Source organism: Ranitomeya imitator, chromosome 6 (genome assembly GCF_032444005.1).
Source record: "Ranitomeya imitator isolate aRanImi1 chromosome 6, aRanImi1.pri, whole genome shotgun sequence".
NCBI lineage: Eukaryota > Metazoa > Chordata > Amphibia > Anura > Dendrobatidae > Ranitomeya > Ranitomeya imitator.
In genome coordinates, this window is record NC_091287.1 from 443,134,366 (window position 1) to 443,206,454 (window position 72,089).

The 72,089-nt window shown below is 44.6% G+C and overlaps 1 protein-coding gene across 1 annotated transcript; it reads right to left on the reverse strand.

Annotated features, from left to right (window-relative positions):
* Nucleotides 1-13,104: 13,104 nt before the first annotated feature.
* Nucleotides 13,105-58,004, reverse strand: TTPA (alpha tocopherol transfer protein). The gene is made up of 5 exons (XM_069731405.1): nucleotides 57,750-58,004; nucleotides 37,650-37,803; nucleotides 19,216-19,409; nucleotides 18,280-18,390; nucleotides 13,105-16,685 (listed from the first exon to the last, which is right to left on the reverse strand). The coding sequence occupies exons 1-5, from the start codon at nucleotides 57,951-57,953 to the stop codon at nucleotides 16,488-16,490; spliced, it is 861 nt and encodes a 286-aa protein (XP_069587506.1). The 5' UTR covers nucleotides 57,954-58,004; the 3' UTR covers nucleotides 13,105-16,487.
* Nucleotides 58,005-72,089: the final 14,085 nt, after the last annotated feature.

Here is a 72,089-nt window from a genome sequence, read left to right on the forward strand (position 1 = left end):
TTTCGAACTAGTGGGTCCAGACACAGACAAAGAGATCCGACCTCAAGTGTCTGCTCTACATACAGAGATTTCAAGCTGCCACCTCGAATCTCACCGGTTCAGCAGGTTCTCCACATGGAAGTCACTTGTTTGAGCTATAGCTTGTCTATTTCATGTAACCCAGTCCTACAAGACAGCACTTTCTAGTGATTCTGGAGGTCCATCCATCCTTACTCCTGCAATGTTACTCTCACACAGAAAACCTGTGTCCCGAAAGCTCCACTCGGAGAATTCAATGACAAAGACCTCTACAGACGACAATGGAGGCAAGTACAAAGCGTGTCCAACGTCTTCTGGAATAGATGGAGGAAACAGTATCTCTCCACTCTGCAAACCAGGACAAAGTGGCAGAAAGACCGCCCAAACATTCAATCTGGCGATGTTGTACTCGTCAAAGACAGTCAGTCACATCGGAACGAGTGGCCACTCGGCCTAGTCATTAAGACCCTTCCCAGTAAAGATGGGAAAGTAGAGGTCAGAGTGTGCAAGCTTGGAGAAAACAAACTGTTCCTCAGGCCCGTTACCGAGCTTGTATTATTATTTTTCCCAAAAGAACCTAATTGTGGCATCTGTTGACGCCAAGCGGGGAGTGTTCTGCCCATCTTAATGTGCAGAAAGTCAATTATCATGTTATTCAAGTTGTGGCCACTGGAGGTCATCAGTTGCCTACTTTTCATGTTGTTTACCAACCTTTCCCTCCTAAGAGCAATGTCTTATGGGTTAGTTCCGCCCACATTCTTCTTGTGAATACAAGCTTCAGTAGCCATTTTTCCTCAGATCTGCAGAGAGGCACACGTGCTCCTGTCTCGCTTACTTTCTTACCCCTGTCCTAACGGATCTCGGTACGTTTATAAAGGTTTAATGCATCTTATGTTTGTGTTAGTATTTAAGCCTTATGCAGCTCCTATAGTCAGATATAGTTAGGCAGATGTGCTTTGCAGCTTGCAGTTAGGTTAATGTGTACTCTGCATGTAGATAGATGCATTCTTGTATAGAATAGGGCAGTGCTGTTAGAATTACTGTGTAATGCACTCTGTATAATTCTTGCTGTAATGTCCCAGTTATTTATGTGATTGCACCCTGTATGCGCATATACTGAAATGCTGTTATTCTTTACAGTTTTTCACCAGTCATCCACTATGATCAGTCATCCACTATGATCAGTCATCCACTATGATCAGTCATCCACTATGATTATTCACTGAACATCCACTTTGTACATCAACATCATTCACTAATCGATCATCTACTATGAATACTGTCCACCATTGTTGTTCAACGTTATAGTTTTGGTTATCATCACCCTAATAAATAAGACTTAAGCATCAACACAGTCTGTTTACTGGGATGTGGATGAAGGTTTAGCCGTATGTTGGAATCCACACAGCATCCTACGTGGAGGAAGACAGAACAGTTGTGACACAACCACTGCACATAGCATTGGCGGCTGCTGCAAGCCCCGATGTGATGATCCTTGGCTAGATGAAGAGAATGGGGCATCAGACTGCGCTGCTCGCCTGTCAGGATAATGTACCAGAGAAGTCCAAGTAGATGTAATAGAGAATAGACTTTATTTCTACGCGTTTCGTGGTGATCACACCACTTCCTCAGGACAGTCTATACACATACAGGGTCTTGTATTTATAGCAAAAGAAGGCACATGGAGATGCCTCCTTTCAAAGAAAAAAAAAAACCACAAACAAAAAACACCACACCCAGTGGGTGGGGAATCTGACTTAAACACATATTCAAACATATATGTACTCCAGTCATCTAATCCGACTTACGAAAGACATCCCATGGAAGAACACTTTTGTTTTTATTTCCATGGATGTATCCGCCCTCTATTCCAGTATCCCACATGATTTGGGACTGGTGTGTTTTAAAACCTTCATAGACATTGATCCACATTTGACACCTAGATAAAAAGATTTTTTATATGAAAGCATGCAGTTCATACTCCAGAATAATTTTTTTACCTTTCAAGATACTCTATACCATCAGATACTTGGGACCGCAATGGGCTCGAAGGTGGCGCCAACTTATGCAAATTTGTTTATGGCCATCTTCGAGTCCATTTTCATATACAGCAGAATACATGCACCCAACATCATCATTTACAAACATTACATAGATGATTTATTCTTTATTTATGATAATTCAAACGATGATGGGGGTTCATTCCTCAGGAGCATTGAAGACAACACCTGGGGTTTGGGTTTCACCCCTGTAGTAAACCCTGACACAGTTGACTTCCTTGACTTCACTTATTTTCATGACCATATAAAAATTCATACAAGAACCTACTTCAAACCTGTGGATGCGAACAGTTATGTCCATTATCAAAGTGAACACTAGGCCAAATGGTTGAGGAATATTCCACTCAACCAATACAAAAAAATCAAGAGGAACTGCAATATGGATATAGATTTCATTAATCAATCAAAAGTTTTATCACATAGATTTCTTGAAAGAAGTTATCCCAAAAAATTGATCCATAGAGCCTTCTCTGAAAGCAAAAAATAGAACAGATAGACTTAATCCAATAATATAAAAACAAAAAAATCTGCATCTGATACTAAGTTCAGCTTCAATTTTATTACCACTTTTTCAGCCCAGAACAAGAGAATTCGCCTGGTTCTGAAAAAACATTGGGGCATACTTCTTACTGATCCCATATTGGGGAAGCTTCTTCCCAGCAATCCCCTGGTAACGTTTCGAAGGGCCCCAACATTGAAAAACATGTTGGCCCCCAGCCGGCTACAGAAAAAAGAGGATCTCAATCCCTCTACAAAAAAGCCCAGACAAGGCTCCTATAGATGTGGCATCCCGAGATGCCTATGCTGCTCCAGCATCATTCATGATGCAAAAACTTTTTCATCAGACAGTGGAAATTCAGATGAGTTTCAAATCAAATACCATTTGACTTGCCAATCCAGTTTTGTCATCTATGTCATTATATACGAATGTAAGAAATTATATATGGGCAGGACAACGCAACAGCTGCATAAAAGAATAAACTCACACAGATATAATATAAAAGAAGGATTTTTACAGCATGGCCTTTCCAGGCATATTGCAATATATCACAACGAAAGGATCTCCTTCAGGGTGATCCCTATTGACAATGTCCCCCTTGATAATCCTAATCGAGTCCAGACTCTCAACAGAAAAGAGATCTTCTGGATTCACAAGATGAACACTATAAATCCCCATGGACTCAACGAAACAACTGATTTGTTCAATTGAAGGGGGAGAAAGAAAAAAAAAATAATTCTCAGGGATTCTTCTTCTTTTTTTTTTTCTTTCTTTCCACTGGTATCTCTTTGATTTCACAGACTCTTGTGAAATTACCACCAAACAAAATAATCCAATCAACTCCACCCATGGCTCAATGGTTCAAAACATCAGTAGCAGGGTCCTGACAAAGAATAAATGTTTTAACACCATAGGTTCTAGCTCTCCCCCAGCTTGTAAAAGTTATTCATTTGCTTAACTACTCTTTTTAATGTGTTTTTTTTGTATTTAGATTTTTACATGTATGAGCAATGGTTTTAAGTGTTTTACTCAATTATATTTTATGATTGTTTTGTGTGTTTTATGATGTACATATATGTTTGAATATGTGTTTAACCCCTTTCTAACCTCGGACGGGATAGTACGTCCGAGGTCAGAAGCCCCGCTTTGATGCGGGCTCCGGAGGTGAGCCCGCATCAAAGCTGGGACATGTCAGCTGTTTTTAACAGCTGACATGTGCCCATAATAGGCGCGGGCAGAATCGCGATCTACCCGCACCTATTAACTAGTTAAATGCTGCTGTCAAACGTAGACAGCGGCATTTAACTACCGCATCCGGCTGGGCGGCCGGAAATGACGGCATCGCCGACCCCGTCACATGATCGGAGGTCGGCGATGCTTCTCCATTGTAACCATAGAGGTCCTTGAGACCTCTATGGTTACTGATCGCCGGTAGCTGTGAGCGCCACCCTGTGGTCAGCGCTCACAGCACACCTGATTTTCTGCTACATAGCAGCGAACATAAGATCGCTGCTATGCAGCAGAGGCGATCGCGTTGTGCCTGCTTCTAGCCTCCCATGGAGGCTATTGAAGCATGGCAAAAGTAAAAAAAAAAAAAGTTTAAAAAAATTTGAAAAAAATAAAAAAAATATAAAAATTTAAATCACCCCCCTTTCGCCCCAATCAAAATAAATCAATAAAAAAATCAAATCTACACATATTTGGTATCACAGCGTTCAGAATTGCCCGATCTATCAATTAAAAAAAGCATTAACCTGATCGCTAAACGGCGTAGCAAGAAAAAAATTCGAAATGCCAGAATTACGTTTTTTTGGTCGCCGCGACATTGCATTAAAATGCAATAACGGGCAATCAAAAGAACGTATCTGCACCAAAATGCTATCATTAAAAACGTCATCTCGGCACGCAAAAAATAAGCCCTCAACTGACTCCAGATCATGAAAAATGGAGACGCTACGAGTATCGGAAAATGGCGCAAATTTTATTTTTTTTTTTTTAAGCAAAGTTTGGAATTTTTTTTCACCACTTAGGTAAAAAATGACCTAGTCATGTTAGGTGTCTATGAACTCGTAATGACATGGAGAATCATAATGTCAGGTCAATTTTAGCATTTAGTGAACCTAGCAAAAAAGCCAAACAAAAAACAAGTGTGGGATTGCACTTTTTTTGCAATTTCACCACACTTGGAATTTTTTCCCGTTTTCTAGTACATGACATGCTAAAACCAATGATGCCATTCAAAAGTACAATGCGTCCCGCAAAAAATAAGCCCTCACATGACCAAATTGACGGAAAAATAAAAAAGTTATGGCTCTGGGAGGGGAGTGAAAAACGAACACGGAAAAATGAAAAATCCCAAGGTCATGAAGGGGTTAAGTCAGATTCCCCACCCACTGGGTGTGGTGTTTTTTGTTTGGGTTTTTTTTTTCCTTTGAAAGGAGGCGTCTCCATGTGCCTTCTTTTGCTATAAATACAAGACCCTGTATGTGTATAGACTGTCCTGAGGAAGTGGTGTGATCACCACGAAACGTGTAGAAATAAAGTCTATTCTCTATTACTTCTATTTGGACTTCTCTGGTACATTATCCTGACAGGCGAACAGCGCAATCTGATGCCCCATTCTCTTCATCTAGCCAAGGATCATTGTAGCCATGGCAACCATTATGGCATAATCGTCACCATGGCCACCATAATGACATCATCGCCATGGGAACCATTATGACATAATCGTTACCATGTCAACCTATTATTACATCATTGTAGCTGTGGCAACCCATTATAACATCATTGTCACCATGGCAACCTATTATGACATTATCGGCGCCATGGCAACCATTATGACATCATTTTCACGATGGCAACCATTATGACATCATCATAACCATGGAAACCTATTATGACATCAAGATTCCCATGGCAACCATTATGACATGGTATTAAGGGTTTGGTGAAATCCAAATCGCCATAGGCTTTGCAGCGTTCTTTGGGGTTCGGTAACTACCATAGTAAATTTATGAAAATTGTTTCCAAGATTGCCAAACCATTAACTGATATGACTAGGAAGAGGGCTGATGAAGTCAACTGGAAATCTGAGGCAGTTTGTGGCTTTAGTGAGTTGAAGAAATGCTTCTCATCTCACCATGTATTGGTTCACCCTTCAGGGCTGCCACTAGGAATTTTGGGGGCCCTACTCTACTCTAACTTATTAAACATTTGTTAAAATATACAATACAATTTAGGTATATTTTTATTTATGTTTCAATTTTTCAAATGACCACATACCACATACAAGGGACAAATACCAGACACCATATTATCACCACATAGTGACCTATAATACTATCTACAAGGAACAAATACCGCACACACCACGTGCAGACCACATATCACCACCACAATGACCGAATAATAGCACATACAAGAAGCAAATACCACCACACCATGACCAGACCACATATTACCACCACATTGTGACTGAATAGTACAATACTGATCATTACTAGAAAAAAAAATACTATCACCATAAGTTCCATTATACACAGGAGATCTGTACGTAGTATGCAGTGTCTGTGTACAGGTAATACAGTGGTCACTGGTGCCATTATACACAGGAGCTCTAAATATAGTGTCATTGTACAGGTAATACAGGGATCACCAGTGACATTATACACAGGAGCTCTGTACGTAGTATGCAGTGTCTTTGTACAGGTAATACAGTGGTCACCGGTGCCATTATACACAGGAGCTCTATGTATAGTGTCATTGTACAGGTAATGCAGGGATCACCAGTGACATTATACACAGGAGCTCTGTATATAGGTTACAGTGTACATGTAATACAGTGATCACTAGTGACATTATACACAGGAGCTCTGTATATAGAGCATAGTGTACAGATAATATAGTGATCACCAGTGACATTATACACAGGAGCTCTGTATACAGTGTATGGTGTCAGTGTACAGGTAACATACTCACTAGTCCTTCATCTTTGCGTTTCTTTTTAATCCAGCGCAGACCACCATCACTTCTTTCAGCCAGGACTCATCTCTGTATAAAATAACACAGTAATCTAGAGCACCGCTTCCAGAGCACATTCCCCACTTTTTCCCTTTCTTCTACACATCTGAATACAGACGTTCACTCACCATTAATATAGAATTGGTTATTATGCAACCCACCATTCCAAATATAAATTATAATCCGCCACTGTGCCCCCACTATCTGTACATAACCACTTTCCCCATTTAATATATCAATTAATTAACACCTGTACTCTTTCCCCAAACTTATTTCCAGTCACTTTATCCTCAACGACCCCACTATGTACTTCCCGCTCTAACCCTTGCCCCGATTCATTATAGTTACATGCCCCTTCTGCCTCAATTGCCATGTCTTCTCTCTCTCCAACCCTCTATTCATAATCAACTGTTCTTCCCCACCCTCAAAATTCAATATTTGCTCTCCCCACCTTCAATACACCATTTGCTCTCCACACCCCCACCTTCAATTGCTGTCCCCCGTCCCTCACACTCACTTGATGTGCAGTTCCCATCACCTCCACTTCATCATTTGCAGTCCACCTTACTTCATCGTTTAGTCCCCTATCCCCCTTCACTTCATCTGCAGTCCCCCTTATTTCATCATTAGCAGCCCCCTATCATTTCATCATGTGTAGTACCCCCTCAAATACAATTCATCATCTGCAGTCTCCATCACTTCAACATCATCATTTGCAGTCCCCATAAACCCACTTCATCATTTGCAGTCCCCATCATTTGCAATCCCCATCGCTCCCACCTCATTTCCAGTCCCCATCACCCCTGCATCATTTGCAATCCCCATCACCCGCACATCATCATTTGCAGTCCCCATCACCCCCGGATCATCAGTTGCAGTCCCCATCACCCCCACATCATCATTTGCAGTCCCCATCACCCCCAAATCATTTGCAGTCCCCATCACCCCCACATCATCATTTGCAGTCCCCTATCCCCCTTTCACTTCATCTGCAGTCCCCCTTACTTCATCATTTGCAGCCCCCTATCATTTCATCATGTGCAGTACCCCCTCAAACACACTTCATCAATTGCAGCCCCCTATCATTTCATCATGTGCAGTACCCCCTCAAACACACTTCATCATTTGCAGCCCCATCATTTCATCATGTGCAGTACCCCCTCAAACACACTTCCTCATTTGCAGCCCCCTATCATTTCATCATGTGCAGTACCCCGTCAAACACACTTCATCATTTGCAGTCTCACTCCCCCCCCACCTCACCCATTTAAAAAAACAAAAATGTTTTTTATACTTACCTCAGTTCCCGGGGCATCTAGTGTTGTCAGCAGTGAAGCAGCAGCTAGAATGTATGGGCTGCTGAGAGGACCTGACAGGAGCCCCAACATTCTAGCACATTCACTACTGAGACTGCTAGAATGTATGGGCTGTAGTCAGGGGTGGATTAAGGGTAGCCAGGGCCCCGGGCTGTTCACACACTGTGGGCCCCCCCGGTCATGTGACGGGGGTCATGTGACGGGGGTCATGTGACGGGGGTCATGTGACGGGGGTCATGATATACCTGAACCAGATTATTCCAGAAAAATGGCCAGGCCCTACTCTGCTGTAACCTATTAAATATTTGTTAAAATCTGCAATACAATTTAGGTATATCTTGACCAATAATATCACATACAAGGAACAAATACCACCGCACCATGACCAGACCACAAATTACAACCACAGTGATCGAAAAATATCACATACAAGGAACAAATACCACAACACCATGTCAAGACCACATATTACAACTTGGTGACCAAATAGCACATGCAAGGGACAAATACCACCGCACCTTGTCAAGACCACATATTACCACTTGGTGACCAAATAGCACATACAAGGGACAAATACCACAACACCATTTCCAGACCACATATTACCACCACATAGTGACTGAATACTACAATACTGATCAGTAATAAAAAAAAACAAAACACAATACTATCACCATAAGTGCCAGTATTCACAGGAGATCTGTACTTAGTATGCAGTGTCTGTGTAGAGGTAATACAGAGATCACTGGTGGTATTATACACATGAGCTCTGTATATAATGTATAGGTAATACAGTGATCACTGGTGACATTGTACACAGGACCTCTGTATATAGTATACAGTGTATAGTGTCAGTGTATAGGTAACACTGACTCACCAGTGACGTCTCTAGGTGAAGTCCTTCATCTTTCATCCAGCACAGACCGCCATCATTTCTTCCAGCCAGGACTCATTTCTGCAGGAAATAACACAGTTATCTCGAGCTCCGCTTGCAGAACACATTACTTAATTTTTCACAACTTCTACATTACACCACATGAAGATAAAAAGGCGATATAGTGTCACTCTGCAAAGTAACAGGACCACCCCCCCATTTAAAACAGCATACTCAAAAAATAAAATAAATACATCACTGCAGTAATAATATCCCTTAATTAGCCCCTATGGTAATAATATTCCCCATCCTGGCCCCGTGTGTCTCATTCCTGGCTCCAGCCATATGTTCTCCCATCCTGCACTCATGAGTATCCATTCTACACCATATGATCTCCCGATCCTGCCCCATCTGTCTCCATCGTATCCATCCTGCCCCATGATCCAATCCTGCCCCATGTCTCCAATCATGCCCCATGTCTACATTCTGCCCATGCCTCCAGTCCTGCCCCCAGTGTGTCCAGCAATCTGCCCCAGTGTGTCCAGCATATTACTCCCAGTGTGTCCAGCAATCTGCCCCAGTATGTCCAGCATATTGCCCCCAGTGTGTCCAGCAATCTGCCCCAGTGTGTCCAGCATATTACCACCAGTGTGTCCAGCAATCTGGCCCAGTGTCTCCAGCATTGCCCCAGTGTGTCCAGCAATCATCTGCCCCAGTGTGTCCAGCATATTACCCCCAATGTGTCCAGCAAGCTGCCCCAGTGTCTCCAGCATTGCCCCAGTGTCTCCAGCAATCTGCCCCACTGTCTCCAGCAATCTGCCCCACTGTCTCCAGCAATCTGCCCCACTGTCTCCAGCATTGCCCCACTGTCTCCAGCATTGCCCCACTGTGTCCAGCATTGCCCCACTGTCTCCAGCAATCTGCCCTACTGTCTCCAGCATTGCCCCCAGTGTGTCCTCCAATCTGCCCCAGTGTCTCCAGCATTGCCCCCCAGTGTGTCCTCCAATCTGCCCCAGTGTCTCCAGCATTGCCCACCAGTGTGTCCTCCAGCATTGCCCCCCAGTGTGTCCTCCAGCAATCTGCCCCACTGTCTCCAGCATTGCCCCCAGTGTCCTCCAGCATTGCCCCCCAGTGTGTCCTCCAGCATTGCCCCCCAGTGTGTCCTCCAGCATTGCCCCCCAGTGTGTCCTCCAGCATTGCCCCCAGTGTGTCCTCCAGCATTGCCCCCCAGTGTGTCCTCCAGCATTGCCCCCCAGTGTGTCCTCCAGCAATCTACCCCAGTGTCTCCAGCATTGCCCCACTGTCTCCAGCAATCTGCCCCACTGTCTCCAGCAATCTGCCCCACTGTCTCCAGCAATCTGCCCCACTGTCTCCAGCATTGCCCCACTGTCTCCAGCAATCTGCCCCACTGTCTCCAGCAATCTGCCCCACTGTCTCCAGCATTGCCCCCAGTGTGTCCTCCAGCATTGCCCCCCAGTGTGTCCTCCAGCATTGCCCCCCAGTGTGTCCTCAGCATTGCCCCCCAGTGTGTCCTCCAGCATTGCCCTCAGTGTGTCCTCCAGCATTGTCCCCCAGTGTGTCCACTGATAACTGATCCAAAAAAAAACAAACAAAAAAAAACAAACAAGCAGTCTCCTCACCTGTCCGCGTTCTCCAGGCGGCGAGCTCCCTGCAGCAGCGCACACTCGCCGGCGACTGACATTGACGTCAGACGCCGGCGACGTGTGCGCTGCGGCCGACTTCAGCTGCCAGCCTCCGATTGGCTGGCGGCTGTTGTTGTTAACTATTGATGTGCGGGCGCGCGCCCGCACGTCAATAGGAAACCGCCGCAGCGCCGGAAAGGGCCCGGTGAGCAGATGAGAAGGGGCCCAATGCGGGCCCCCTCTCTCTGCCCACCGGGTCCGGGGGGCACATAAACCCCGCCCGGCGGGCAGTCACAGACGATTAGCGGAGGGTCAATCTGTGCGGTAGCCCAGGGCCCCCCCAGACCACTGGGCCCTGGGCTACCGCCCATATTGACCCTCTGATAATCCGCCCCTGGCTGTAGTCAGGACCTGCAGGGAGCTCATACATTCTAGCTACAGCCGAGCAGGAGCTGCGCAGCTAGGTGAGACGGCCGTGTACAGCTCCAAGAAGGCTCCCGGGCCCCAGCACCGACGTGTGTGCACTAAAATACTGTGCAGTGTGGCGCAATGGAGCCCGATCAGTAGAAGCACAACAGTGGGGCCCCGAATCTGCGGGCCCCTCTGTGTACTGCTGCTGATCGGGCCCCATACAGAAGTAAGGGCAGTAATGCCCTGATGGCGGCCCTGATTATGACTTCTGAAGAGTTCAATTTTGGTCTCATTTGACTAGACTATATTCTCGCGTTGTTTCACAGGCTTGTCTAAATGTTATTGAGCAAACTTTAAACATGCTTGAACATGCTTTTTGTTCAGCAGTGGAGTTTTGCGTGGTGTGAGTGTATACCAGCCATGGAGGTTGAGTGCATTACTCATTGTTTTCATTGAAACAATTGTACCTGCTGACCTGCTTATTCCAGATCTTTCTGTAGCTCTCCACAGGTAGTCCTTGGCTCTTGGACAACTCCCCTGTCTGAAATCTTGCAGAACTTTCAGTAGTTTAGAAATTCCTTTGTAACCAATGCCATTAGCATGTTTTGTAAAGGTCTTGAGACAGCTCACTGGTTTTACCCATCATGAGATGTTTATTGTTGGCACCTTGGTATTGAGACACCTTTTTAAAAGCCATCCATTGAACCAGCTGATATTATTCTTCACTAAGTGGCAAGATTGCTTTCTAATGACTGATAGATTTCAGCTGGTGTCATGACTTCCCATAGCTTTTTGCACTTATTTCTTCATGTATTCAATACATTTTCTCTGTCATTTCTCATTATTAGGCTATGTGCACACGTTGCGGATTCTCTGCGGATCCGCAGCGTTTTTTGAGGTGCAGAAACGCTGCAGATCCGCAATTGATTTACAGTACAATGTAAATTAATGAGAAAAAAAAATGCTGTGCACACTTTGCGGAAAATCCGATGCGGAAACGCTGCATTTTAAAAGTAGCATGTCACTACTTTTTTGTGAATCTGCAGCATTTTTGTACCCATTCCAGGGGTAAAAAACGCACCAGATCCGCAAGAAAACCGCAGCAAAAACGCACCAAAAACGCTGCAGAACCGCACAAAAAACGCGACAAATCCGCAGGTGCGTTTTCTGCCAGGAGAGGCAGAATCCGCACCAGAAGGGTGGGACACGCTACAGCGCTTTGCCTCTGCAACTGATGTTGCCACATACCCCGGCGCTTTATCCTCCCTGTGTGATTGGTGTTCCATATCTCAGATCATACCTATTGCAGCAGATTATACCTATTGCAGCAGGCTGTTATGTAACCTATATAATCTGTGGACGCTCCTTATACCTTCTTACATTGCTTCTACATCCAGTTCACACTAAAGAATTGTCTGATGAAGGTCCTTTGCCGGACCGAAAACATTTATTCGTCAATTTTGTCTGGATGCATTAATAATAAAAAGAAGCAAAATAATTTTTCTCACTACTGAGTGCCAAGTTTTTTCTATTATGTCAATATAAATCATGTATGGTAGGTGGAATGCTGCGATATGGATTTAGTGTCAGGTCCCAGCATCCTCAGTGTATAGTACGTGCAGTTTCAATACTTATCAAATGTACATTAGTTAGCAGTGGTCAGATGGAAGGAAGTATAAATGGAGGATCTGACTTCACAAGGTTAGTTTGTGACCTTGAAAAACACAGATCTGCATAGGAACTGTATATACATGTAGATTATAAATCAAGAATATATTAAAATGTAGCCAAGGTGGACTAAACCTTTCCAATCAGGTCATATCAGCAGTTATAGTCTACAGTTTTTAGGCTCTATTCACACATGTTGCCTCCATTACTAACAACATTATAACAGCTCTTATCACATATTATAATTGAGCTTTGGAGTCTTGTTTGTATTTTATTTATGAAAGTGTTAAATATTCTCAAATGATAAAATCTTTATTCATTCATTCTATAAAATACAGTATTTCTACATTTAAAAATTACAGGCACAGTGGTAAATGATGTACGATAACAAATTTTATTGTGGTACCGTGTTAGCCAGAAAAATCGATGTGAATACTTTTCTGCCCAATGATGACAGAAGTATTCTGGGAGTGATACCTTTATTGGCTAACCAGAAAATAATATGTTTGCAAGCTTTCAGAGCACAGAGGCTCCTTCTTGCCTGAAGAAGGAGCCTCTGTGCTCTGAACGCTTGCAAACATTATTTTCTGGTTAGCCAATAAAGGTATCACTCCCAGAATACTTCTGTCATCATTGGGCAGAAAAATATTCACAGGCACAATGGTAAAAACAAATAGCAAATTGTATGATTTGCTAACTCACTTGTTTAAGTAAACCTTGGCGAAGTGGTCCCCAACCTTTTGTGCCTTAAAAGCTAAATTGAACCTTGAATAATTCAATAAAATTGGAGGTGATGCATATTAAACATGAATGTGTAAGAAATCATAAAATATTGGCATGTAGTGGTGTTAAATATTGGCATGTAGGTTTTATACCTTTCAAACTGAGACTTTTTGAATGGCTAAGGAGTTAACATATGTCTGTATCATATTGTAAGAATGGGTAATGTATCAGCAATAGTACATATCAGCAGAGTTCTCCGATGATGGCAAGCAAAACAGTTGGAGGTCGCTAGCCATGTGTGACTCTCAACCCCCTGATTAGGGACCACTCCCTTACAAGGTGCTTTACTTTATTAGGCACTTTCACAGCTCATCATGTGATAATTATTTTTTATATATATTTTCGTGTACATATCATTTACTGGTCCTATCACTGACTAAGCGATACCCTGTTTGTTCTCTATGTCATATTTCTGTACAACTTGTGTGACTGAAACCATTGTAAACCAAAGTATGCTTTGTAAATGCACAAAAATGAGGTCATGATCCAATTCTCTATATACGTAGATAATTACACCCTCAGGGATACTAAAGTATCTTGAGAGGCTTACATCAAACATGCCAACATCTATAGAGGCTTTTATGTTGTTATGGTCTGAAGTAGATAACGAAACTCTTTTTGTATTTTGGCACATAAAAAGTATGATTTTGGGTGCAAGAAATGAAAACTAATTTTAATTCTTACCTATAGTATCCTTTAAAATTACCAAATATATTTGTTCTAAAAAACATGTGACAAAACAGTCAAGAATTGTACAGCTCCCTCAGGAGTTGTCACCCGTTCAGTTAATAATTCTGCCTGGTTATATAAGAGCAGTTTATTTCACTATTTAGCCAGGCAGATTTGCCATTTAAGAGTAAAGGGCAGGATAGATTATAGGAAGGTTAAAAAGTGCAATTTCCCTCCATCCCTTTCCAGCAGCTCACAATTATCGTAATATTTCATTATTAAGGGTTGGAGGGCTCTTCTTCTTTTCACACCACCATCACATATTTGCCATAGGGTAGGAATATCACCAACCAGGATCTGCTCCGTCGAGAGTATCCATATTGGTTGTCGCTTACCCGGAATCAGATATGATGTCTTGTGTTATATTTTAGAGGATAGTGCTCATTAAACCCCAATTATCATGAGGTTCAGGTAGACTTCCCACCCTGAATAATTCACGCTGCTTACTTCCATTGCTCAAAAACGCAGCGTTTTTCCAGTTCCATCAAAGTGGATGGGATTTATAGAAATCTCCTGCATACACTGTGCTTTTTTTACGCAGAGTAAACTGACCTGAGTCTTTTTTGTGTGCGTTTTGGAAATCCATAACACGTCAATCTCTCTTACAAGTACGTTGAGTTTTCGGTGTGGATTTTCCCAAAGTGTTTCATTAGAGGCAGAAAATCCACAGGTAAAAACGCATGAGTTTAGTACGTTTCTGCTATACAACAGCACTAAAAAAGCATGTAATCCGTACATGACTGTATTAATAAAATATTGTCAAAGTCAAACAAAAGGAAGTATCAAAAACAAAGCAACTTTGTTTAAGGCCGGTTTCACACGTCCAGATAATTCCGGTACCGGAGAAATCGGTACCGGAGTTATCCGTGTCTGTGTGCTCACGTGGCACATCAGTGTGGCAGCCGTGTGCCGACTGAGGACCACACGGACCGTGCAGGAGACAGCGCTACAGTTAAGCCCTGTCCCCTGCTTTTGGTGCTGGAGCCGGCATTCATTCCTTCTCCCCAGCAGCGTTCGCTGGAGAGAAGGCATGAAAAATCAAGTTTTTTTTTTTTGTTTAAAATAAAAGTTTGGGGGTCACCTCCCGCCTCCCATCCCCCGTGCACCCGCCCGCTTGCAGAGAAATACTCACCCAGCTCCTATGCGCATATTCATCACTGTAATGAGCGATACCACGTGACCGCTCACACAAGACAGGCTGCCGGCGCTGAGAGCAGACATCGCAGGAGCTGGGTGAGTATTTCTCGACAAGCGGGTGGGCACACGGGGGATGGGAGGCGGGAGGTGACCCCCAAACTTTATTTTAAACAAAAAAAAACTTCATTTTTCTTCTCTTCTCTCCTGCAGGTGAGAAGAGATGAATACCGCCTTCAGCACCACACGCAGGGGGGACAGCGCTTACTGTAGTGCTGTCTCTCCTACCGCGGTACGTGCACACGGAGGAAGAGTGCACACTGTTCTCCGTGTGCAAGTGTGCAGGATGCTTTGCGGACCGTGCTGCCGGAGAAAAGCGGACATGTCTCCGTGTTTTCAACACGGACACACGGTCCGTGAAAACACGGAGACATGTGCATAGACCCATTCATTTGAATGGGTCTACGTGTGTCAGTGTCTCCAGTACGTGAGAAAACTGTCAGTACACGTACCGGAGACACTGACGTGTGAAAGAGGCCTAAAACATGACAGACTTAAATTAGACCAAAAGCGTATTGTCAAAAATGTGATAAAAATGCATGTAAAAAACGAAATAGAAAAGTAGAAGAATTAAAAAAAGAAACGCTGCACAAAATTTGCAGCACCATAAATTAGATTGTAACTTCATTTCAGATTTCACAAAATCCGATTAAAATTGAGATGATTTAGTGGCACAGAATAAGCACCTATCAAATGCAAAATAAAAAAACAACACAGAAATGTTATAAGGAAACGAAAAGGCATCTACACAATACAAATGTTTTCACATTAGGATCCGATTACCACTAGTAAAAATATGCTTCTATGCCTGGTTTCCACAGTGGAATGTTATACGTGACACCTTGGCTTCATGTGACAGAAACGTCCAGACCTGGACACATGAAACCATGTGAATGTATCATTACTCTTCTTAGGCCACGTTCACACGTTCAGTATTTGGTCAGGAAAGATATGTATCTTGGTTCCGTGTTAGCCAGTGGCTAGAAAAATATTTCGAATTTAGAGTCCTCAGTGGTTGATACCTTTTAATTTTGTTACCATCTTTTCAGTATTCGGTCAGTATTTTACATCAGTAGTTGTAAGCCAAAACCAGAAGTGGTGATGTATTTCTATTATACCGTAGTTTTCCACTGATTGTTCCACTCCTGGTTTTGGCTTACAAAGACTAATGTAAAATACTGAACATGTGAATGTGGCCTTACAGAGTAAAGCACCGGAATTCTCCACTATTCTGGAATCTTTACTGAAACATCCATGAATTGTGTTTCCATTTCAAGTATGAGGAAGAGCGAGAGACTCTACAGTCTCAGATATACTGAGCAGGTAGTCTTCACAGTTCATGATGTGGTCAGTCCACTCCTTACAAAGGTCATTCATTGATGGTCCCGTGCCTCCATACTCTGGGGGGAGGATATTCTCTGTAAAATGTTGATGAAGAGTTGGTATGTAATTGCTACCATGCAAATGGACCTAAAAGAACATAAGAAAGGATATTACAATGACAATATATTTTTCATATCTACTCTTAGTGTGAGATCAGATGTGGCCGATATTTCCTCTTGCAGATTTTCTCAGCAAATCAGTAGCAAAATCTGCACTTGGGACTCAGTTTGCTCTTTGTCTAACTACAAACTTGTTATCTACAAGATTCCAACCTCTTGTACCTTGTGACCCACAGTTGGTCTCCAAGTCCCAGGAGATTCCCGCTTTGTAGTGGTTACCTACAATATGTAATCATAGATTTGCCGAATTAAATTTAATGGTTTAAAAATGGGTGGGAAAATGAAAAATATAGGAAGTATCAATTTTCAAAAGGTCCCAGTTACCCAACAGATGCTCTACTAGGTCTGCTGAAATTTGCCGGTCAGGCCATCTGTTCTTATTTGAGTATGGGCATGGGGACAATGATCACCAGAAAAAAAGTTGGGGATCATCACCTAATGTAAACCCACCCAGCAATCAAATAAATGTGCAAACACTCTTTTATTTTATACTGCCCAAAAATGATCACTGGTCCAGATATGCTGTTGACAATAATGAAAGTGAGGTGGAAGCATGCCACAATAGCATCCATAAGGGTATGTGCACGTGAGGCAGTCCAAAAACAGTGAGTTATTCAAGAGAAAACCACTTTAGAAAATGCACTTTTTTGTGGATTTTTTTTTGGCCAGAATAGTTTTTTGTTAGTGTTCTGCTAACATTTTCCTCAATCTTTTTCTATGTTTTGTAAGCATTTTTTTTAGCATATTTCTCACTTTTTTAAAAAATTTGATTAAGCAATTAGTAGAACGCAAGCATTGTATGGAGCAAAAACAGCTCCAAAATGCTTAAAAAAACGCTCAAAGAAATGCTCAGGTATGTTTTTGGCATTTATGTGGTCTTCCCATTGACTTCTATTGTAACGTATGGAGCAGCTTCATTGCTGAAAATGCCTGCCGAAATGGTAAGTTAGGGTATGTGCATAGGTTAAGTATTTGCAGCAGAAATTTCTACACCATTTCTGAATCTCTTGGTAGGAAAAACGCTGCGTAATATACACAATATGCACGTTAGTACCAAATATTTGTTGCATTTTTATTTGTGTATTTTACATGCGTTTTTGTTACAGATATTTCCTCACTCATTAGTACATATGACATCTGCAGCAAAAACTGACTTAAATCTGCTGCAAATTTGCAAGGAAAAAATAAGCAACGTGTGCATGAGACTTCAGAAATCTTATTCACTTTTCTGGTGCTAGGATATAAAGTTTTCTGACAAATCTGCATGGAAAAAAACACAACAAAAACACACGTGCGGAGTACTTTTTTTTTTTTTTCATTTTTAACGTTTCGCTTTTTTTTTGAAAACCTGAAGATATTTAAAAACAATAACAATGAGACTATGACCAGGAAGTCGCTTTTAAAGAAAATCAATAGGAAGAGTCCTTCAAACATTTTTTTGATTGGCGCCGCACCAAAAGACTCCTCAAAAAACTGTGCACATAACCTAAGTGTCAGCAACAGTGTCCTCAGACTAGTGTCCGCCATACGGTATCCCTGCTGGGCCATTCCAGCTCACTCACCCTTTCCTTGATCTTTTCAGGAAGAAATGGCTTGATTAATGAGTATACAGGGTAGAAGAAGAGAGGCTCGTTTAGAAGATGTATCCCTCGGACTTTAAGTGGGAAAGAGTCCTGACGGAATAAACAGATCACACAATGTTAATACTTTGTCAGCATATGCCGGTTTTCACAAGACATACTCATTTTCCCTTGTACAGTTTTCCTGCACCAATTTTCTGTCACTTAAATACTCAGTTTTCAGTCTTTCACTCTTTTGTGACATTTCTTTTATTATTTTCTGTACTAACTCAGATTGCACGGCCACAAGGACAATGAGGTCATGATATTTTTGCTGTATTTCTGTGATTTTACTGCAACTCACGTTCACTCAAATGTCACCCCACCCCAGGTGACCCTAGCTTTTATCATCAGAAACTTTAAATGGACCACCAAAAGTTATATCATTTTCAGAATAGCCAGTATTTTTAGGTGTGTGAATGAAACATAAACCTAAAGACTACTCCTAGGCAGTGCGGAATAGGGCAGTACATAACAGTAGCATATATACCCATTACAGCACCATCTGCTGCACCAAAAGTCACCGTTGTAAATGTAGGTATGCCAGTGCACGGCTGGGCATATCAGCACACTTGCAGTAAATGGCTCCTCTATGCTTCTCCAAACCAGCGCCGTCCGATTCTTGACTGACAGTGGTGACCGAGACTTTACAGCATAACGTTACCTCCACGGTTCATCAAGAAGCAAGGAGTGACGCCAACAGGACTAAGCCCTAGACTGCAAGTGCACTGATGTGTGCACTTCCGAACCTAATTTTAAAAAATAAAATGCAAGTTTTGGTTTCTACAGTGACATTCACTCCCTATGCGAATGTCTATACGTCTATATTGTCTTTCTGTGTTCCTTATAAAACTTTCTATTTTCCCATTTGCCACCTACGGTCATGACTGCGGCGATCCTTTTGGCAATAGTTGGGGTGATCTGAAATGCGTGAACTATTCTCCATCCCTCTAGATCGAATATAGCCTTTATGCCGTTCCTCTGAGTCTCTGCTTCTTGTACGATAAGCTCAGATGTTATGAGGCTCACCCGAAATACCTCATATGCTGTAAACTGCTTTGGGTCCCATTTTTCTTCAAAAGATTAAAAAAAAAGGTTATAAACAGAAGTTCCTTTCGTAAACAGTAATATATTTCTGGGAGGGTACAATGCTATTGTGTATGGGGTACTGTACATTAAAAGTCAGGAATCACACAAAACTTAGGGATGTCTTGGGGGTATGTTCACATGTGGTGTTTTTGCTGCATTTTTCATGCATGCAGCATTTTACAGTATCAGCATAATCAATAAGATTTGTGAAATCTCATGCACAAGCTCAGTTTTTTCTGCGCGAATTCTGAGCCCTGCTACGTTTTTACCAAGACACAGTATGGTAATTCTTTCAGCGATTTTGTAGCACATTTTACTCATTCAATGGGTAAAAAACATAAGAAAAAAACACACAAAAAAACAACACAAACGCGCCCATTGTATTATGCATTTTTCCCGACATCACTCCAATGGTTATTGGTGCAGGAAAACTGCTGCAAAAATGCGAAGTGCGAACATACACTTATAATTCTCATATTTTGACTATTCTATAGGATGAAGTACGCTACCTCTTAAAATACTCAGCTGATACAAAACTTCTTTTTAAAAGGGAACCTGTCTGAAACTTTAACCCCCCAAAATCATTTGTATGACTGTGTAGCCCTTTAAAACATAGGCCAATTGATACCTTTTATTGCCCAAACAATTGTTCCAGCAGGGAGAAATCTCAATTTGTAGTGTTGTCTGGAAGTGCACAGGGGCGTGACGATGCTCTTCTAGCTACTCAGCCTCATGCTTTATTTCTTACCTAGCAGCACTCTCCCCTGTGTGCTGGCCATATACCAGAGCATCTGATCTCTCAAGCAGCCAGGGAAGGGTGCTGCTAGGTAGGAAATACAGTATGAGACTAAAAAGATAGAAGTGTATCATCACGCCCCAATGCACGTTCAGACTCACCTTCAAAACACAATTTCTTGCAGCTGGAGCATTGTTCTGGGGTCATTGCTTTGGGGTCACAATCATATTAATGGTGTTTGGGGGGAGGGTAAATGTTTCTGACAGGTTTCCTTTAAATAGATAATATGAAGTGTCCAGTTCATTTCTAAGACAAGATCTCCAGCATCTGAGGAGCTGATTATAGCCTCCACTCAGTGCCTGCCATAAAGTAGTGCAAGCTACAAAGCCTCCCAAATACTTCCAGGTCAAATACCCCATATAATTACAATTACCACATACAATTAGGTCCAGAAATATTTGGACAGTGACACAAGTTTTTGGCATTTTACCTGTTTACCAAAACATATTCAAAATACAGTTATATCATCAATATGGGCTTAAAGTGCTGACTCTCAGCTTTAATTTGAGGTTATTCACATCTTAATAGGAGTAAGAGTTTAGAAATTACAGTTCTCTATTATGTAGCTGCCTCTTTTTAAAGGGGCTAAAAGTTAATTGGACAATTATCTCAAAACCTCTTTAATGTAAGTCCGCAAGGACAGGGTCGTCTCCCCTCTGTACCAGTCTGTCACTGTAAACTTGTTTACTGTAAACGATATCTATAACTCTGTATGTAACCCCTTTCTCATGTACAGCACCATGGAATTAATGGTGCTATATAAATAAATAAATAAATAAATAATAATAATGGGCTGCATGGGCTATTCCATTGTTATTCCATCATCAATTAAGAAGGTAAAAGTTCTGGAGCTGATTCCAGCTGTAGCATTTGCATCTGGAAGCTGTTCCTGTGAACCCACAAAATGTGGTCAAAGAAGATCTCAACGGAAAAAAAACAAACCATCATTAGGCTGAAAAATGAGGAAATCAATCAGAGAGTTAACAGAAATGTGAGCAGTAATCAAATCAACAGCTTAGTACATTCTGCAAATAAAGAGTGCACTGGTAGGCTGGGGAACTCAAAATAGCCTGGATGTCCATGGAAGACAACAGTGGTGGATGATCACCGAATTCTTTCCATGTCGAAGAAAAACCCCTCGACAACATCAACTCAAGTGAAGAATACTCTCTAGGAAGTAGGTTTCATTGCCTGCAAAGGAATCTCTACAAAGTATTAAAAATGGACACTATTTATGGTAAAGCTAAATTTGTCCAATTACTTTTGAGACCCGGAGTTGAGGAGGCTTTCTACAAAAATGGTTGCAATTCTTAAACGCTTCATTTTTATATTTTTGCTCAACCCCTTTGATTAAATCTCAAAGTCTTCAACTGCATCTCAGTTGTTTCATTTTAAATAAAAAATAGTGGCATGCCGAGCCCCAATAACGAAGATTTGATCACTGCCCAAATATTTCGGGACCTAACTGTACATAGTGAGACACATTGACCCCAAAAAGAAGGCTTAGTATGGTTGACTTACAGGTATTATCCCACAGACATTTTTTGCACAGAATAGAAGAAGAATTCAAAATCGCAGTGTCCAACTGATGGACCAATCACAATAACGGTGTGCATGCGTGAACACCGCTCTCATGGACAGTAAATACAGTGTGTCCATAAAGTCATGGTGCACTTCTGACCAGTCACAGGATCGATTTATAGTTTACATTTTGGAGCCCTTTCTCTGGCCCAATCATATCAGACCTGTTCATGAGGGGAGATAACAACAACCAAACAACACAAACTCATTTAAGCTGTTGCTGAACCCCTAGTTAGATGAACCCCTAATAAACTGAACTCTGATTAACCCCTTCATGACCCAGCCTATTTTGACCTTAAAGACCTTGCCGTTTTTTGCAATTCTGACCAGTGTCCCTTTATGAGGTAATAACTCAGGAACGCTTCAACGGATCCTAGCGGTTCTGAGATTGTTTTTTCGTGACATATTGGGCTTCATGTTAGTGGTAAATTTAGGTCAATAAATTCTGCGTTTATTTGTGATAAAAACGGAAATTTGGCGAAAATTTTGAAAATTTCGCAATTTTCACATTTTGAATTTTTATTCTGTTAAACCAGAGAGATATGTGACACAAAATAGTTAATAAATAACATTTCCCACATGTTTACTTTACATCAGCACAATTTTGGAAACAAAATTTTTTTTTGTTAGGAAGTTATAAGGGTTAAAATTTGACCAGCGATTTGTCATTTTTACAACGAAATTTACAAAACCATTTTTTTTAGGGACCACCTCACATTTGAAGTCAGTTTGAGGGGTCTATATGGCTGAAAATACCCAAAAGTGACACCATTCTAAAAACTGCACCCCTCAAGGTACTCAAAACCACATTCAAGAATTTTATTAACCCTTCAGGTGCTTCACAGCAGCAGAAGCAACATGGAAGGAAAAAATGAACATTTAACTTTTTAGTCACAAAAATTATCTTTTAGCAACAATTTTTTTATTTTCCCAATGGTAAAAGGAGAAACTGAACCACGAAAGTTGTTGTCCAATTTGTCCTGAGTACGCTGATACCTCATATGTGGGGGTAAACCACTGTTTGGGCGCACGGCAGGGCTTGGAAGGGAAGGAGCGCCATTTGACTTTTTGAATCAAAAATTGGCTCCACTCTTTAGCGGACACCATGTCACGTTTGGAGAGCCCCCGTGTGCCTAAAAATTGGAGCTCCCCCACAAGTGACCCCATTTTGGAAACTAGACGCCCCAAGGAACTTATCTAAATGCATAGTGAGCACTTTGAACCCCCAGGTGCTTCACAAATTGATCCGTAAAAATGAAAAAGTACTTTTTTTTCACAAAAAAATTCTTTTAGCCTCAATTTTTTCATTTTCACATGGGCAACAGGATAAAATGGATCCTAAAATGTGTTGGGCAATTTCTCCTGAGTACACCAATACCTCACATGTGGGGGTAAACCACTGTTTGGGCACATGGTAAGGCTCGGAAGGGAAGGAGCGCCATTTGACTTTTTGAATGAAAAATTATTTCCATCGTTAGCGGACACCATGTCGCGTTTGGAGAGCTCCTGTGTGCCTAAACATTGATGCTCCCCCACAAGTGACCCCATTTTGGAAACTAGACCCCCCAAGGAACTTATTTAGATGCCTAGTGAGCACTTTAAACCCTCAGGTGCTTCACAAATTGATCTGTAAAAATGAAAAAGTACTTTTTTTTCACAAAAAAATTCTTTTCGCCTCAATTTTTTCATTTTCACATGGGCAGTAGGGTAAAATGGATCATAAAATTTGTTGGGCAATTTCTCCCGAGTACGTCGATACCTCATATGTGGGGGTAAACCACTGTTTGGGCACTCGGCAGGGCTCGGAAGGGAAGGCGCGCCATTTGACTTTTTGAATGGAAAATTAGCTCCAATTGTTAGCGGACACCATGTCGCGTTTGGAGAGCCCCTGTGTGCCTAAACATTGGAGCTCCCCCACAAGTGACCCCATTTTGGAAACTAGACCCCCCAAGGAACTTATCTAGATGCATATTGAGCACTTTAAACCCCCAGGTGCTTCACAGAAGTTTATAACGCAGAGCCATGAAAATAAAAAATAATTTTTCTTTCCTCAAAAATGATATTTAGCCTGGAATTTCCTATTTTGCCAAGGATAATAGGAGAAATTGGACCCCAAATATTGTTGTCCTGTTTGTCCTGAGTACGCAGATACCCAATATGTGGGGGTAAACCACTGTTTGGGCGCACGGCAGGGCTCGGAAGGGATGGCACGCCATTTGGCTTTTTAAATGGAAAATTAGCTCCAATCATTAGCGGACACCATGTCACGTTTGGAGAGCCCCTGTGTGCCTAAACATTGGAGATCCCCCAGAAATGACACCATTTTGGAAACTAGACCCCCAAAGGAACTAATCTAGATGTGTGGTGAGGACTTTGAACCCCCAAGTGCTTCACAGAAGTTTATAACGCAGAGCCATGAAAAAAAAAAAAAAATTATTTTCTCAAAAATGATCTTTTAGCCTGCAATTTTTTATTTTCCCAAAGGTAACAGGAGAAATTTGACCCCAAAAGTTGTTGTCCAGTTTCTCCTGAGTACGATGATACCCCATATGTGGGGGTAAATCACTGTTTGGGCACATGCCGGGGCTCGGAAGTGAAGTAGTGACGTTTTGAAATGCAGACTTTGATGGAATGCTCTGTGGGCGTCACGTTGCGTTTGCAGAGCCCCTGATGTGGCTTAACAGTAGAAACCCCCCACAAGTGACCCCATTTTGGAAACTAGACCCCCAAAGGAACTTATCTAGATGTGTGGTGAGCACTTTGAACCCCCAAGTGCTTCATAGAAGTTTATAATGCAGAGCCGTGAAAATAATAAATACGTTTTCTTTCCTCAAAAATAATTATTTAGCCCAGAATTTTTTATTTTCCCAAGGGTTACAGAAGAAACTGGACCCCAAAAGTTGTTGTCCAGTTTCTCCTGAGTACGCTGATACCCCATATGTGGGGGTAAACCACTGTTTGGGCACATGCCGAGGCTCGGAAGTGAAGTAGTGACGTTTTGAAATGCAGACTTTGATGGAATGCTCTGTGGGCGTCACGTTGCGTTTGCAGAGCCCCTGATGTGGCTTACCAGTAGAAACCCCCCACAAGTGACCGCATTTTGGAAACTAGACCCCGAAAGGAACTTATCTAGATGTGTGGTGAGCACTTTGAACCCCCAAGCGCTTCATAGAAGTTTATAATGCAGAGCCGTGAAAATAATAAATACGTTTTCTTTCATCAAAAATAATTATTTAGCCCAGAATTTTTTAATTTTCCCAAGGGTAACAGGAGAAATTTGACCCCAATATTTGTTGTCCAGTTTCTCCTGAGTACGGTGATACCCCATATGTGGGGGTAAACTACTGTTTGGGCACATGCCGGGGCTTGGAATTGAAGTAGTGACGTTTTGAAATGCAGACTTTGATGGAATGCTCTGCGGGCGTCACGTTGCGTTTGCAGAGCCCCTGATGTGCCTAAACAGTAGAAACCCCCCACAAGTGACCCCATTTTGGAAACTAGACCCCGAAAGGAACTTATCTAGATGTGTGGTGAGCACTTTGAACCCCCAAGTGCTTCATAGAAGTTTATAATGCAGAGCCGTGAAAATAATAAATACGTTTTCTTTCCTCAAAAATAATTATTTAGCCCAGAATTTTTTATTTTCCCAAGGGTTACAGGAGAAATTGGACCCCAAAAGTTGTTGTCCAGTTTCTCCTGAGTACGCTGATACCCCATGAGTGGGGGTAAACCACTGTTTGGGCACACGTCGGGGCTCAGAAGGGAAGTAGTGACTTTTGAAATGCAGACTTTGATGGAATGGTCTGCGGGTGTCACGTTGCGTTTGCAGAGCCCCTGGTGTGCCTAAACAGTAGAAACCCCCACAAGTGACCCCATTTTAGAAATTAGACCCCCCAAGGAACTTATCTAGATATGTGGTGAGCACTTTGAACCCCCAAGTGCTTCACAGACGTTTACAACGCAGAGCCGTGAAAATAAAAAATCATTTTTCTTTCCTCAAAAATTATGTTTTAGCAAGCATTTTTTTTGATTCACAAGGGTAACAGGAGAAATTGGACCCCAGTAATTGTTGCGCAGTTTGTCCTGAGTATGCTGGTACCCCATATGTGGGGGTAAACCACTGTTTGGGCACACGTCAGGGCTCGGAAGTGAGGGAGCACCATTTGACTTTTTGAATACGAGATTGGCTGGAATCAATGGTGGCGCCATGTTGCGTTTGGAGACCCCTGATGTGCCTAAACAGTGGTAACCCCTCAATTCTACCTCCAACACTAACCCCAACACACCCCTAACCCTAATCCCAACTGTAGCCATAACCCTAAACACAACCCTAACCGCAACACACCCCTAACCACAACCCTAACCCCAACACACCCCTAACCATAACCACAACCCTAATTCCAACCCTAACCCTAAGGCTATGTGCCCACGTTGCGGATTCGTGTGAGATATTTTCGCACCATTTTTGAAAAATCCGCGGGTAAAAGGCACTGCGTTTTACCTGCGGATTTTCCGCGGATTTCCAGTGTTTTTTGTGCGGATTTCACCTGCGGATTCCTATTGAGGAACAGGTGTAAAACGCTGCGGAATCCGCACAAAGAATTGACATGCTGCGGAAAATACAACGCAGCGTTTCCGCGCGGTATTTTCCGCACCATGGGCACAGCGGATTTGGTTTTTCATATGTTTACATGGTACTGTAAACCTGATTGAACACTGCTGCAGATCCGCAGCCAAATCCGCACCGTGTGCACATAGCCTAATTCTAAAGGTATGTGCACACGCTGCGGAAAACGCTGCGGATCCGCAGCAGTTTCCCATGAGTTTACAGTTCAATGTAAACCTACGGGAAACAAAAATCGCTGTGCCCATGCTGCGGAAAAACTGCACGGAAACGCAGCGGTTTACATTCCGCAGCATGTCACTTCTTTGTGCGGATTCCGCAGCGGTTTTACAACTGCTCAAATAGAAAATCGCAGTTGTAAAACCGCAGTGAAATGCGCAGAAAAACCGCGGTAAATCCGCCATAAATCCGCAGCGGTTTAGCACTGCGGATTTATCAAATCCGCAGCGGAAAAATCCGCAGAGGACCAGAATACGTGTGCACATACCGAAACCCTAACCCTAGCCCTAACCCTACCCCTAGCCCTAACCCTACCCCTACCCCTAACCCTACCCCTAGCCCTAACCCTACCCCTAACGCTACCCCTAACCCTATTCTAACATTAGTGGAAAAAAAAAAATTTCTTTATTTTTTTATTGTCCCTACCTATGGGGGTGACAAAGGGGGGGGGTCATTTATTATTTTTTTTATTTTGATCACTGAGATAGATTATATCTCAGTGATCAAAATGCACTTTGGAACGAATCTGCCGGCCGGCAGATTCGGCGGGCGCACTGCGCATGCGCCCGCCATTTTGGAAGATGGCGGCGCCCAGGGAGAAGACGGACGGGACCCCGGCTGGATCGGTAAGTATGATGGGGTGGGGGGGGACCACGGGGGGGGGGGGGGATCGGAGCACGGGGGGGGGGAATTGGAGTGCGGGAGGGGTGGAACGGAGCACGGGGGGCGTGGAACGGAGCACGGGGGGGCTGGAATGGAGCACGGGGGGGTGGAACGGAGCACCGGGGGGGGGGGGGGTGGATCGGAGTGCAGGGGGGGTGATTGGAGCACGGGGGGGTGATTGGAGCACGGGGGGAGCGGACAAGAGCACGGGGGGGAGCGGAGCACTGGACGGAGGGGAGCCGGAGCAGTGTACCGGCCAGATCGGAGGGCTGGGGGGGCGATCGGTGGGGTGGGGTGGGGGCACACTAGTATTTCCAGCCATGGCCGATGATATTTCAGCATCGGCCATGGCTGGATTGTAATATTTCACCCGTTATAATGGGTGAAATATTACAAATCGCTCTGATTGGCAGTTTCACTTTCAACAGCCAATCAGAGCGATCGTAGCCACGAGGGGGTGAAGCCACCCCCCCTGGGCTAAACTACCACTCCCCCTGTCCCTGCAGATCGGGTGAAATGGGAGTTAACCCTTTCACCCGATCTGCAGGGACGCGATCTTTCCATGACGCCGCATAGGCGTCATGGGTCGGAATGGCACCGACTTTCATGACGCCTACGTGGCGTCATGGGTCGGGAAGGGGTTAATACACTGCCAGGTCTGTGACCTCATGCAACCACAAGCTTATCCCAGCTGTGTGGTTTTCCATACCAGTCGAGAAGTGGATGTACAGAGGAAAGTTCAGTGTGTTCTGTGGCTCGCTAAATTTGAATCCATGACCAAAGTGCTACGTGAATATCAGCACGTTTATAACAAAGCACCACCACAAAGGAATAGGGATAAGCAGTTGAAGGAAACCGGCAGTTTGGTAGAGAAACCCCGTGATAGGCCCTTTTTTTTTGCGGAGCGGTCTGTGACAGAAAACATGTATCTTGACATGTTGGAATTGTATACAGTGCCACAATTTTCAGAAGGTGTCATCTTTCAACAGGACGGCTCTCCTCCACACTATGCCACCATTGTTCGTGAGTTCCTGGATAGAACATTCCCCCGACGGTGGATAGGCAGGCAGGGGTTCTGTCAAGCCATGGCCACCACAATCTCCGGATCTGACAACCTTAAGGTACCTTCACACTGAGCAACTTTAGAACGATAACGATAGCGATCCGTGACGTTGCAGCGTCCTGGATAGCGATATCGTTGTGTTTGACACGCAGCAGCGATCAGGATCCTGCTGTGACATCGCTGGTCGGAGCTAGAAGTCCAGAACTTTATTTCGTCCCTGGATCACCCACGGACATCGCTGAATCGGCATGTGTGATGCCGATCCAGCAATGTGTTCACTTGTAACCAGAGTAAACATCGGGTTACTAAGCGCAGTGCCGCGCTTAGTAACCCGATATTTACCCTGGTTACCATTGTAAATGTAAAAAAAAAAAAAACACTACATACTTACATTCCGGTGTCTGTCGCGTCCCCTGCACTGTGTCAGCGCCGGCCGGTCGTAAAGCAGAGCGGTGACGTCACCGCTGTGCTCTGCTTTACGGCCGGCCGGCCAGCGACCACACAACGACTAAACAGCGACACTGCAGCGATCAGCATCGTTGTCTATATCGCTGCAGCGTCGCTTAATGTGACGGTACCTAGAGACTTTTACTTTTGGGGTTATGTGAAGCAACATGTGTACATTGAATGTATCAACGACAATCGCTTAAAACAGAGAATCACAGACGTTATTCACTCTGTTACACCAGACGTCCTTACCCGTGTGTGGCAAGAACTTCACTATCGTTTGGATGTGTGTAGGGCAACAAATGGAGCCCACATCGAACTACACTGAATAGGTATGAAACAGGGAGTTTTTCTTTTATTTGGAGCAGATTTCACATTTCTATTGTTTTTTGTTGCTTTCCAGTGACTGGTCAAAAGTGCACCATGACTTTACGGACACACTGTAGATCAGAAGTCACATATGTGCACTGCCACAACATTCACAATGGGAACACAGGATCTGGCTTTCTTGATAAAGGGGGATCCTAACATGCAGACCCCTAACAATCATGGATTTATCACCTGTCCTGTGGACTTGTGGCAAAATTGCCTTAAAGGGTTAGGCATGATTAGCATTAAAGAGATTGAAGGGCATCATCTGCATATGAATGAAAACTCTACTTGGGAAAGTAGTAACAGATAGAAGATATAATCGTGTAAATGGATTTACATCTCATAATCCCATATACCTGCATTATCACATATGTGGTTTTGGTGGTTGATCTCACCAACAGATTACCCTTAGAGAGTCATACCAAAATAATCAAGTTATCCCATTCCACAAGATAGGGGAATAACTTGTTGATTGTTGGGGGTCCGACTGCTGGGACCCCAATATTGCAGATATCACGCTCTGGAGCCATGAGTACGAGGGTCTGCATCCCCATCCTGAAAGAAGGGGAGGTAGGAATGCATGGAATCTGGGGTTCCCGAAATAAAACACTGACACCAACACATAGGGAATGACTTGATTTTTGGGAAAAACACTTTACCTGAAAGCAAACATTAAAAATGTTCAGCTCCAACAAATGTTTACAGGGGATATGGAAGCCAAAAAAACATGACCGCCGCTTTTACAATGTAATAGTAAAGTGTTTACTAATTACAGGTCCTTCTCAAAAAATTAGCATATAGTGTTAAATTTCATTATTTACCATAATGTAATGATTACAATTAAACTTTCATATATTATAGATTCATTATCCACCAACTGAAATTTGTCAGGTCTTTTATTGTTTTAATGCTGATGATTTTGGCATACAACTCCTGATAACCCAAAAAACCTGTCTCAATAAATTAGCATATCAAGAAAAGGTTCTCTAAACGACCTATTACCCTAATCTTCTGAATCAACTAATTAACTCTAAACACATGCAAAAGATACCTGAGGCTTATATAAACTCCCTGCCGGGTTCATTACTCAAAACCCCCATCATGGGTAAGACTAGCGACCTGACAGATGTCAAGAAGGCCATCATTGACACCCTCAAGCAAGAGGGTAAGACCCAGAAAGAAATTTCTCAACAAATAGGCTGTTCCCAGAGTGCTGTATCAAGGCACCTCAATGGTAAGTCTGTTGGAAGGAAACAATGTGGCAGAAAACGCTGTACAACGAGAAGAGGAGACCGGACCCTGAGGAAGATTGTGGAGAAGGACCGATTCCAGACCTTGGGGAACCTGAGGAAGCAGTGGACTGAGTCTGGTGTGGAAACATCCAGAGCCACCGTGCACAGGCGTGTGCAGGAAATGGGCTACAGGTGCCGCATTCCCCAGGTAAAGCCACTTTTGAACCATAAACAGCGGCAGAAGCGCCTGACCTGGGCTACAGAGAAGCAGCACTGGACTGTTGCTAAGTGGTCCCAAGTACTTTTTTCTGATGAAAGCAAATTTTGCATGTCATTCGGAAATCAAGGTGCCAGAGTCTGGAGGGAGACTGGGGAGAAGGAAATGCCAAAATGCCTGAAGTCCAGTGTCAAGTACCCACAGTCAGTGATGGTGTGGGGTGCCATGTCAGCTGCTGGTGTTGGTCCACTGTGTTTCATCAAGGGCAGGGTCAATGCTTTATGGAGATGAAGATTTCATTTTTCAGCACGACCTGGCACCTGCTCACAGTGCCAAAACCACTGGTAAATGGTTTACTGACCATGGTATTACTGTGCTCAATTGGCCTGCCAACTCTCCTGACCTGAACCCCATAGAGAATCTGTGGGATATTGTGAAGAGAAAGTTGAGAGACACAAGACCCAACACTCTGGTTGAGCTTAAGGCCGCTATTGAAGCATCCTGGGCCTCCATAACATCTCAGCAGTGTCACAGGCTGATTGCCTCCATGCCACGCCGCATTGAAGCAGTCATTTCTGCCAAAGGATTCCCGACCAAGTATTGAGTGCATAACTGAACATTATTATTTGATGTTTTTTTTGTTTGTTATTAAAAAACACTTTTATTTGATTGGATGGGTGAAATATGCTAATTTATTGAGACAGGTTTTTTGGGTTATCAGGAGTTGTATGCCAAAATCATCAGTATTAAAACAATAAAAGACCTGACAAATTTCAGTTGGTGGATAATGAATCTATAATATATGAAAGTTTAATTGTAATCATTACATTATGGTAAATAATGAAATTTAACACTATATGCTAATTTTTTGAGAAGGACCTGTAGTTTTCATTAGCAAAGATGTTCTTATCACCAGATCAGGGAAGCAGTCATGTGATCCATTCATTTTAGCCCTTTTTCTGTATGTTTGAATCAGTTTAAAACTGGCCAGAAAAAATGGACCCGATGTTTTACCTCGTTGTTGTTCAGGCAAGGAGGGGGAATGAGTTGGATGGCAAAAACAATTACAGTTAAGTCCATATATATTTGGATAGAGACATTTTTCTAATTTTGGTTATAGACATTGCCACAATGAATTTTAAACAAAACAATTCAGATGCAGTTGAAGTTCAGACTTTCAGCTTTCATTTGAGGGTATCCACATTAAAATTGGATGAAGGGTTTAGGAGTTTCAGCTCCTTAACATGTGCCACCCTGTTTTTAAAGGGAAATTGGACAGATTCAATAATTTTAAATAAAATGTTAGTTTTTAGTACCTGGTTGAAAACCCTTTGTTGGCAATGACTGCCTGAAGTCTTGAACTCAAGGACATCACCAGACGCTGTGTTTCCTCCTTTTTGATGCTCTGCCAGGCCTTCACTGTGGTGGTTTTCAGTTGCTGTTTGTTTCTGGGCCTTTCTGTCTGAAGTTTAGTCTTTAAAAAGTGAAATGAATGGTCAATTGGGTTGAGATCAGGTGACTGACTTGGCCATTCAAGAATATTCCACTTCTTTGCTTTAATAAACTCCTGGGTTGCTTTGGCTTCATGTTTTGGGTCATTGTCCATCTGTAGTATGAAACGACGACCAATCAGTTTGGCTGCATTTGGCTGGATCTGAGCACACAGTATGGCGGCTCTAAATACCTCAGAATTCATTCGGCTGCTTCTGTCCTGTGTCCAGGGGCGGATTATCAGAGGGTCAATATGGGCGGTAGCCCAGGGCCCAGTGGTCTGGGGGGGCCCTGGGCTACCGCACAGATTGACCCTCCGCTAATCGTCTGTGACTGCCTGCCGGGCGGCGTTTATGTGCCCCCCGGACCCGGTGGGCAGAGAGAGGGGGCCCGCATTGGGCCCCTTCTCATCTGCTCACCGGGCCCTTTCCGGCGCTGCGGCGGTTTCCTATTGACGTGCGGGCGCGCGCCCGCACATCAATAGTTAACAACAACAGCCGCCAGCCAATCGGAGGCTGGCAGCTGAAGTCGGCCGCAGCGCACACGTCGCCGGCGTCTGACGTCAATGTCAGTCGCCGGCGAGTGTGCGCTGCTGCAGGGAGCTCGCCGCCTGGAGCGCGGACAGGTGAGGAGACTGCTTGTTTGTTTTTTTTTGGATCAGTTATCAGTGGACACACTGGGGGGCAATGCTGGAGGACACACTGAGGGCAATGCTGGAGGACACACTGGGGGGCAATGCTGAGGACACACTGGGGGGCAATGCTGGAGGACACACTGGGGGGCAATGCTGGAGGACACACTGGGGGCAATGCTGGAGACAGTGGGGCAGATTGCTGGAGACAGTGGGGCAGATTGCTGGAGACAGTGGGGCAATGCTGGAGACAGTGGGGCAGATTGCTGGTGACTGTGGGGCAGATTGCTGGAGACAGTGGGGCAGATTGCTGGAGACAGTGGGGCAATGCTGGAGACACTGGGGTAGATTGCTGGAGGACACACTGGGGGGCAATGCTGGAGGACACACTGGGGGGCAATGCTGGAGGACACACTGGGGGCAATGCTGGAGGACACACTGGGGAGCAATGCTGGAGGACACACTGGGGGGCAATGCTGGAGGACACACTGGGGGGCAATGCTGGAGGACACTGGGGGCAATGCTGGAGACAGTGGGGCAGATTGCTGGAGGACACACTGGGGGGCAATGCTGGAGGACACACTCGTGGGCAATGCTGGAGACACTGGGGCAGATTGGAGGACACACTGGGGGGCAATGCTGGAGACACTGGGGCAGATTGGAGGACACACTGGGGGCAATGCTGGAGACAGTAGGGCAGATTGCTAGAGACAGTGGGGCAATGCTGGAGACAGTGGGGCAATGCTGGAGACAGTGGGGCAGATTGCTGGAGACAGTGGGGCAGATTGCTGGAGACACTGGGGCAATGCTGGAGACACTGGGGCAGCTTGCTGGACACACTGGGGGTAATATGCTGGACACACTGGGGCAGATGATTGCTGGACACACTGGGGCAATGCTGGAGACACTGGGCCAGATTGCTGGACACACTGGTGGTAATATGCTGGACACACTGGGGCAGATTGCTGGACACACTGGGGGCAATATGCTGGACATACTGGGGCAGATTGCTGGACACACTGGGAGTAATATGCTGGACACACTGGGGCAGATTGCTGGACACACTGGGGGCAGGACTGGAGGCATGGGCAGAATGTAGACATGGGGCATGATTGGAGACATGGGGCAGGATTGGATCATGGGGCAGGATGGATACGATGGAGACAGATGGGGCAGGATCGGGAGATCATATGGTGTAGAATGGATACTCATGAGTGCAGGATGGGAGAACATATGGCTGGAGCCAGGAATGAGACACACGGGGCCAGGATGGGGAATATTATTACCATAGGGGCTAATTAAGGGATATTATTACTGCAGTGATGTATTTATTTTATTTTTTGAGTATGCTGTTTTAAATGGGGGGGTGGTCCTGTTACTTTGCAGAGTGACACTATATCGCCTTTTTATCTTCATGTGGTGTAATGTAGAAGTTGTGAAAAATTAAGTAATGTGTTCTGCAAGCGGAGCTCGAGATAACTGTGTTATTTCCTGCAGAAATGAGTCCTGGCTGGAAGAAATGATGGCGGTCTGTGCTGGATGAAAGATGAAGGACTTCACCTAGAGACGTCACTGGTGAGTCAGTGTTACCTATACACTGACACTATACACTGTATACTATATACAGAGGTCCTGTGTACAATGTCACCAGTGATCACTGTATTACCTATACATTATATACAGAGCTCATGTGTATAATACCACCAGTGATCTCTGTATTACCTCTACACAGACACTGCATACTAAGTACAGATCTCCTGTGAATACTGGCACTTATGGTGATAGTATTGTGTTTTGTTTTTTTTTATTACTGATCAGTATTGTAGTATTCAGTCACTATGTGGTGGTAATATGTGGTCTGGAAATGGTGTTGTGGTATTTGTCCCTTGTATGTGCTATTTGGTCACCAAGTGGTAATATGTGGTCTTGACAAGGTGCGGTGGTATTTGTCCCTTGCATGTGCTATTTGGTCACCAAGTTGTAATATGTGGTCTTGACATGGTGTTGTGGTATTTGTTCCTTGTATGTGATATTCTTCGATCACTGTGGTTGTAATTTGTGGTCTGGTCATGGTGCGGTGGTATTTGTTCCTTGTATGTGATATTATTGGTCAAGATATACCTAAATTGTATTGCAGATTTTAACAAATATTTAATAGGTTACAGCAGAGTAGGGCCTGGCCATTTTTCTGGAATAATCTGGTTCAGGTATATCATGACCCCCGTCACATGACCCCCGTCACATGACCCCCGTCACATGACCCCCGTCACATGACCCCCGTCACATGACCGGGGGGGTCCACAGTGTGTGAACAGCCCGGGGCCCTGGCTACCCTTAATCCACCCCTGCCTGTGTCACATCATTAATAAACACTAGTGACCCAGTGCCACTGGCAGCCATGCATGCCCAAGCCATCATACTGCCTCCGCCGTGTTTTACAGATGATGTGGTATGCTTTGGACCATGAGCTGTACCACGCCTTCGCCATACTTTTCTCTTTCCATCATTCTGGTAGAGGTTGATCTTGGTTTCATCTCTGCAAAGAATGTTCTTCCAGAACTGTGCTGGCTTTTTTAGATGTTTTTTAGCAAAGTCCAGTCTAGCCTTTTTATTCTTGATGCTTATGAGTGGCTTGCACCGTGCAGTGATCCCTCTGTATTTACTTTTATGCAGTCTTCTCTTTATGGTAGATTTGGATATTGATACGCCGACCTCCTGGAGAGTGTTGATCACTTGGTTGGCTGTTGTGAAGGGGTTTCTCTTCACCATGGAGATTATTCTGCGATCATCCACCACTGTTGTCTTCCATGGGCGCCCAGGTCTTTTTGCATTGATGAGTTCACCAGTGCTTTCTTTCTTTCTCAGGATGAACCAAACTGTAGATTTTGCCACTCCTGATATTGTAGCAATTTCTCAGATTTTTTTTCTTCTGTTTTCGCAGCTTTAGGATGGCTTGTTTCACCTGCATGGAGAGCTCCTTTGACTGCATGTTTACTTCACAGCAAAACCTTCCAAATGCAAGCACCACACCTCAAATCAACTCCAGGCCTTTTATCTGCTTAATTGAGAATAACATAACGAACGGATTGCCCACACCTGTCCATGAAATAGCCTTGGAGTCAATTGTCCAATTACTTTTGGTCCCTTTAAAAAACAGGGTGGCACATGTTAAGGAGCTGAAACTCCTAAACCCTTCATCCAATTTTAATGTGGATACCCTCAAATGAAAGCTGAAGTCTGAACTTCAACTGCATCTGAATTGTTTTGGTTAAAATTCATTGTGGTAACGTCTATAACCAAAATTAGAAAAATGTTGTCTCTGTCCAAATATATATGGACTTAACTGTATGTGCCAACACGTACACATGCTTTATGAGATGACATCTCACGTTTAGTTTTTTTTTTAAAACTGAACTTTTGGGATCATGTGACCACTTGCTAGGTTTGGCTGTTTAGTGCATGTATGTTAAAGAAGCCCTCCGCCTCCTCCCATCAAAGTTTTTATCCTCTGAATATATTGCACTCATCATATTATATGGCACTGTGTACTTACAATTGCTCATTTTGCCTTTCTACCGAGCTAATTATTCTCTTTTCTATGTAGAAACAGTCATTTTCCTTGCAAGAGTCATCACCCTCTTCAACTCCTGGCCCAGCTGTTCTCTCCTGTTTTTAATCATGTGATGTGATAGACCTTCTTTATTTTTTATGCATTGCTTATAAAGAGCTATTACCGTATATTCCACAGCGCTTTACATACATTATTATTGCTGTCCCCAATGGGGCTCACAATCTACGTTCCCTATCAGTATGTGTGGAAGGAAACCGAAGAACCCGGAGGAAACCCACGCAAACATCCAAACTCCTTGCATAATGGAAATACGTTCTTTACTCTTAGGGTGGTTTCACATTTGCGGATTTTTTTTTTCGTTTTTGCGGTAAAAAACGCAAAAAAAGCATGCTTTTTTCCCCTATATTTAACATTAAAAACGCATGCGTTTTTTGTTTGCGTTTTGACAACGCATGCGTTTTTTTTCTGCATGCGTTGTGTTGCAGAAATGCAACATGTAGTATTTTTAGCGGTGTTTTTTTTTGCCGCAAAAAAACGCATGCTTTTTTTGCGGCAAAAAAATGCATTGCTGTCTATGTAAACGCATGCGTTTTTAACCACATGCGTTAAAAATGCATGCATTTAAAAAAAAACAAAAAAAAACACACTGATAAACCACCCCACACCATAAAATTGATAAAGGGATCCTACCCCTAACCCCTTTAAGGGTAGGGTTGGGGGTAGGGTTAGGATCCCTTTAGGGTTAGGATCCCTACCCCTAACCCTACCCCTAGCTCTTTCTGTTTATAGTGGGTTTTTTACTTTATTTTGATGATTGGCAGCTGTCACACATTTATCTGCATGCGTTTAAAAAACGCAAACGCATGAAAAAAACGCATGTAAATGCGTGAAAACGCCGCGTTTTTTTCACATGCAAAAACACATGCGTCAAAAAAAAGCAGCGTTTGCACGCGTTTACATGCGTTTTTTCACCATGCATTTTTAAAAAAAAAAAAACGCATGCGTTTTGAAACGCAAGTGTGAAACCAGCCTTAGAGAGCATTGGTCATGATTTTTGTGCCTCTGTACAAAACTTTTTGAATCAGCCAGACAATGACATTTTCCCAATGGCAGATCAGATGCTTTTTATGAAAAACATATTTTCATATCTTTTAGGTGGGGTTAGGAGAATTATGGTTAGGCTGTGATTTATAGATATGGCCTTATTTTAATTTTTCAGAATGAATACGTCTCTTATTAATCTGACTATGCTGTAAATATCAATATCATAGATATTTATATACATATACCTATTTAGTACATAGCATTTATATTTACCAATTCTATAAATAAGAACTTTGCTTCCATAAGCATCTCTGGACTTTAGCACAGCATGGTAACCGGCACCATACAGGTTCAGGAGAGGAGATGGGCGCAAGTCAGCACTGATTTCCGGACATTCTTTCCTCCACTTGTGATAATTTTTCAACAACTGAAACATGAACAGAAATGTAAGCGTGAATGTAGAGCATGGCAGATCACTGTTGTGCATTGGGGTGATACAGGCTCAGCGTTCACAGCTTATTAATGTAGCAAATCTTAATATTCATTGACATAAAACAATGAAAAATAAACCACCAATCCCTGAATAGAACCACCCACTGGACTCCTAGGCCCAGAACGAGCAGAGATCTCTCTAGTTTGCTCCTCTACAGGATTCTTCCTATAGATATGGCTGCATTTTCAAAGTGATGAAAATTCCAAAGATTCCGAGGGACCACAAAAATTACATAGGGATAACAGCCTAACCATAATTCTCCTAACCCTTACATTTGTGCATTCTACTATTTGTATTTCTGGCTTGATAAAGGCCTATTATGGCCAAAAACGTTGCATTGTCTTCCTCATTTTTGTATTTTCTTCACGTGATTTTAAGGATGGATTAAAAGCTACATCTTATCCCGATACAAACTTCCTGGTGCCTCCGAATCTTTGGAATTTTTATGGTTTTGAACTCTGTGGGGGGTCAAAGCCAGTCAGCACAGAGCCATCATTGGTTCATGAGAATCATTTACTGTATTTAGTGCATTTTCTAAGTGACAAGTTCCATTAACACTAACAGGGCCGTGTATACCTAGGCCTACTACAGAAAAAAGGAATGTAGTCAGCTTACCGGTCTTAGACGAAATCCCCAGACCTACCATAGCCCAGCACGGTTTGGGGTGAGCGCCCACAGCAAATGAAGACAAAAAGAGAAATGATCCAGCTGGAGGTGGAGGCAGTTCAGACTTTGTTAGACTTTATTGGACAACTAAAGCGATAAAAAGTTCTTCAACAAGAAAAATCTTTACATAGCAAACACCTGGCACACCAGTGAGGAGGATCAACGCGTTTCAACTATGAAGTCTTACTCATGATCTATGAGTAAGACTTCATAGTTGAAACGCGTTGCCTCCACCTCCAGCTGGATCATTTCTCTTTTAGGCCTACTACAGTTATATTTTGCCATCTTGGCCCTGATGATCCCACTTTTACATATTCATTATACAACATCAACAAGAAAGTTGTTGCGGAGGGAGGAATGGCCATCGATAGCTGCACCAATCTCTGGATTAGCAACAAAGTTGGTTTCTGTTGGTTATATTGGGTTCTATGGAAAAATGAAGGAGAAACTGAGATCATTTGACATTTGATCCCAAGCATTCACCATGTTTTGATTAGGAAGGCCAAATGTTGACAAGCCGTGCTCTGCAGATTCCACGTCAAGCGAGAAACTTTTTGAAGGGTATTTTTAATTATTCAATGCTTTTGAAAAAAATGCTTGGCATGGACTGTGTTGGAGACTGCAGCTCATCCCTGATCTGACTTGCAGCACCTGACGAGGCCCATAGAGAAAGGCAGCGCTGTTTTCAGAATTAAAACAATCAGTCTTATAACCTCTTAACAAGAACCGATGAGCGAAATGAAATACAAAAAAACAAAACAATGGTATTTACTTGTAGTTACAGCGGTAATCTGCAGGTAAATACTATTTTAGACATGTGCATGTAGCGAGTTCAAAGTGCAAGAAAACAAAGTTAGATTCTCCCAGTAGAGGATGACAGCCAAGAATCGTTGGAGTATGATTACTGCGCACTCACTGAGAGTGAATACACCTCTGCTCATTCTGGGCCTAGGAGTCCAGTGGGTGGTTCTATCACTTACCGCTGATATTTACAGAACCAGTGCTGTTCTGACAGCTAGAAGTGAGCAGCTGCATGGAGAATAGAACTTTTATCACTTTTTCCAATTCTAATGAGACTGTTACATAGTTACATAAGTTGAAAAAAGACTAAAGATCCAAGACCAACAAGTTCAACCTTTCTCCACCAATTATTCTCTATCGCTAGATTGGTTGCCCACAATTTCATTCATTGTAATAAAAGCATCCAATCTGTTATAGTGTCATTACTACCTCTTGTGGGAGAGCAATGCGCTGTCTGACTGCTCTAACTGTAAAGAAGCCTTTCCTATTTAGCTGCCGGAATCGGCTTTTCTCCACATTTCCTGGTCCTTAGTATGGTCTTTGGAAATAATCCATGTTAGGGTATGTGCACATGTTCAGGATTGCATCAGGATTTGGTCAGGATTTTTCATCAGTATTTGTAGCCAAAACCAGGAATGGGTGATAAATGCAGAAGTGGTGCATATGTTTCTATTATACTTTTCCTCTAATTGTTCCACTCCTGGTTTTGGCTACAAATACTGAGGTAAAATACTGACCAAATACTGCTAGTGTGACGGCAGCCTAAGTCCGGGGTCACACTTGTGAGTTCAATGCGAGAAATTCGCACATCAATACCCGGCACTGCTGATGGCACTCGGGACTGAGTGTGTGGTTCCATGTATTTCTATGCAGCTGAACGCTCCGGACCCGAGTGCCGGCGGCAGTGCCGGGTATTGATGCGAGAGACTCGTGCGAGTTTCCCGCATTGCACACGGAAGTGTGACCCCGGCCTAACCCTGTGTCACAGTTATAGCAGCCCCAGATCGCCTGCAACATAAATGATCATTTAAAGAGTGTACTAGTCTGCTCCAGGATAATAAAGCTCCATTTCCAGCGCTGTTATATTACAGCGCTGGAATCTCTGGTTCTACAATCACACACTCCAGCTTAGGATCGGATGTCTCCGGCAGAGCTACATTGTTTGCGTCTGCCCCAGCTCCACCTTTGTTTGCTGGCTTCACATGTATGTATTGCAGTATTGCCAGCGTGCCTTTCTCGCAGTGTAAGACTGAAATGGATTTCCTGGTGTGAAACAAGATGATCATCCATATGTGTTCCAGAGTTATTACCACATAAAGTGATACTGGTCAGAATTGTAAAATTTGGGCTGATCAGGAAGGTGAAAACAGGCTGGGGGTGAAGGGGTAAAGCCGGTGTCATATGCCTCAATAGAGCAAAATGTGCAGTACCACATCAATGAACACTCAGCATCAGGGAACAAACACAGCTCAAATAATCTCAGCTTCTGTACACAGAGCCCCATACTGCCATATACCTCTTCTTTCAGACACCTGTAAACAGTTAATAATAATAATTTTTATTTATATAGCGCCAACATATTCCGCAGCGCTTTACAAATTATAGAGGGGACTTGTACAGACAATAGACATTACAGCATAACAGAAATCACAGTTCAAAACAGATACCAGGAGGAATGAGGGCCCTGCTCGCAAGCTTACAATCTATGAGGAAAAGGGGAGACAAGAGAGGTGGATGGTAACATTGATTTTGAGATTAAATCTCTCATTTCTGTACCCTCTATATAAAGAATATCCTGCAGTATATCTCTCCTTTTGGTGCCATCTATATACAGTAAATTCTGAAGCATATCTCTCCTTTCAGTCCCATCAATATATAGCCCATCCTGTAGTATATCTCTCCTCTGGGGCCCCTCAATATGCATCCCATCCTTCATTATATCCACCTTCCTGTCCCCTGTACATAGAGCCCCATCCTGCAGTATATCTCTCCTCTCTGTATACAGCCTATCCTACAGTTTGTCTCTTTGTTCTCTCCTGTATATACAGCCCCATCCTGCATTATATGATTTTTCTCCTCTATATACAGCCTTATCCTGTAGTACAATGCCATTCTTAGCAGCACGCAGGTACTTCAGTTTCTTTGTATGAGCTCTCTGTAATGATGCAGGCTCCACCCGTTCCTGTGGCATCATTCCTCACAGTAGTAGCTGCATTCCAGTCAGCTATACTTTCAGGATGTAAGCTGGAAGAGGCCGCACCGATGAGCGACCAGGGTCCCTGGAACTACAGGACTGTTCCTATGTCATATTTAAGGGGGTGATTTGTACAAAACAAGGCAGATTTTATAAATGGGTTATATTGGCACAAATTAATATGTGGTCTTATAGTATATGTGTATTTTATATGACCACTTTGTGATTTTGGGAACACCACTTTAAGGAGACAGATAGGCTTTAATGAAGAAAATAGTCAACAAATTTGTTGAAAAACACATCCTGAACCATGGGTAAAAATTTTACACATGGATTTTACCCTAAACATTGAAAATCTAATGTGAAAACATGCAGATTTTCCATAACATTACCGTCAAATCTGCAGGGACTGCAAACAAGTCGGCAGTCTGAACAGTCCTGGAAGTTAGCTTTCCACTCACACTGAGGGTAAGTGCAAACGTTGCGGATTTGGCTGCGAATCCGCAGTGGATTGGCCGCTGTAGATTTGCAGCTGTTTTCCATGCGTTGTACAGTACCATGTAAACCTATGGAAAACCAAATCCGCAGTGCACATGCTGCGGAAAATCCACGTGGAAACGCTGCGTTGCATTTTCCGCAGCATGTCAATTCTTTGTGCAGATTCCGCAGTGGTTTACACCTGCTCCTCAATAGGAATCCGCAGGTGTAAAACGGCAGATGTAAAATGGCAGGTGTAAAACCTGCGGATTTAGCAAAAACGGTGCAGAAAAATCCACACCGTGTGCACATAGCCTAAGATCTTAACCCACAGATATTATCACTATATGCCCCAATAGAGAGCAAAATCCACTTATATTGTCTCAGTAAGGCCGGGGTCACACTTGCGAGTGCAATGCAAGAAACTCGAACGAGTCTCTCGCCTCAATACCCGGCACTGCCGCTGGCACTCGGGACCGGAGCGTTCAGCTGCATAGAAATACATACAGCCGCACACTCCGGTCCCGAGTGCCGGCGGCAGTGACAGGTATTGAGGCGAGAGACTCGCACAAGTTTCTCGCATTGCACTTGCAAGTGTGACCCCGGCCTAAACCAAGGCCAAAATCGCAGAGGAACAGCTTGAATCTTGCATTCTTTATTAAGTCTGAAATTGTTTGTGGTTGTACAAATTGTACTAATCTACAACTTCCTGGTTTATGTTAAGACATTGACTTTTGGACACTATTGCAAAATCTCCAGTTTAGAAAAACAGTAGTACAGCCTCTTTCACCGTTCCTGGCTACATAGAAATCTAGCATTTCCCTTACTAATTGTAGAGATGGTGCCGAGACTCTTTCAATGGATGATATCGCTAATCAGAGGAGTAATATGAACTCCTGGGTCCCAATGTAATAACTGTATTGGGCCTCCATCAGCCATTAATCACTTATGATACTGGTGTCTTTAGTTGACCGAGGCACCAGTGTCCATACAGCCATAATGTATGGAGGAACATAATGGTGGGGTAGACATGGCCTTCAGGGGGTTGTTCTGATATTAAAGCAGTTCCAATGATCTTGGAAACCCCTGGTTTTCGAGCTTTTAACTTCTGTGGAAGCCGAATTTTACACTCAGTGTGTTAGTAAATTGATTGAGGTAGAGACATCTGATATGTGCGAATACAATCAATATTCCATAAGCCACCAGTTTTGAGGAATGATCCCATAAATTAGTCCATCAAAGTGTAGTATTGTCACCTGTTGCTAATAGATGTATTCTCCCATATTTTTTAGGCTACAAGTACTTCACAGCTTTCTGCATACGTATCTGTATCATTCAGTGTGCAGTCAACAAAAAACACGGTGGGTGTGCACTGGAGAGAAAACAAACCAAGTCTAACAATACGAAGACACAAATGTGTGTCCTAATGGGTCTAAGGATGTCACACGCCGAGCAACCTGCAAAGCTTGACGTGGAAAACAACACAGGTCAGAGTTCGCATCTCGGCTGCAGGAAAATGGCCGCCGCGATCTCCATCTGTGCACGCGCGGCATCCCGCGGCCATTTTCCTGAAGCCCCAGGAAACCGAGAAGAACCATCTGCGCACGCGCGGCCTCACTAAGATGGCCGCGCCCACCGATAAACGGCTGAATAGCACAGATTGCGCTATTTTCCTTGAAGCTGCGCAGTGGATTTGCCACTTGGACATGCGCACACCACTACGCCACCAACGGAGATCTGGGAGAGAAACAGTGCTGTCACCACGCCCATATGACCTGACCAGCGTGAGTGACAGCCCAAAACGGCGACTTTACAAAGGTATTTCGGCAGCATAGGTGGGGAATAAAGGCTCCAAAATACACTAATGTAAAGCCCAGCTCTGCCCCTATTTAATGCTATTTTTTAGCTCTTCTTGAAAAAACGGGGTGACAGGTTCCCTTTAATGTTTTATAAAAATTGTTTTTTTTTGCAACAGCCATTTCAGTTTCATATATATAATAACTGTTGGACACAGTAATGTTTCTGCCTTGAAATGATGTTTATTGTACTAACAGAAAATGTGCAATCTGCATTCAAACAAAATTTGACAGGTGCATAAGTATGGGCACCCCACCAGAAAAGTGACATTAATATTTAGTAGATCCTCCTTTTGCAAAAATAACAGCCTCTAGTCGCTTCCTGTAGCTTTTAATGAGTTCCTGGATCCTGGATGAGGGTATTTTTGACCATACCTCTTTACAAAACAATTCCAGTTCAGTTAAGTTTGGTGGTCGCCGAGCATGGACAGCCCTCTTCAAATGATCCCACAGATGTTCAATGATATTCAGGTCTGGGGACTGGGATGGCCATTCCAGAACAGTGTAATTGTTCCTCTGCATGAATGCCTGAGTAGATTTGGAGCGGTGTTTTGGATCATTGTCTTGCTGAAAGATCCATCCCCTGCGTAACTTCAACTTTGTCACTGATTCATGAACATTATTGTCAAGAATCTGCTGATACTGAGAGGAATCCATGCGTCCCTCAACTTTAACAAGATTCCCGATGCCGGCATTGGCCACACAGTCCTAAACCATGATGGAACCTCCACCAAATTTTACTGTGGTTAGCAAGTGTTTTTCTTGGAATGCTGCGTTTTTTGGCTGCCATGCATAACGCCTTTTTGTATGACCAAACAACTCAATCTTGGTTTCATCAGTCCACAGGACCTTTTCCAAAAAGAAATTGGCTTCTCCAAATGTGCTTTTGCATAACTCAGCCGACTCTGTTTGTGGCGTGCTTGCAGAAACGGCTTCTTTCGCCGCACTCTCCCATACAGCTTCTCCTTGTGCAAAGTGCATTGTATAGTTGACCGATGCACACTGACACCATCTGCAGCAAGTTGATGCTGCAGCTCTCTGGAGGTGGTCGGAGGATTGTCATTGACTGATCTCACCATTCTTCTTGTCTGTCTTTCTGATGTTTTTCTTGGCCTGCCACTTCTGGCCTTAACAAGAACTGTACCTGTGTTCTTCCATTTCCTTACTATGTTCCTTACAGTGGAAATTGACAGGTTAAATCTCGGAGACAGCTTTTTGTATCCTTCCCCTGAACAACTATGTTGAATAATCTTTGTTTTCAGATCATTAGACAGTTATTTTGAGGAGCCCATGATGCCACTATTCAGAGGAGATTCAAACAGGAGAACAACTTGCAAGTGGCCACTTTAAGTAGCTTTCCCCATGATTGCATACACTTGGCTATGGAGTTCAAAGCTCAATGAGGTTAGAAAACCAAAAAAAGTGCTTTAATAAGTCAGTAAAAAGTAGGTAGGAGTATTTAAAACAAGAAAATGATAAGGGTGCCCATACTTATGCACCTGTCAAATTTTGCTTGAATGCAGATTGCACATTTTCTGTTAGTACAATAAACATCATTTAAAGGCAGAAACATTACTGTGTCCAACAGTTATTAGATATATGAAACTGAAATAGCTGTTGCAAAAAAAAACAATTTTTATAAAACATTAAGCTTAAGATTAATAGGGGTGCCCAAACTTTTTCATATAACTGTACCTCATCCTCCCTTCTATGGGAACGGCACTAAGGGATCTTCTCAGGGTAATAAACATTGTTATTACCTGTATGCCCATATTAATAGGTCATATACAGTAAGACCAAATGTTTGGACACACCTTCTCATTTAAAGATTTTTCTGTATTTTCATGACTATGAAAATTGTACATTCACACTGAAGGCATCAAAACTATGAAATAACACATGTGGAATTATATACTTAACAAAAAAGTGTGCAACAACTGAAATTATGTCTTATATTCTAGGTTCTTAAAAGTGGCCACCTTTTGCTTTGATGACTGCTTTGCACACTCTTGGCATTCTCTTGATGAGCTTCAAGAGGTAGTCACCGGGAATAGTTTTCACTTCACAGGTGTGCCCTGGCAGGTTTAATAAGTGGGATTTCTTGCCTTATAAATGGTGTTGGGACCATCAGTTGTGTTGTGTGTTGTGAATTCTGCTCTTGGGTTCCCTCCAGTGGTTGTTGGTGGGAATGCAGTTGTCTCTGACTCGCAGTCCTGGCCAGGTGTATCGAATAATTACAATTCTGACTGGGATATTTAGGTGGGCTGGATCCTTTAGCCCTTTCCAGTTGTCAATGTTTCTTTGGAAGTGTTGGATCTCTGCCTGGCCTCTCATGCTTATCTGCCAGTTCAGCAAAGATAAGTGTCTGTTTCTTTTCTTGTGGCACACATGCAGTGTGCTTATTTTCAGTATTGCTCGTTTGTTTTTCTTTTGTCCAGATTAGACTGTGTCTGTGTTTTCTCGGTCTGGTTGGTTTCACTGGAGTTGCAGATTATTATTATTTATTTATATAGCACCATTGATTCCATGGTGCTGTACATGAGAAGGGGTTACATACAAGTTACAAATATCACATACAGTAAAACTAACAATGACGGACTGATACAGAGGGGCGAGGACCCTGCCCTTGCGGGCTTACATTCTACAGGATTATGGGGAAGGAGACAGTAGGTTGAGGGCTGCAGGAGCTCCGGTGTTGGTGAGGCGGTAGCTCCGGTGTTGGTGAGGCGGTAGCTCCGGTGTTGGTGAGGCGGTAGCTTCGATAGTGATGAGGCAGCAGCGGTGTCAGTGCAGGCTGTAGGCTTTCCTGAAGAGATGAGTTTTCAGGTTCCGTCTGAAGGATCCGACTGTGGTTGATAGTCGGACGTGTTGGGGCAGAGAGTTCCAGAGGATGGGGGATATTCGGGAGAAGTCTTGGAGGTGATTGGATGAGGAGCGAATAAGTGTGGAGGAGAGAAGGAGGTCTTGGGAGGTCACGTGAGAGAAGATATCGAGAGATTAGTTCAGAGATATATGGAGGAGACAGGTTGTGGATGGCTTTGTAGGTCAGTATTAGCAATATGAACTGGATACGCTGAGGGAATGGGAGCCAGTGAAGAGATTTGCAGAGGGGGGAAGCGGAGGAGTAGCGAGGAGAGAGATGGATTAGTCGGGCAACAGAGTTAAGGATGGACTGGAGAGGTGCAAGGGTGTTAGCAGGGAGGCCACAGAAAAGGATGTTGCAGTAGTCAAGGCGGGAAATGATGAGGGCGTGCACAGGCATTTTAGTAGATTGGGGGTTGAGGAAAGGACGGATCCTGGAGATATTTTTGAGCTGGAGGCGACAGCAGGTGGAAAGAGCTTGGATGTGTGGTTTGAAGGACAGGGCAGAGTCGAAGGTTACTCCGAGGCAGCGGACTTCGGGTACAGGGGAAAGCATGATGTCATTGACTGCGATAGATAGGTCAAGTAAGGAAGATTTGTGGGATGGAGGAAAGATGATGAGTTCAGATTTGTCCACATTGAGTTTGAGGAAGCGAGAGGAGAAGAAGGAGGATATGGCTGATAGGCACTCTGGGATTCTGGACAGCAGAGCGGTGACGTCTGGGCCAGAGAGGTAGATCTGAGTGTCGTCAGCATAGAGGTGGTACTGGAATCCATGGGACTTTATGAGTTGTCCCAAGCCAAGTGTATAGATTGAGAAGAGTAGGGGTCCTAGAACAGAGCCTTGGGGGACTCCAACAGAGAGAGGGTGGGATGAGGAGGTAGTATGGGAGTGGGAGACGCTGAATGTGCGGTTGGAAAGGTACGAGGCGATCCAGGATAGGGCGAGGTCTTTGATGCCAAAGGAGGAGAGTATCTGTAGTAGGAGGCAGTGGTCAACTGTGTTGAAAGCAGGGGACAGGTCTAGAAGGAGGAGTACAGAGTATTGTCCAGTAGCTTTGGCGGTAAGTAGGTCGTTAGTGATTTTGGTCAGGGCAGTCTCAGTTGAGTGATGGGGGCGGAAACCAGATTGTAGATTGTCGTACAACAAGTTAGATGAGAGGTGGGAGGAGAGTTCAGCATGGACGTGCTGCTCCAGGAGTATGGAAGCAAATGGGAGCAGCGATATTGGGCGATAGCTGGACATAGCAGTTGGATCGAGGGTTGGCTTTTTAAGGATAGGCGTGATTGTGGCATGTTTGAACGCAGAGGGGAAGGTGCCAGAAGTTAGTGATAGGTTGAAGAGGTGGGTTAGGGATGGGATAAGTGTGGTGGTGAGGTTGGGGAGGAGGTGGGATGGATATACGCTCCTACATCTTTAGTTGGATGTAGGAAGTTTTTTGTATATTCTGCTGTGGATTTTTTGAAGGGTTTTAATACTGACCGCACAGAACTCTGTCCTATTCTGTCCTATCTAGCTAGAGTGGCCTCCTGTGCTAAATCCTGTTTTTTCTGCCTGTGTATGTTTTTTCCTCTCTGACTCATCGCCAATATTTGTGGGGGGCTGTCTATCCTTTGGGGATTTTCTCAGAGGCAAGATAGTATTCCGATTTCCATCTTTAGGGGTATTTAGTCCTCCGGCTGTGATGAGGTGTCTAGGTGTGTTAGGTACACTCCACGGCTACTTCTAGTTGCGGTGTTAAGTTCAGGGTTGCGGTCAGTATAGTGGCCACTTTCTCCAGTGAAAGTTCTCATGCAGCTCCAAGGTCACTGGATCATAACAGTTGTGCAGAAGTCTGGTGGATACACAGCTGATATTCCTACTGAATAGACTGTTAGAATTTGTATTATGGCAAGAAAAAAGCAGCCAAGAAAAGAAAAACGAGTGGCCATCGTTACTTTAAGAAATGAAGGTCAGTCTGTACAAAAAATTGGAAAACTTTGAAAGTGTCCCCAAGTGCAGTGGCAAAAACCATCAAGAAACTGGCTCACATGAGGACCACCTCAGGAAAGGAAGACCAAGAGTCACCTCTGCTGCTGAGGATAAGTTTATCCGAGTCACCAGCCTCAGAAATCGCAGGTTAACAGCAGCTCAGATTAGAGACCAGGTCAATGCCACACAGAGTTCTAGCAGCAGACACATCTCTACAACAACTGTTAAGAGGAGACTTTGTGCAGCAGGCCTTCATGGTAAAATAGCTGCTAGGAAACCTGTTATGACCTGGTGGTTAGGAGCACCCGGAATGACCTGATAGTTAAACCTCATGCAGGACGAGCTCTGGGATGTGGGAGCTCTGCTGACCGCAAGCCCTAATCCTATCACACACACTAGAAATAGCCGTGGAGCGCTCCTGACCAGACCTAGGCGCCTCGTCACAGCCTAAAAGCTATCTAGCCCTAGAGATAGAAAATAAAGCCTACCTTGCCTCAGAGAAATTCCCCAAAGGTAAAGGAAGCCCCCCCACATATATTGACTGTGAGTACAGATTAAAGTCACAAACGCAGTAATGAAACAGGTTTCAGCAAAGGGAGGCCAGACTTACTAAATAGACAGAGGATAGGAAAGGTAACTTTGCGATCAACACAAAAACCTACAAAAGACCACGCAGAGTGTGCTAAAAAGACCTCCGCACCGACTCACGGTGCGGTGGGGCCACTCTGCATCCCAGAGCTTCCAGCTAGCAAGACAAAATCATCATAACCAGCTGGACAAGAAAACAGTGAACAAATAATGACTATCAGGAACTTAGCTTCTGCAGGAGAAGGCAGGTCACCAGAGAGATCCAGGAGCGAACTGAACAAATGCAAAAACATTGACAGCTGGCATGGAGTAACGATCTGAGAGGAGTTAAATAGAGCAGCGAACCAAAGGATAAACCATGTCACCTGTCTAAGGAACCTCAGAAGCAGCAGCTTCACTCATAGCCACCAGAGGGAGCCCATAGACAGAACTCGCCGAAGTACCATTCACGACCACAGGAGGGAGTTCGACAACAGAATTCACAACAGAAACCACTGCTAAGGACAGGCAACAAGCAGAAGAGACTTGTTTGGGCTAAAGAACACAAGGAATGGACATTAGACCAGTGGAAATCTGTGCTTTGGTCTGATGAGTCCAAATTTGACATCTTTGGTTCCACCCACTGTGTCACTGTGCGACGCAGAAAAGGTCAACGGATGGACTCTACATGCCTGGTTCCCACCGTGAAGCATGGAGGAGGTGTGATAGTGTGGGGGTGCTATGCTGGTGTCACTGTTGGGGATTTATTCAAAATTGAAGGCATAAAAAACCAACATGGCTACCACAGCATCTTGCAGTGGCATGCTATTTCATCCGGTTTGCGTTTAGTTGGACCATCATTTATTTTTCAACAGGACAATGACCCCAAGCACACCTCCAGGCTGTGTAAGGGCTATTTGACCAAGAAGGAGAGTGATGGGGTGCTATGCCAGATGACCTGGCCTCCACAGTCACCAGACTTGAACCCAATCGAGATGGTATGAGGTGAGCTGGACCGCAGAGTGAGGGCAAAAGGGCCAACAAGTGCTAAGCATCTCTGGGAACTCCTTGAAGATTGTTGGAAGACCATTCCCGATGACTACCTCTTGAAGCTCATCAAGAGAATGCCAAGAGTGTGCAAAGCACTCATCAAAGCAAAAGGTGGCTACTTTGAAGAACCTAGAATATAAGACATAATTATGAAAAGTTCAGCTACAGCCGCATCTGTTCTGTGTTTTCTTTTGTGGATTTCCAGTGTCAAATGTCATATCATCTGCTCAAAGGACCAGCCATGTAGTAGAGTAGAAAGTCTCCAGCAGCTTTATCCCCACAAAATAGAACAATGGCCTCTGGACAGAAATCAGGTGCTGTTATAGGTGTGTTACGCCCATCACCCGTGCCATGGAGATGCTAAATAAGCAAAGCGAGAGGAGCGCTGCAGAAACCAGTGACAGGAGGGGAGCACTGTCACTACAGACCACAAACTAATAATCTGCCAGCAAATATTTCTACGACATTCAGGATTTTTAGATCACTGAGAACCAGATGGATGTAAACTTTACATAGGCATGGATATGGCCAGTTCACACATAACATACACGTATGTATGACAGTACTGTGCAGTGCTGAGAGCTACTAGAGATCAGCAAATATTTAAATATTGGGTTCGGATTACGATCGTTGTATTTGCAATATTCGACGAACATAGCCAAACACCATTGAAGTCAATGGGAGAGCAGATCGTCAAACATAAAATCAGCATGAATATGGCAAACTTGGATTCGGCGATCGTTTTCTGAACATATTCGCTCATCCCTATTAGCTACCCTTACAGCACACGAAGGATAGGATAGAGATAAGGAAATAGAAAGATGATATACAGTTGTGCTCAAAAGTTTACATACTCCGGCAGAATTTTTGCTTTCTTGGCCTTTTTTCAGAAAATATGAATGATAACACCAAAACTTTTTCTCCACTCATGGTTAGTGGTTGGGTGAAGCCATTTATTGTCAAACTACTGTGTTTTCTCTTTTTAAATCATCATAACAACCCAAAACATCCAAATGACCCTGATAAAAAGTTCACATACCCCTTTTCCAAATACCATACATTGCCCCCTCTAACATTTAATGACAGCTTGAAGTCGTTTGTGGTAGTTGTGGGAGATGTTCTTTATTTCTTTATTTTCTCAGATGGTAAAGCTGCCCACTCTTCTTGACAAAAAGCCTCCAGTTCCTGTAAATTCCTGGGCTGTCTAGCATGAAATGCGCGCTTCAGATCTCCCCAGAGTGGCTCAATGATACTGAGGTCAGGGGACTGAGATGGCCACTCCATAACCTTCACTTAGTTCTCCTGTAGCCAATGACAGGTCGACTTAGCCTTGTATTTTGGATCGTTGTCATGTTGGAATGTCCAAGTATGTCCCATGCGCAGCTTCCGGGCTGATGATTGCAAATTTGCCTCCAGTATTTCCTGATAACATGCTGCATTCATCTTTCTTTTAACTTTGACCAAGTTTCCTGTGCCTTTGTAGCTCACACATCCCCAAACCATCAGCGATCCACACCATAGATGGTGTGTTGACCTCTCTCCAAATGTGAAGTTTATGGTTGTGGCCAAAAAGTTCCATTTTGGTCTCATCACTCCAAATTACCTTGTTCCAGAAGTTTTGAGGATTGTCTCTGTGCTGTTTTGCGAGATACTTTGTGGCATTTGCGCAGTAATGGCTTTCTTCTGGCGACTCGACCATGTAGCCCATTTTTCTTGAAGTGCCTCCTTATTGTGCTTCTTGAAACAGCTGCACCTCTGGTTTTCAGAGAGTCCTGTATTTCAGCTGATGTTATTTCTGGGTTTTTCTTTGCATCCCGAACAATTTTCCTGGCAGTTGTGGACGACATTTTTGTTGGTCTACCTGATCATGGTTTTGTTTTTACAGGGCCACTGATTTTACATTTTCCCAGTTTGAACGCTGCTGACTGGCATTATCAAATCCTTGGATATCTTTTTGTATCCCTTTCCCGTTTTATACAGTTCAACTACTTTTTCCCGTAGTTCCGTTGACAATTCTTTTGCTTTCCCCATGACTCACAATCCAGAAACATCAGTGGCTGGATGAAAGATGCAAACGTCTGTCTGGATCCCAAAACCTCTCTCAGCTTTTATGCGAACACACTGATTACAAGCAAACAGGTCACAGGTGAGGATGTTACCTTTAGTAGCCATTCAAACCAATTTGCATCAACTTCTGTGCATATTATCAGGCCAAAATCACCAGGGTATGTGAACTTTTGATCAGGGTCATTTGGATGTTTTGGGTTGTCATTATGATTTCAAAAAAGAGAAAACACAGTAGTTTGACAATAAATGTCTTCACCCAATCACTAACCATGAGTGGAGAAAAAGTTTTTGTGTTATCATTCACATTCTCTGAAAAAAGGCCAAGAAAGCAAAAATTCTGCCAGGGTATTATTATTATTTATTTATATAGCACCATTGATTCCATGGTGCTGTACATGAGAAGGGGTTACATACAAGTTACAGATATCACATACAGTAAACAAACTAACAATGACAGACTGATACAGAGGGGCGAGGACCCTGCCCTTGCGGGCTTACATTCTACAGGATTATGGGGAACGAGACAGTAGTTTGGGGGTTGCAGGAGCTCCGGTGTTGGTGAGGCGGTAGCTTCGGTAGTGGTGAGGAGGCAGTGGGGTCAGTGCAGGCTGTAGGCTTTCCTGAAGAGATGAGTTTTCAGGTTCCGTCTGAAGGATCCGACTGTGGTTGATAGTCGGATGTGTTGGGGTAGAGAGTTCCAGAGGATGGGGGATATTCGGGAGAAGTCTTGGAGGCGATTGGACGAGGAGCAAATAAGTGTGGAGGAGAGAAGGAGGTCTTGGGGGGACCGGAGAATGCGTGAGGGAAGATATCGGGAGATTAGTTCAGAGATATGTGGAGGAGACAGGTTATGGATGGCTTTGTATGTCAGTATTAGTAATTTGAACTGGATACGCTGAGGGAATGGGAGCCAGTGAAGAGATTTGCAGAGGGGGGAAGCGGAGGAGTAGCGAGGAGAGAGATGGATTAGTCGGGCAGCAGAGTTAACCCCTTTCTGACCTCGGACGGGATAGTACATCCGAGGTCAGATCCCCTGCTTTGATGCAGGGCTTCGCGGTGAGCCCGCATCAAAGCCGGGACATGTCAGCTGTTTTGAACAGCTGACATGTGCCCGTAATAGGCGCAAGCAGAATCGCGATCTGCCCGCACCTATTAACTAGTTAAATGCCGCTGTCAAACGCAGACAGCGGCATTTAACTACCCCTTCCGGCCGGGCGGCCGGAAATGACGTCATCGCCGACCCCCGTCACATGATCGGGGGTCGGCGATGCTTCAGAATTGTAACCATAGAGGTCCTTGAGACCTCTATGGTTACTGATCGCCGGCAGCTGTGAGCGCCACCCTGTGGTTGGCGCTCACAGCACACCTGATTTTCAGCTACATAGCAGCGAACAGCAGATCGCTGCTATGTAGCAGAGGTGATCGTGCTGTGCCTGCTTCTAGCCTCCCATGGAGGCTATTGAAGCATGGCAAAAGTTAAAAAAAAAGTTAAAAAAAATGTGAAAAAAATAAAAAAAATATAAAAGTTTAAATCACCCCCCTTTCGCCCCAATCAAAATAAATCAATAAAAAAAGTCAAATCTACGCATATTTGGTATCGCCACGCTCAGAATCGCCCGATCTATCAAATAAAAAAAAAGCATTAACCTGATCGCTAAACAGCGTAGCGAGAAAAAAATTCGAATAAAAAAATGCAATAACGGGCGATCAAAAGAACGTATCTGCACCAAAATGCTATCATTAAAAACGTCACCTTGGCACGCAAAAAATAAGCCCTCAACCGACCCCAGATCATGAAAAATGGAGACGCTACGGGTATCGGAAAATGGCGCAATTTTTTTTTTTTTTAGCAAAGTTTGGAATTTTTTTTCATCACTTTGGTAAAAAATAACCTAGTCATGTTTGGTGTCTATGAACTCGTAATGACCTGGAGAATCATAATGGCTGGTCAGTTTTAGCATTTAGTGAACCTAGCAAAAAAGCCAAACAAAAAACAAGTGTGGGATTGCACTTTTTTTGCAATTTCACCGCACTTGGAATTTTTTTCCCGTTTTCTAGTACACGACATGCTAAAACCAATGATGTCGTTCAAAAGTACAACTCATCCCGCAAAAAATAAGCCCTCACATGGCCAAATTGACGGAAAAATAAAAAAAGGTATGGCTCTGGGAAGGAGAGGAGTGAAAAACGAACACGGAAAAACGAAAAGTCCCAAGGTCATAAAGGGGTTAAGGATGGACTGGAGAGGTGCAAGGGTGTTAGCAGGGAGGCCACAGAAAAGGATGTTGCAGTAGTCAAGGCGGGAGATGATGAGGGCGTGCACAAGCATTTTAGTAGATTGGGGGTTGAGGAAGGGACGGATCCTGGAGATATTTTTGAGCTGGAGGCGACAGGAGGTGGAAAGAGCTTGGATGTGTGGTTTGAAGGACAGGGCAGAGTCGAAGGTTGCTCCGAGGCAGCGGACTTCGGGTACGGGGGAAAGCATGATGTCATTGACTGCGATAGATAGGTCAGGTAAGGAAGATTTGTGGGGTGGTATGTAAATGTTTGAACACAACTGTATGGGAAAGAAGACAGAAAGAACAACAGACAAAAAGAAAGGAAAAAGAAAGAAAGACAGACGGACAGAAAGAAAAAGACAAAAAAGACAATGTAAGAAAGACAGAGAGAAGAAATAAAGAAAGAGCTGCAGACTATGGGGTGCATGTCCCTAGACACAGAACTGTGTGCACTATATACAGGGCCGGGCAGCACTACAAATAAAAGGTACAGAAAAGTGCGGTAGTTTCTTTACCCATTTCAAATGAGATGTTTCTGCCCCAGAAGTGATGAGGGTTCAGCAATATCTCTGTATTCTTGCAGCCGGAGAACAGCCCTTTCTATGATAGCAGCTGCCTCACCAGACACACTACACCTGGCACAGCACACAATACACCTGGGACACACACACTACACCCGACACAGCACACAATACACCCGGGACAAACACACTACACCCGACACAGCACACACTACACCCAGCACACACACACTACACCCGACACACACATACACACACTACACCCGGCACACACACACTACACCCGACACACACACACTACACCCGGCAGACACACACTACACCCAGCACATACTACATAGCACATTCAGCACACACGCACGCTACACCTGGCACACACCCTACACCCGGCACACACACACTACAACCAGGACATACTACATAGCACATCCGGCACACACACACACACTACACCCGGCACACACTACATAGCACACCAGGCACACACGGACACTACACCCGGCACACACACACTACACCCAGCACTTACTACATAGCACACCAAGCACACACACACACACCCAGCACACACTACATAGCACACCAGGCACACACACACACTACACCCGGCACACACACACTACACCCAGCACACACTACATAGCACACCCGGCACACACACACACACACACTACACCGGCACACACACACTATACCCAGCACATACTACATAGCACATCCGGCACACACACTAAACCCGGCACACACTACACCATGCACACACACACACTACACCCAGCACTGCACACACTACACCCGGCGCACACTACATAGTACACCCAGCACAGCACACACTACACCCGGCATACACTACACCCGGCACACACACACTACACCCGGCACACACACACTACATATTGCACCAGGCACACATGGACACTACACCTAGCACAGACGGACACTACACCCTGCACACACTACACCCGGCACACACACACTACACCCAGCACATACTACATAGCACATCCAGCACACACGCACACTACACCCGGCACACACCCTACACCCGGCACAAACACAACAACCAGCAAATACTACATAGCACATCCAGCACACACACACACACTACACTCGGCACACACTACATAGCACACTAGGCACACAAGGAACACTACACTTGGCACACACACTACACCCGGCACACACACACACTACACCGAGCACATACTACAAAGCACATCCGGCACACACACACACACACACTACACCCGGCACACAGACACTACACCCAACACACACTACATAGCACACCAGACACACACACAGACTACACCCAGCACACACTACATAGCACACCAGGCACACACACACTACACCCGGCGCACACACACTACACCCAGCACACACTACATAGCACACCCGGCACACACACACACACACTACACCGGCACACGCACACTACACCCAGCACATACTACATAGCACATCCGGCACACACACTACACCCGACACACAGACACTACACCCGACACACAGACACTACACCCAGCACACACTACATAGCACACCAGGCACACACACACTCACTACAGCCGGCACACAGACACTACACCCAGCACACACTACATAGCACACCAGGCACACACACAAACACGACACACAAACACTACACCTGGCACACACACACACTACACCCAGCACTGCACACACTACACCCGGCACACACTACATAGCACACCAGGCACACACTACACCCGGCACACACTACATAGTACACCCAGCACACACACACACTACCCCCGCCACACACACACTACACCCGACACACACACTACACCCAGCACACACTACATAGCACACCCGGCACACACACACACACACACTACACCGGCACACACACACTATACCCAGCACATACTACATAGCACATCCGACACACACACTAAACCCGGCACACACTACGCCCTGCACACACACACACACACTACACCCAGCACTGCACACACTACACCCGGCGCACACTACATAGTACACCCAGCACAGCACACACTACACCCGGCACACACACACACACACACTTCACCTGGCACACACTACATAGCACACCCAGCACAGCACACACTACACCCGGCACACACTACACCCGGCACACACACACACACTACACCTGGCACACACTACATAGCACACCCAGCACAGCACACACTACACCTGGCACACACACACACTACACCCAGCACTGCACACACTACACCCGGCACACACTACATAGCACACCAGGCACACACTACACCCGGCACACACTACATAGTACACCCAGCACACACACACACTACCCCCGCCACACACACACTACACCCGACACACACACTACACCCAGCACACACTACATAGCACACCCGGCACACACACACACACTACACCGGCACATACTACATAGCACATCCGGCACACACACTAAACCCGGCACACACTACGCCCTGCACACACACACACACACTACACCCAGCACTGCACACACTACACCCGGCGCACACTACATAGTACACCCAGCACAGCACACACTACACCCGGCACACGGACACTTACTCTCAGTGCCTGCTCCATGCAGAAGTCTCTGGCTCGGAGAAACCTGAGTAAGAAGTGGTCGGAGAGCCCCAGGGGCCAGTGCCCGCTCTCAGCCTCCGCCCTCCGCCGGATGATCCCGATGGCGTCTGCCACCACCGGGGAATGGTCGGGCAGCTGGTTGAGTGCAGGATTCCCCTTCTCATAGTCCTCCTGAGCCTCCGACATGTTCCAGCAGAGCCCGGAGAAGTTTGGAACGATCCTCCTCCTGCTGCAGGGAGGGAGGCAGCTCCGCTGGGCTGTGCCCTCTGTGCTGGGACCTGTGCGCCCGCTGTTAAAGGGACAGAGACCTGTGTGCACAGTGACCAGTGCGAGGTCCCAGCATCACACACATTGCTGCAGACGGTGCTGTGAGCCCAGAGATCCACGGTGGGGTACACTGTGATCACTGGGGGGCTGGGGGGGACAGCTACTAACATCACGGTCATATGCTCTTACTGGAGGCATCTGTTCATATAGAGGATAAGAAACAAAGAGACAATTGTGTTCTGCAAAAAAAGAAGTTTCTCAGAAATTTTGTTTAGAAAATGTTATGAAGTGATGCAGACTGCAGCGGTTTTAGTGGCGGCAGGAGCTGGTGAGAAGGAAGGACAATGATGAATGGCTCCAGATACGACGTGACCAGTTTGGCGGAGTTTGATCTCGGTTTATCCAGCCTAATTTTAGGAAAATATTAATATTTTTTTTTGTTTTCCTCGCACTCATTGACTTGCATGGCCGAGTGCGACCAGAATATTGAATCAAACTCAGACATGCAGCAATTTTCTCATCAGACCAACTCTGAGGAAAAAAATCGTCCAAGTGCACGGCCCCATAGACTCCCATCGGTCTGGGTGGGATCCGATGTTTGATGGTGGGATAATACAGTCGTCTCCATCCGCCCTCAGGGCTCGCTCACACCACCGTATTTTCCATCGGAGTGTGATCCCACAAAAGACCAGTGTGGTTCTATGATACTGTTCATATGCCCAATTTTTATCCTTAGACAGTTGTTCCGAGGAAAAATATCGCTGCATGTGTGAGTTTATTCTGAATTCTGATCGCACCCGGCCATGCAGATCAATGAGTGCATAGAAATCATAGGACTGCACTCGCATGACATCTGAGTGCAGTCCGATTTCCATGGACTGGCACAATGGGGAAGATGGAGACATTTTTTTCACCATTGTCTCCTTATGGCCGGGATCACACATGCGAGAAACACGTCCGTGTCTCGCATGTGAAATCCAAGCTCTGGCGCCGGCACTCCAGAGTGGAGCATGCGGCTCCATGTGTTGCTATGCGGCCGCACGCTCCGCCCCACAGTGCCGGCGCCAGAGCTTGGATTTCACATGCGAGACACGAACGTGTTTCTCGCATGTGTGATCCCGGCCTATCCGAGAGAATTGGATCACACTGAACAAACTCTGATCAGAGCGTCATTTGCATAATTGTTCTCATTCTCTCTGATGAGAAGATCTATGGCCGTCTGCATCTGCCTCTAAGGCTATGTTCACACATTGAGGAAACAGGAGTAAAGACGGAGCAAGAAAATAGTGCAAAATATAATTTATTAATTCACAGGCAAGTAGTGCATAAATATATATTAGACAGTACAAAAAGGATGCTTAAAAGGGGAGTGAGTCACCACCGGTGGACACCCTGCCAAATATAAATATCCCATTAATAGGTAACACTGAGGAAGCAGCTGAAAAAATGCACCATGTCACTCCTGTGGGTAACTAGTATACCCCCCACAGAGTAAAATACCAGCAACAGGGCAGCGCTTACCAATAGAATGCAGAAAGGCAGGGTGCATCGGGCGGGATTCAAAGAAGTCCCCGACACGCGTTTCGCTGACGCGGGTGTTCGGCTTTCTCAAGGGGAAGTGCTTTAGACCACAACAGGACCCTTCAAATAGCGCGCGCACCGCCACATGTGACCAATCACATGGGGCACCTTAACCAATGGCAGCCGGATATGCAGCGCATGCGCGCCTGGGGCATCCCGTCCCACGTCAGAGGCGGCGTCAAGCATCGCTCAGTCGCCGCGGGGAAGAGACCCCAGCAGCGCCTGCGCGAGGCATGAAAGACGCCGCTCGGACCGGGAATCAAGGAGACCGCAAGCGACGCATGCGCACCGTGGCCAGCCAGATATGGTAAGTAATTGCAGCAGAAATAAACTACTACGCCCGTAAGAAGAGTCTTTTTTTGGCATGCTAGACATATACATAAATGTATGTAGCACAGTGCCGGTCATACCACAGTATACAAAACAAATACAAGGCTGCAATTGAAAAAAGTGCATAAGAATATATCATCAACTGGAGGTACGGCGCATGTGCAGGTCCCAATGCATAACGGAGTCCATCCAGAAGAGGTGTCCTGAGAGTCGGAGCGGAATAGGAGAATAGTGTAAAAACTAAAAATAATGAAAAAGAAATAAAGTGAATAAAAACACAATAAAACAAACATAAAGAATCCGGTCCCGGGACCCACAATTTGGGCCCAGATAGGGGCACTGGTCGGGAATATAGTAGGAGACAATGCCTAAGGCGCACAATCCAGGCGGCTTCTCGTTGCGCTAGCACTTTCTTATAATTACCACCTCTAAACCCCAAGGTGCACACACTCAATGCCTCTGACCTGAAGAGTCCCCGCGTCACTATTATGAAATTGTTTGAAGTGGCGGGGAAGTGTCTTCAGGTCAGAGTCATCAGTGGCCCCACGTGCAGCGCGGATGTCTCTGACATGTTACCGGACGCGCATCCGAAGTTCTCTGAATGTGAGTCCCACATATATCAGAGAACATCCGCACGTGGCATAATATATGACATTAGACGTACCACATGTAATGTGTTGTCTAATGTCATATATTTTGGATCCATCCGATGATGTGAAGGATGAAATCCGTATAATATTGGCACATGCCACACAGTGGCCACACTTAAAGGGAACCTGTCACCCCGAAAATCGCGGGTGAGGTAATCCCACCGGCATCAGGGGCTTATCTGCAGCATTCTGTAATGCTGTAGATAAGCCCCCGATGTTACCTGAAAAAGGAGAAAAAGAGGTTATATTATACTGACCCAGGGGCGGTCCCGCTGCTGGTCAGGTCGGATGGGCGTCTCCGGTCCGCTCCGGCACCTCCTATCTTCTTTCCATGACGTCCTCTTCTGATCTTCAGCCACGGCTCCGGCGCAGGCGTACTTTGCTCTGCCCTACAGAGCAAAGTACGCCTGCGCCGGAGCCGTGGCTGAAGATCAGAAGAGGACGTCACGGAAAGAAGATAGGAGGCGCCGCAGCGGACCGGAGACGCCCATCAGACCTGACCAGCAGCGGGACCGCCCCTGGGTGAGTATAATATAACCTCTTTTTCTCCTTTTTCAGGTAACATCGGGGGCTTATCTACAGCATTACAGAATGCTGCAGATAAGCCCCTGATGCCGGTGGGATTACCTCACCCGCGATTTTCGGGGTGACAGGTTCCCTTTAAACGAGCCCAATAATGGACCCCTAGTACCAAATGGATTCACCGGAGGAGGGACATAGTGGCTCCGGACCAGAAGGTTAGCCAAGTTGGGTGATCTTCTGGCAGTCATTGATGGAAACTCTCCCAACACAGAAGCTAATGCGGGTTCTGTAAGCAAGACTGGCCAATGTTTACTCAAGATTTCCCTCATTTTTGGCCACTCATGATTGTAGGTTGTGATAAACCGGACCCTATTTCCCCCTGTTGGTATTTCCCGTTTGTTATTTTTTGGGTACAGCAAGTCCCTCCGTGGTGTCCTTCTGGCTCTTTCGAACCCCTGCTTAATGGACCTACGGCTGTACCCACGTGCCTCAAAACGTCCCCTCAGATCCTCCGCCTGTGCGAGGAATCTGTTATCGGTGGAGCATATCCGCCTCATCCTCAGGAACTGTCCGATCGGGACGGCCCCAATTGTGCTATAGTTATGTGCTGAACCGGCATGTAGCAACGCATTGACTGATGTGGACTTCCTGTAGACGTCCTTCTGAATTCGACGGGCCTCATCAATCTCAAATGTGACATCCAGGAAGTCAATACGTTGATGGTTAGATTGATATGTCAATTTAATATTAAGCTCATTGTCATTATGCCGGTTCATAAATTCCTCGAGCTGCTGGGTCGTTCCCCCCCACAAAAACAAGACGTCATCTATATAACACACCCAGCACAGCACATGGTCTGCGGGCTGCACGCCCCCGTCGCCAAAAATCGTTCTCTCCCATGCTCCCAGGAAGAGATTGGCGTATGTTCACACAATGCGTTTTTTATGCTTTTTTTTCCGCAGGCAAAACCTGCTCTCTTGGCAGTAAAGAAACAACATAAAAGAGCAGATATTGCTGAGTGTTTGCGGCGTTTTTGGTGCGTTTTTACAGTGTTTTTGTCATGGTCCATTTGTCTCTTGTCCATGCTGCTTTAGTGCATAAAAAATAATCTCATTCAACGTCATCAGGTTTTGGCACCAAAAACGCAGTAAAACCTGATATCTGCCTTTTCTGCAGTATTTTTTACATTGCCCATTGCTTTCAGTGGGTGAAAAACGCTGAGAAAAGTAACATGCTGCACTTTGCATAAATGCAGCTCTTTGACAAAACAGTCAGGAAAAATAACAAAGGTGAGTGCATGAGATTTCTGAAATCTCATAGACTTTGCTGGTACTGTGAAACGCAGCTGAAAATGTGCATAAAAATGCAACAAAAAAACCCGCAACCTGTGCACAATGCCTTACTTGTTCTGAAAGTATTTATTGGTCATCGATGTGCATTTTCTTGGGATTTCTTAGGTGACTCTGTTGCCAGTTTTGACCACCCGCCAATACGACTGCTGCTATTATACCGATGTCGCTGATCGTGCTCCTTACATAACTCAAGGTTCTAATTCCTTGCGCTCTAAGACGCTAAGTGTCTGGTGGGCGACAAAGTGTCCCTGCCTCCCTCCCTCATCCATTGTAGGTCCACTATCTGTCACTCATTAGGAATCTGTCTCAGAAAGCCCAGTCGGACGCACCCCATGTTATTTCTAGACCTTTGGGATTTCCTCTGCTATGACTCTTGGTTCCCCTTTCGGTGCACAATTCTTCACTTACCCCATAGTCCATTCTAACCTAAACCAGACGTACTCTATGAACTTATTTTGGGTTCTGCATAAACAGCGTTCATTCCTTCTATTGGATCTACAGTATACACTCATGTCATAGACCTCCGAGTGATGGCTCAGCCTTGTGCCCCCAATATAAGCATAAAGTGGCGTACATCACCGATAGGCTAACGATATGAGAAAACGTATACTGCATGGGATATATATTTCTGCAGTGACCATCTATGTAAGAAAATGAAGATTGCTGCACTTTTTACGTTGTAATTGTTGCATACGACCCTGATGGAGACCACTGTTTTGTCCACAATCAGCTGATTAGACGCAAACAGGACATTCTGACGTAAATACAAGGAGTGTTCATGCCATTACACCTTGGGCTCTGACGCAGGGTGCCCTGATCCAAACACAATTTCTTCACGGCCTGGAATATGCACCTGATAGAACCAATTTTAAATCCTAAAGAAAGATGAAGACTCGGGATGAGCAGTCCAGTGGAAATTCGGGTTCTGGTACCCAACCGAACTTTAGTCCAAAGTTTGGTTACCCAAACCCCATTGAAATCAATGTGGACCTGCACTTTGGAGTTGGGAATTGACTCTCTCTCCAGACTCCCCAACTATAAAACGGACTTCGGCGAGATGTCAGTGTTCAGAGTTCAGCATCTTACGTCCGATCCAGACCTTAAACTTTAAAGTTCGGATTCGCTCATCTCTATTAAAGACAAGTCTTTACTATCCTGTAATATTCGAATAAAACAAACAAAAATCAGATGCCTGGTAACATCCACAAGACCCGAATCACCGCTGCTGGGTAAAGGTATATTTGTCTTCCAGGAATTCACTTCTGCAAATAACAGGACAACCAAAAAGCTGGACTTGAAAGCAAACATACAGTAGATACAAGCAGCAGGAGGTCACCTAAGACTAGAGGGGCTCAGATGTGCAGGAATTTGCTCCTTCACCAGTTAAATGTAAAAGTTTGAAGTTTAGGTTTATAAAGGATGATTTTATTTTACTTGAAGACAAACCCATTGAGTGAAAGAAGCACTACCTGACATGACATGATCTTGTAAGGTGCTTTGTAATGTAACTAGGATTAGTAGTGACTAGATATGAGTGGATTGATCCGCAGAGTCGATTTTCCTGATATTTGCGGTTCCCGTGCAAATTTATACATTTTGAGATCTCTCTCTAATCCAAGCAAATTTATTCACAAATCAAATTTTTGGGAAAATGTAGTGAAGCTGGCGAGAATGAATTTCAAAAGATCATCTCTAGTACTGACATTAATCTGCTTTCTGATGGCTTAATCCCTGCGTTATCTGCTCTGTTTTGGTCCTCCGCTGTACCATGGAAACCAGCCCCTGACTCTCTTTGAACCATGCACCCTCTTCTCTACGTTCCTGATGCAGTGCTATGAGAGCTCTCAGAGTTAGGGCAGAGACTTCCAGTCCACACATGGAGCACATCTTGCTATATAGTGACGGTATAGCGCAATATTTGGCCACATGATGTGCGAATAGTCTCAGCTTACATAATAACCATTGGCCTGACAAGTTCTGCCATATCCGGCTAACCTGAACATCAATGTGAATTCAATGGGAGATCAGAGTAAGGGTATGTTAACATGTTCAGTATTTGGTCAGTATTTTACCTCAGTATTTATAAGCCAAAACCAGAAGTGGGTGAAAAAAACAGAAGCGGTAATGTGTTTCTATGATATGTTTCCTCTGATTGTTCCACTCCTAGTTTTGGCTTACAAATACTGAGGTAAAATACTGACCAAATACTAAAAGTGTGAAGGTGGCTTAAGGGTATGTTTCCACTGGACGTATTACATCAGGATTTTCTGCGGATTGAACGCTGTGTACAGTCGCAGCATCCAATCCGCAGCATTCAGATGTTTCAGTATAGTGGAGGGTATCTTATGAAATCCCATCTCCACTATGTGCGCACGGCCGCATCCAGCGGCCCTGTGTATCCGGACATGCGGCGCGTCTTTCTAGACTGCAGCATGTCTATTTATCTTGCGGAGATGCTCCGTCTCCGCAAGATAAACAACCCAGTCTATGGATAGGATGCGGTGATTCCGCATGTGTTCAATGAACACATGCGGAATCACCACGTGTACAAAGGGGTGGCGCTTTGAGTGGAGCAGGGTTTCCGCTGCGTCCAAAGCGCAGCCATTACATCCCCGTGGACATATACCCTAAGGATCAATGGTGGCCATTAAACAACTACTGATCAGCTATCTATAATCCGATTAGCAGTCAATTAATAGACAATTAATATACAGGCTGACCACATTTCCATTCACACACAATGATCAATAATAGACTGCTCTATTAGCATAGACCCCGCTGTTCTCGGCAGCATATCTATTTACACAGGACAATGTGCCTCCGAAAAATTAGCCTTTTGCTCATTCATTGGGCGTTTGGCAACTTATTTACATGCGAAATGAGTGTTCCTAGGAATGATTATGCACAATAATTGGCCGGTGTATATCCACCCTAAGGCGCTGTGAAACAATAGCTCTGACAGGCGCTTATCACCTGCAAGAACAAAAAGATCAGGATTTTAAAAAGCCAATTCTTCCCTTGAGAAGACCCAATGCACATTAATTTGAACACTTTTCTCTAATGTACAGTATATTGGGGCCTTTAATGCTGGGCTTACTTGGCCAAACTAGAAAATACTGCTGTACAGTGCCAATATTTCCCCAGCAGTGCCAAGCAAATACCACCATGCAATAGTTCTAATAACTAATGATGAGCGAACGTGCTGGGATAAGGCGTTATCCGATCATGCTCGGGCGCTGAGTATCTTCGGCGTGCTCGAAAAATATGTTTGAGTCCCCGCGGCTGAATGTCTCACGGCTGTTACACAGCCATAACCCATGCAGGGATTGCCTGTCTGTTAGGCAATCCATACATGTGTTGCAGCTGTCAAACAGCCGTGAGACATTCAGCCGTGGGGACTCAAACACATTTTTCGAGCACGCCGAAGATACTCAGCACCCGAGCATGATCGGATAACGCCTTATCCCAGCACGTTCGCTCATCACTCAATATAACCTCTAGCCGCACCAAATACTACAGCACAGCAAAAAATGCAGCTACAGAAACGCCCAAAAATATACACCTTGACAGATGCCTTGCATTTCAAGACAGAAAGAATGATTATTGTGCATCCATCATTAGGAAGCACATAGAGAGAACAGCTCCCGCTCTCTGAGCCAAATGAGAGCTCAGAACGAGAGGTTATACAGAGATTATCCACATCAGATAATGAATTGAAATAGTCATGAAGTATTGTGATCTTAGGGCTCATTTCAGTTACAGCATCACTTTTGCCTCCAGGTTTGTAAGAAAACAGGAAAGAAAAAGATCTTGAAAATCCTTGGTGAAATATTACTAAGTGTAGGTGCGACTATATCCCAATATATAGTCATAAATACATATATTGTCATAAACAAAGAAGACAAAAACATCCCTAGGCGCCAAATTAAGAGACCAATAAACATGACATATAAGATAACACACATGGTCTATTGGATCATATAAAGCTGCACTCTGTGGTACTATGCCGCACACAACAGGTGTCTTTATTTCCAAGTCTTGTCCCCAGCCTCCATAACCATAATCATGGTGAATAAGCTTGTCAAGTGAAAAGATGGTTTCTTCATTCATCAACTGCCACAATCAGGCTTCCTGGTCACCACCAAACTCATGTAAAGATAGCCATAAACAGTCTGATGAATAAAAGTTTAGCTGAAGACCAAGCTGGAACTTAGCTTCTGCAGGGAAGACAGGTCACAAGAACGATCCAGGAGTGAACTAGACCAATACTGGAACATTGACAGGTGGCCAGGAGCAAAGATCTAAGTGGAGTTAAATAGAGCAGCCCACTAACGAATTAACCTCGTCACCTGTGGAAGGAAACTCAGAAACACCCACCAAAGGAAGTCCATGGACAGAACCAGCCGAAGTACCATTCATGACCACAGGAGGGAGCCCGACAACAGAATTCACAACAGTACCCCCCCTTGAGGAGGGGTCACCGAACCCTCACCAGACACCAATTAGTATGATGTATAGTATGAAGTCACATATATATATATATATATATATGTATAGTTTGAAGCCATATATTAGTATGAAGCCACTACACATTATAATTGCCCATCCCTCAGTATGATACCCCCACAGCCCCCACCTCAAACAATATCATGGTCCACATATCACCCTACACAGCATGATGGCCACTCATTATTGTGCTCTCACAGCCCTCCACTCAGAATGGTGAACCCCAATTCCAGGTCCCCACTCTGTTTGCTGGCCCCCGATTCCAGCCCTCCTCTCAGTATGATGACCCCCAATGTCAGCCCCTTAATCAGTATGATGGCCCTAATTCCAGCCATCCACTCAGTATGATGGCCCCCAATGCTAGTCTCCCAATCAGTATGATGACCCCTAATGCCAGTCCCTCAACCAGAATGCAGGTCCGCACAGCCTCCCATGCAGTATAAGGGTCTCCATATCCCCCACTTAGTATAGGGGTGCCCACGGGTACTGACATGAAAAAAACACTAAATTATACTCACCTCACCCTGTTCCCCCAGCATGCAGCTGTGGTCTGTGCAGCAATGATGTCCCACACTGCACACGATATCTATTGATGTCATTGCGCTTGTAGTGCCCAGAGTCTTAGATCAACGGGTGCAGGCTGGAGAGTATACCAGGGAGCCTTGATCCACCAATCAATCCAACAATATCAGCCAGCTTCCTGAGGATGTGGATACTGCTGAAATTGTGATGATAGCTGGGAGGAGGGGCAGGTGCTGAGCGTCCCAAATTACTGACTCCGTATCAGCTGTGTGGTCTACACCCCTGAACACATGAGTGTTCAGTTAAGCCATGAATAGGGATAGAGTCGAGAAAGCTGCAGCCAAATGGGACTTTTCTCCTCTGAAAACAAAAGAGGTTGATGCTTACATTTTAACTTTACAAACTCCCTCAATATCATCTGTCAGGGGAGCGTTGGGAGAACCCAGTACATGTCAACTGGCTGATGAGTCTTGCTGAAGTTGGCAGATTTGACAGATTTTTATTGCTGTATGTGTAAGAGGAAGCAGTGATACCCCTGAATAGCCCTTGCAGGATCTGATTATAGTGAGGAAAAACTGCCATCTGCTGGCCGGGTGCAATCAGGTGGAGCCAATTTGTACCAGAAGAATTGCAGGAGGAGCAGCTTCCTGTGCTGGACCAGGTGACTCGCAGGAAGGAGTACTGAAATCTAAAAGCCATGTGTGCCAAACCGCAGGCAGATTTGGTGGCAGGAGAGAGAGGAGCAAACATGGACCAGGGATGGCGCTGAGCCATCAGGGTGTTATGACCTGGTGGTCAGGACAATAATGGACCTGGTGGTTAAGAGCACACGGAATGACATGATAGTTACTGATAATTAAGGACGAGCTCTGGGACGTGGGAACTCTGCTAACCGCAATCCCTAATCCTATCAAAACACACTAGAAATAGCCGTGCATTGCGCCTAACGCTCCCTATGCAACTCGGCACAGCCTAAGGAACTAGCTAGCCCTGAAGATAGGAAAATAAAGCCTACCTTGCCTCAGAGAAATTCCCCAAAGGAAAAGGCAGCCCCCCACATATAATGACTGTGAGTAAGATGAAAATACAAACACAGAGATGAAATAGATTTAGCAAAGTGAGGCCCGACTAACTGAACAGACCGAGGATAGGAAAGGTTACTTTGCGGTCAGCACAAAAACCTACAAAAAGACCACGCAGAGGGCGCAAAAAAGACCCTCCGCCCCGACTCACGGTGCGGAGGCACTCCCTCTGCGTCCCAGAGCTTCCAGCAAGCAAGACAACAATAAAACTAGCAAGCTGCACAGAAAAATAGCAAACCAAAGAAATACAAGCTGGAACTTAGCTTCTGCAGGGAAGACAGGTCACAAGAACGATCCAGGAGTGAACTAGACCAATACTGGAACATTGACAGGTGGCCAGGAGCAAAGATCTAAGTGGAGTTAAATAGAGCAGCCCACTAACGAATTAATCTCGTCACCTGTGGAAGGAAACTCAGAAACACCCACCAGAGGAAGTCCATGGACAGAACCAGCCGAAGTACCATTCATGACCACAGGAGGGAGCCCGACAACAGAATTCACAACAGTACCCCCCCTTGAGGAGGGGTCACCGAACCCTCACCAGAGCCCCCAGGCCGACCAGGATGAGCCAAATGAAAGGCACGAACCAGATCGGCAGCATGAACATCAGAGGCAAAAACCCAGGAATTATCTTCCTGACCATAACCCTTCCACTTGAACAGGTACTGGAGTTTCCGTCTCGAAACACGAGAATCCAAAATCTTCTCCACCACATACTCCAACTCCCCCTCAACCAACACGGGGCAGGAGGATCAACGGATGGAACCACAGGTGCCACGTATCTCCACAATAACGACCTATGGAACACATTATGGATTGCAAAAGAAGCAGGAAGGGCCAAACGAAATGACACAGGATTGATAACCTCAGAAATCTTATACGGACCAATGAAACGAGGCATAAACTTAGGAGAGGAAACCTTCATAGGAACATAACGAGACGAAAACCAAACCAAATCCCCAACACGAAGTCGGGGACCCACAGAGCGCCGGCGGTTAGCGAAACGTTGAGCCTTCTCCTGGGACAATGTCAAAATGTCCACCACATGAGTCCAAATCTGCTGCAACCTATCCACCACAGTATCTACACCAGGACAGTCCGAAGGCTCAACCTGCCCTGAAGAGAAACGAGGATGGAAACCAGAATTGCAGAAAAACGGTGAAACCAAAGTAGCCGAGCTGGCCCGATTATTAAAGGCGAACTCAGCCAAAGGCAAAAAGGACACCCAATCATCCTGATCAGCAGAAACAAAGCATCTCAGATATGTTTCCAAAGTTTGATTAGTTTGTTCGGTTTGGCCATTTGTCTGAGGATGGAAAGCCGAGGAAAAAGACAAATCAATGCCCATCCTTGCACAAAAGGAACGCCAAAACCTCGAAACAAACTGGGAACCTCTGTCAGAAACGATGTTCTCCGGGATACCATGTAAACGAACCACATGCTGGAAAAATAATGGCACCAAATCAGAGGAGGAAGGCAATTTAGACAAAGGTACCAAATGGACCATTTTAGAAAAGCGATCACAAACCACCCAAATGACCGACATCTTTTGAGAGACGGGGAGATCCGAAATAAAATCCATAGAAATATGCGTCCAGGGCCTCTTCGGGACCGGCAAGGGCAAAAGCAACCCACTGGCACGAGAACAGCAGGGCTTAGCCCGAGCACAAGTCCCACAGGACTGCACAAAAGAATGCACATCCCGTGACAAAGACGGCCACCAAAAGGATCTAGCCACCAAATCTCTGGTACCAAAGATTCCAGGATGCCCAGCCAACACTGAACAATGAATCTCAGAGATAACTCTACTAGTCCATCTATCAGGGACAAACAGTTTCTCCGCTGGGCAACGGTCAGGTCTATCAGCCTGAAATTTTTGCAGCACCCGCCGCAAATCAGGGGAGATGGCAGACAAAATTACCCCCTCTTTGAGAATACCCGCCGGCTCAGGAACACCCGGAGAGTCAGGCACAAAACTCCTTGACAGGGCATCAGCCTTCACATTCTTAGAGCCCGGAAGGTACTAAACCACAAAATCAAAACGGGTGAAAAATAACGACCATCGAGCCTGTCTCGGATTCAACCGTTTGGCAGACTCAAGATAAGTCAAATTCTTGTGATCTGTCAAGACCACCACGCGATGCTTGGCTCCTTCAAGCCAATGACGCCACTCCTCGAATGCCCACTTCATGGCCAATAACTCACGATTACCAACATCATAATTACGCTCAGCAGGCGAAAACTTTCTAGAAAAGAAAGCACATCACCGAGCCATCAGAACTTCTTTGCCACAAAACAGCCCCTGCTCCAATCTCAGAAGCATCAACCTCAACCTGAAACGGGAGCGAAATATCTGGCTGGCACAACACAGGGGCAGAAGAAAAACGACGCTTCAACTCCTGAAAAGCCTCTACAGCTGCAGAAGACCAATTGACCACATCAGCACCCTTCTTGGTCAAATCAGTCAACAGTTTAGCAACAGTAGAAAAATTAGCGATGAAGCGCCGATAAAAATTAGCAAAGCCCAGGAACTTTTGCAGGCTCTTCACAGATGTTGGCTGAGTCCAATCGTAAATGGCCTGGACTTTAACAGGGTCCATTTCGATAGTAGAAGGGGAAAAAATGAACCCCAAAAATGAAACCTTCTGAACTCCAAAGAGACACTTTGACCTCTTCACAAACAAGGAATTCGCACGAAGGACCTGGAATACCATTCTGACCTGCTTCACATGAGACTCCCAACCATCCGAAAAGACCAAAATATCATCCAAATACACAATCAGGAATTTATCCAGGTACTCTCGGAAGATGTCATGCATAAAGGACTGAAATACTGATGGAGCATTGGAAAGCCCGAATGGCATAACCAGGTACTCAAAATGGCCCTCGGGCGTATTAAATGCTGTTTTCCATTCATCGCCCTGTTTAATACGCACAAGATTATACGCACCACGAAGATCTATCTTGGTGAACCAACTAGCCCCTTTAATATGAGCAAACAAATCAGACAGCAACGGCAAAGGATACTGAAATTTGACTGTAATTTTATTAAGAAGGCGGTAATCAATACAAGGTCTCAAAGAACCATCCTTCTTGGCCACAAAAAAGAACCCTGCTCCTAACGGTGATGACGACGGGCGAATATGACCCTTCTCCAAGGATTCCTTTATATAACTCCGCATAGCGGCATGTTCTGGCACAGATAAATTGAACAATCGGCCCTTAGGAAACTTACTACCAGGAATCAAATTAATTGCACAATCGCAATCCCTATGAGGAGGTAGGGCACTGGCTTTGGGCTCATCAAATACATCCCGATAATCCGACAAAAACTCTGGAACTTCAGGAGGAGTGGAAGACGAAATAGACAAAAATGGAACATCACCATGTACCCCCTGACAACCCCAGCTGGACACAGACATAGATTTCCAGTCCAATACTGGATTATGAACCTGTAGCCATGGCAACCCCAAAACGACCACATCATGCAGATTATGCAACACCAGAAAG

Coding starts and splice junctions, on each gene's coding strand:
- TTPA (XM_069731405.1), bottom strand. CDS start 57,953: ATGTCGGAGGCTCAGGAGGACTATGAGAAGGGGAATCCTGCACTCAAC. Junction 37,804..57,749: donor GCATGGAGCAGGCACTGAGA/GTAAGTGTCCGT, acceptor TTCATGTTTCAG/TTGTTGAAAAATTATCACAA. Junction 16,686..18,279: donor CTGAAAAGATCAAGGAAAGG/GTGAGTGAGCTG, acceptor ATGTTCTTTTAG/GTCCATTTGCATGGTAGCAA.